Source organism: Pogona vitticeps, chromosome 5 (assembly GCF_051106095.1).
Source record: "Pogona vitticeps strain Pit_001003342236 chromosome 5, PviZW2.1, whole genome shotgun sequence".
Lineage (NCBI taxonomy): Eukaryota > Metazoa > Chordata > Lepidosauria > Squamata > Agamidae > Pogona > Pogona vitticeps.
Window position 1 is genome coordinate 155,430,858 of NC_135787.1, and position 72,089 is coordinate 155,502,946.

Here is a 72,089-nt window from a genome sequence, read left to right on the forward strand (position 1 = left end):
AGTGTGTAAAAGGTCAGTAGTAACAAACTACCTCAAGGTTTGAGGAGGACAAACAATTTAAGGCAGTGGTTTCCAACCTTGGGTAACTTAGGTGTACTTCACCTGCAACTCTCAAAAGCCAGCACTAGTCATGCTGGCTGGGGTTCCTGGGAGTTGAAGTACAAAAACACCTGGCTTGGTTGGAAACCAGTACTGGGGTATTCTAGGAATTCTCACTCAAAAAAGTAAAATCTCCAAGTTCTACATACAAGACACAACAGAACTACAGAAACAAAGAGATTGCTACAGCTTTCCTTTTTCCACTGATGTGGAAATGTATATTCATAAATGGGAATTGTAGGACATCTGTATAGAAGTTGCACATATGGGTCCAAATGAATGAAGTAGTCAATGAGCAAGCTAGGGCTGCTTTGTTCTTCAAACTCATGGAATTCAGTGGCTGTTAGAAGCTATTTTTAAATCCCCACAAATCTCACTAGGAGAAATTGCCAAAAAATCAGCTAATGCACACTCAATAAACACCCATTAAGATTTCCAAAACACAACAGAATAATAAGCCTTTTGTGTGGAACAACAAGACACCCACAAGGAGCTATAGTTTCAAGAATACTGTAATTGAGAAGCAGAAGATTAGCTCTTCTTTTTATTTTAATGCGCTTTTTGGCTATTTGGACACAAAGTCCCTTTGTTTTCCGCTATATATGACACCACACACCCCAACGCATTGAAACCGCTGGGACATGACATTCATTTCAAACTACAAATTAGCTGCATAATCCTGCACATACCTACTCAGAAGTAGCTGAATGGGATTTACTCCTGCTAAGTGTATAGAGGACCAAAGCCTCCTCATATCCCATTTCCATGACCTCCCAACTTCTGTGAGCTACAGCTATAAGGGCCCAAATGTGTATGTTGAGAAGTTGGGAGTCTAAATAGGCCTTAAAAGGGGAACTATATTGTCTGGAGGCTTCTGAGAATGCAATTGTCCATTTGGGGAGGGGGGGGGGCAATACTGTCATTGAAAAAAATTGTGTTTGAGTGGATGTAATAGCTCTTGAGATGGCCATTTTAGACTTAGCAGTTGCCACTTGATGTTGTCAAGCGTATTCTTGAGTTCTCCCATATTTTGCCCATGCTTGTATTTCCCGAAAAAAGGTGTCAAGGGCAAACTCAACCAAGATGAGCTACCTCAGCTGAAATGGCAGTTTTATCTCATCCAGACATGGAATGTGTGCCTCAAGGGAGCAAGTAGCTCCACATATCTCTGGTTGTCAAAGTCTTAAGACCAATTTACATCACTGTTTTTGACATGGTGGGGTGTGATAGAAGGTAATCCAGTTTTGTAGAACTGTCTCTCTGCCATGTCAGATAATGTACTTTGGACCCTCAAAACTTGCACTATAAAATGCTTACATCAGCCTAACAATGTTTCTGGATCAGTGCTCTTTTGCTGTAAGAGGTATAAGGAACTGTAATGGGCTTTGAGCGGACTGGATAGCTTAGTGAGAGGTTAGGAATTCAATTCCCCACTGTGTATCCCTAAAGGAGAGCCGGTCTTTGGCCTTGGACAAACTGCACAAAATGCAGAAGCAATAAGAAGAATACTTTACATCCAAGCGGGGGGGAGGAGGGACAGAATTTTTACTGAACCACCTTAATTCCTACATATTGGTCCAAGCAATAAAACGTTTCTGAAGTAGTATGGTGAAACTCACAGGAATTAGCAAAGGTGGCTGTCAGTTCTCAATATTCATGAGAGATGGAATAAGAAGGGCATGTAACCAACAGCTCTCCTTAGTTCAGAAACAAGCTTGAAGCTCAAGTATTGAGTAACTGTGAAACCGGATACAATACTGAAAACACCAAAGGGGGGGGGGGGAAAGCAAGCCAAGCAGTTCTTGTGAAAGTCCATCTCAGACCAGAGCAAACAAACAGACTGAAGTTAAACCCGACCAACAAAAGGTCAAGGAGATTGTATATAGAGCTTCTAGAATTTGTTTGGCACCTCTAAATGGAACATCGGCCTGAGATGCAAATGCTTCCGGCAATGTTAAAGACTTCTTTTGGCCTATGGCTTACTCCATAGCAGTCACTGCTGCTATATCAGAAGATCTGGTTATTTATTCATGTATTTGTTCATTCTTTTGACTTATATCCAGCGTTTCTTCGAGGAATTCAGAACGTCTCATAGCAAGATTAAAAACAATTGAGGGTCTAAATCAGGGGTGGGCAATTAATTTCTATAGGGGGCCACATGAAAAATCTGAACTGTGTTCGGGGGTGCGTAGTAATAGGCCCCCAATTTGTGGATTGTAATAGGCCCCCATTGGGTGAGGCCCTGTGCTGAATGAACTACAAGGCTGACATAGTTAACTCCCTAAACTTTTAGGGAGTTAACTATCTCTCCCTGCTTCAGACAGCAAGAGACCTTGAGCAGCCCCTGGAGAGTATTTTGGATACAGTGCAGTATTAATGCAGGGACCCGCCACATCCCAATTCAGTATAGCCATGATTATGCCAAATGTCCAACAGAGGAAGAACAAGGAAAAGAATTAAGATACTTAAGAGTTAAAAGGCCATTTAAAAGCACAGTTTTTTAAAAGTACATAGATCAACCATTAAAAGCTTCTTTCTAAGCAGTCAATGTCTCAATCCTGCCTGAAATAAATTAACTTAACCTGTTTACCAAAAGGAAACAAACTAACGTATTTTCAAAGGCTTTCATGGCCGCGATCTGATGGTTGTTGTGGGTTTTCCGGGCTGTTTGGCAGTGTTCTTAAGGTTTTTCTTCCTAATGTTTTGCCAGTCTCTGTGGCCGGCATCTTCAGAGGACAGGAGTCAGAACTTTGTGCTCTGCTGCAGTTTGTTGGAGAGTTGAGTATTTATAGCTGTGGGAACAGCTTTTGTCCTTTTCAGGAGATTGTATGATTATGGTGATCAGCGGGTTTTTGTTGTGGGTGTATTGTTGTGATAAGGGGGAGGGATGATCTGTCACTGTGATTGATGGGTGTCATTAGCTGGTCTTTTGTGTGCAGTGATCACCGGTCCTTGTGGCTGGGTAGAGTTCTTGACCTTTTGCAGGCTGTATTTTTCAGTGCTGGGAACCAGGTTTTGTTGAGTTTTAAACTTTCTTCTTTTTTGTTGAAGCTCTGCTGGTGTTTGTGGATTTCAATGGCTTCATTATGCAGTCTAACATAATGATTGCTGATTTTGTCCAATACTTCTGTTTTTTAAAATAGGATTTCATGTCCAGCTTGTTTTAGGGCATGTTCCGCTACTGCTGATTTTCCAGTTGTTTTAGTCTGCAGTGTCTTTCATGTTATTTTGATTCCGGTGTTAATGCTGCATTCTGTGGTTCCAATATATACCTGTCCACAACTGCAAGGTTTCCAGAATACTCCTGCAGTGGTGAGGGGGTCCCTTTTGTCTTTTGCTGACCGTAATATTTATTGTATTTTCGTGGTGGGCTTGAATACTGTTCATAGGTTGTGTTTTTTCAAAAGTTTCCCCATGCGGTCCGTGACTCCTTCGATGTATGGCAGAAATACTTTATTTGTGGGTGGCTGTTTTTCCTCTTCAGTTTGGTGCTGTTTTCTTGGTTTGATGGCTCTTTTGATTTCATTCTTAGAATAGCCATTCACCTGTAGGGCCCTCCAGAAGAGCTTGGATTGCAAATCCCAGCCTCTTTCATTACATCTGTGCTGGTTAAGGCTGATGGGAGTTGTGGTGTGAGAACATCTGAAGACCCAACTTTGTCCACCTCTGATTTGAAGCAGGTTTGCAATTTAAAAAAACAAATTCCCAAAAGCAAGAAGATTGGAGAGAGGAAGGCAAAAGCAACCTCAGGTAGCATTTCTCACAGTTACAGTCCTTGTCAACAACTGGTTGGGGCAGAAATAGACAGGGCATCCAGACAGAATGCCTATTGTTGGGGTAACAGTTTGGGTGAGCTCAAGACAGCTCCCAGCAACAGTAGTAGAATTGTTTCTAGAAACTTAGCAAACACACAATCCTATTCAGGGAACCACCCCAGTAATTATATTGGGGAAAATAAATCAATGTTGGTAATTCATGCACCGCTGCAGAAGTTCATTAAGACTAGCATAGGTGTTTCTACCATAACTATAGCTAAACTGGGGGAGGGGGCAGTATGTGCTGAATCACATTCAGCTCTGGCTATTTCATCATTGCCTCTGATGTAGTCGTGTTATTAGTGTGTGACATTCTAAGTTCTGTTCATTCTTGAAAGTATTAAATTGCACAGACATCTAAGCCATGGAAACACAAATGTTACATATTTATAACATGCAAGAGTGTTATTGAGAAATTATTATTAAACAGAGGAATTATATCAGAAAGATCTGTATGTCCCGGACAACCCAGACAATGTATTTGCTGACCTTGAGCCAGACATCCTGGAGAGTGAAGTCAAGTGAGGCTTAGAAAGCATGGCTAACAACAAGGCCAGTGGAGGTGATGACATTCCAGTGGAACTATTTAAAATCTGAAAAGATGATGCTATTAAGGTGCTACACATAATATGCCAGCAAGTATGGAAAACTCAGCAATGGCCAGAGAATTGGAAAACATCAGTCTACATCCCAATCTCAAAGAAGGGCAGCACCAAAGAATGCTCCAACTACTGCACAATTGCACTCATTTCACACGCTAGCAGGGTTATGCTAAAAATCCTAGGTAGGCTTCAGCAGTATGTGGACCGAGAACTCCCAGAAGTACAAGCTGGATTTTGAAGGGGCAGAGGAATTTTGGACCAAATTGCTAACATGCACTGGATTATGGAGAAAGCCAGAGAGTTCCAGAAAACCATCTACTTCTGCTTCATTGACTACGCAAAAGCCTTTGACCGTGTGGACCACAGCAAACTACAAGTTTTTAAAGAAATGGGAGTGCCTGACCACCTTATCTATCTCTTGAGAAATCTATATGTGGGACAGGAAGCCACAGTTAGAACGGGATATGGAACAACCAATTGGTTCAAAATTGGGGTAGGAGTACGACAAGGCTGTATATTGTCCCACTGGTAATTTAACTTATATGCAGAATACATCATGCGAAAGGCTGGACTGGAGGAATCCCAAACTGGAATTAAGATTGGCGGAAGAAATATCAACAACCTCAGATATGCAGATGATACCACTCCGGTGGCAGAAAGTGAGGAAGAATTAAAGAACCTCTTAATGAGGGTGAAAGAGGAGAGCGCAAAAAATGGACTGAAGCTCAACTTAAAAAAAAAAACAAGATCATGGCCACTGGTCCCATCACCACCTGGCAAATAGAAGGGGAAGTTATGGAGGCAGTGACAGATTTTACTTTCTTGGGGTCCATGATCACTGCAGATGGGGACAGCAGCCACGAAATTAAAAGATGCCTGCTTCTTGGGAGGAAAGCAATGACAAACCAAGACAGCATCTTAAAAAGCAGAGACACCACCTTACCGACAAAGGTCCGCATAGTCAAAGCTATGGTTTTTCTGTTAGTGATGTATGGAAGTGAGAGCTGGACCATAAAGAAGGCTGACCGCCGAAGAATTGATGCTTTTGAATTGTGGTGCTGGAGGAGAGTCTTGGGAGTCCCCGGGACTGCAAGGAGAACAAACCTATCCATTCTTAAGGAAATCAACCCTGAGGCTCCAATACTTTGGCCATCTCATGAGAAGAGAATGCTCCCTGGAAAAGACCCTGATGTTGGGAAAGAGTGAAGGCAAGAGAAGAAGGGAATGACAGAGGATGAGATGGTTGGACAGTGTCATCGAAACGACCAATATGAATTTGACCAAACTCCGGGTGGCAGTGGAAGACAGGAGAGCCTGGCATGCTCTGGTCCATGGGGTCACGAAGAGTCAGACATGACTTAACAAGTAAACAACAACAACAAGAAGAGTGTTCCAGTTACAGTGTAATTTGTTTACAACATACTGTGCTATTCTGTTGTTTGCAGCACTAATGTTTCTTCTTTTTTTCCCTCTCTCAGATAATTTTAATGAATAATTTTAAAAACTTGCTTGTGTTTTTAGTCAGCAAATAGTGCATTTGGCACCAAGAAGTAGACTTTCTTTGTACGAGGGCCAAGACATATTTACAGAGGTCTCAAGGAACTGGGAGATAACTGGCAAGGCCTTGAAGGGAAGCAGACAAGGCCTATAGTTTAAAGGAAACTTTAGTACCTGGGACATGGAGTTACAAACTGTAACTGTGCAGAAACAGTCTTTTGAAATCATCTATTCTGTTTGTGGGAAGAGAATGTGCAGATTCAATTTCACCTGATTTCTCCAGTGGAAGGAAAAAAACAACCTTCGACTAATTTTTCAGAGACGAGGCTCAACCATTAGTACAATTTTGTTCTTTCTTCACACCAAAGGATTTTTGTTTTTGTTTTTCACTCTACCTCTAAAGGAGAAGCAGTAACAACGACTATGCGAGCAGCCTGGCTCCCATTTTGCTGTCCCTAGGTGTCCTCTGTTTATCTTGTTTAGTATTTTTCTAGGAAATTCTACAAAATGGCCTTTTATGTCTCGGGAAGTAAGAAAAAGAAACATCCAAATATTCTTCAGACAAGTATTTTCTCAGAATTTCTGACTCTTCAGGGCTCAGCACCTCCCAAATGCTAAAAAGAATCCTTGTAGGTACATGTTCTCTACACTGTAGATGTTTATCACACAACTACTTCCCTGAAGTAGATAGAGGAGTGGGAAGTATGACACCCAGCTGTAGGAAAAAGGTGAAGTTAGTGTTGTGCCACAATTTGTTCTTCAATTTCCTCACAGTTTATTTCCCCGTGAAAGAAAGAGGACTCTTTTTTTTCTGCCTTGCTTTCAGGACATTTGAGAACTATATTTTTTGGAGTTTCCTGAGACATTGCAAGGTGGCTGAGGGTACTGCTTTTGGTTTTTGGTTTCATTATTGGTCCTCTCCCTGCCCTGCCTTTTTAGGTAGCCTCCCTGGACATCCACATTTCCATGCCTGGAAAAAATAAAACAAAACACTCTGGAAGATGTCACCTTCTGATACCTTATTCTGGGCTTGAATTAAAGTGTAGGAAGCTGGAGGCAAACGGGCTGACAGCTGGCCCAGATGTGACTGTATAATGAAACCCAAGACACATGTACATTCTTCAGCCCCCTCATAAGCAAACACAAGAACCCTGAATCTTTCCCATGAGGATTATCTGAAATTTCTCCTGCTTTGAAATTCTTTTCAAAGGCAATTCCTTATCTCTCCAATGGATTCTGAACGATTGAAATTCTCATAGCAGAAATTTTTGGCAGGATACTATTGCAAACATATGAGAAAGGAGAGGTATTGTTTAGTACTCTGACAATATTTTAGGGAAGCAAAATAAGAGTTCAGTGGAGAGAATGCTTACTAATATCCAGGGCCAGCTCCAGGTAAGTCTGCAATATAATGACAGTAGCCAGTAGAGATGGGCACAAAGCACTTTGTGCCATGTTGTCCAAATTGTCATTGCGGCACCACTGATGGCGTGTGTTCGTCCATCTGTCCCCTGGCTCCCCCATTGATTTGTCAGTGCACACTGCTCCTTCCCTCCCCAGACAAGGAAGTGGGGCAGGGAATCCCTGACTGCCTGCAAGTGGGCAGCTGCTAGAGGAGGTAGAGAAGGGAAGTCTGTGTGCCTGCTAGAATGGAAGAACATGCAATGGGTCAGGGGAAGAGCTGGCCGAGGTTGGAGTGGGGAAAGTGAATGCACAGCAAGTGTGGTACCACACCGATTACTTGGACAAATTCTCAGTGGTGAGAATTTCTGGAACACTGAGAATCCCAGCAGATGCCAGGGGCTGGTGGCCAATCCTAATTAGATTAATATGACTCCATATAACTGTTACATTCACAGACCTACGTTTGCCTGCATCTCTTCCTCTTGCGATACAACAGAGATCCCTGTGCAAAGGCTAGGCAAATATGTTCCCTTCTGAGTTATCAGAATGAATGAGAGATCAAGCATATTCAGTGGACTACTGCAAACAGTCATACTGCAGCACGCAGAATCGCTGTGCAGCCCCATTCAGGACTTTAGCTCAGAAGCTCACCATTGTACATATTACAAGTCCAAACTCAACTTTTAGAAGTGACTGAGGCTCAAACTGAATGTTGATGCCCTTGTTCTTCTGCTTCTTATCTCATGAAGGAAATGTTCCTTCCTCCAAGTTTTATTTCTCTCAGTTGCACATCCCAGGCATGGGGAATATGTTGCCTCCCACCTGCTGTTAGATTGTAAATCTCACCCTAAGAAGCAATGTCCATGGTGAAGAATTAGGGATTTTGCAGTCCAACAACATATAAAGGTCCACATGTGTCCCTCCCCCACCCAACCAATCAACCCACCACCATTATTTCTTCTCTTCCAAGAATAAAGATAAGTGCTCAGGACTCCAGTCAGGCAATTCTATATTTCCTGCTTGAGGATTTTCCAGGGCAGCCTGGTGTGTCTTGAATTCTGGTATGTCTTGGTGCAGATAGCATTGAAATTGCAGAGGTTTTTTATTTATTAATTTATTATAATAAATCAATTATTAATATAAACTATAAATTATAATTAGAAAATTTATATTAATTATATAATTATAAATTATAACATTTATTAATTTAAAAAAATTATGATGGGATGTTTTGCAGTAGGGTTTCAATGCTACATTTTACTTCTGGAACCATCTAAAGAAACATGGGTAGGTGAGAAAGACTAGAGAATAACGTGTGAATATGGAGCAACTGTAACTAACTCCAGTCGTTATGTCTCAGCTATACTATGCAGCTGTCTTTTTTATTCTACATTTTAATAAGCAGAAATATTTTCAATAAGTGCATGTTAGCTTTTGCTTTGAAATTTTGCTTTGGAAATTTCATCACAGCAAATAGTACTTATTTCCCTCAAATGTGCTTTTCATCCTTCTCATAATGAATAAAAAATACCCCCTGAAAGGAACAGGAGAAACAGCTGCATTACAAAGGAGTGACAGTTAATGATGTGAGAGAGTAGATTCTAGTTAGCCATCCACAAACATTTGTTTTCATTAACACCTATTAAATTCCAGGAAATAATTAACACCTGGAAGACTGTTGCCTTTACTAAACATAGGAATTCACACACAGAGAGAGAGAGAGAGAGAGATTAAGCTATAATGAAAATTTTGCGAACTTATTACCGAAAGCAACAAACTTTCTAAAACAACTTTGAAAAAACCTGCATAGGTAAGTGCCTAACAAAAACTGTACAGTATTTGTGGACATTCACCCACACTAAGAGACTGTTGCAGTTATATCCTGCCTTTTCTCAGATCAATTTAAGACAACATTCATGGCTCTGCTCCTCCCTACTTTATCATCAGAACCACCCTGTCTAGTAGATCATTGCAGTTAGTAGGCAAAGGTCACCCCATGATTGACATGGCTTAGTAGGAACTTGAACCTGGATCTCCCAAGATCCATTCGAATATTTTAACCACTACACTACAAGAGCTCACAAGATAGTCCAGCAAAAAGAAAAGATCCCAGGGCCACAGGTTCTTTTTAATTCAACCACCCCCTTCTTCCCATAATGTCCAGTTGAGGCAAAAAGCAGGATGGCATCTGTCTCAATGATCATACAATTTTTATTAATTAATAAATAATGTTAGCATTAGACGTTCCATGAGCTCAGCGATAGCTGGTGCCCACTGCAGTAGCCACTATGCCGATGGATGAATCCCAGTATGACAGGAAGAGTCAGGGGGAAAGTGAGTATTCATGCACATACACACAGAGAGACAACAGATTATTCACACATGCACAAAACAGAAGGGTAACATAGGGCTCTGAACCTCCACCTCTAGAAAGAACTCAAGCAGGAACAGGCTGGCTGTTCCTAATTAGAGATGGCCACGAACCAGCAAAGTGGTTGTTCATTGTGGTTCATGGTTCAGTGTAGAACCATAAACTACAAACTTCCCAAACTTTTGGGGGGGAAAATGAAGCAGGCATAGGTTCGTTTTGGCTTGGAAGTTCAGAAGCAATAGAACAGCCCACCACCACCACCACCACCTAGAGATACCAAAATTGCAGAGAAGCTTCCTCTGACTCTCCTGCTCCCAGTTTAATGGAGTTTGGAGTTTGAGGTCCTCAAAGCAGGTTGCCCAGGAAAGTGCTCTTTAGCAGCTGGCTAGGGGGAAATTCCAGCACTGGTCCATGCTGGGGAACCTGATACAGGGTGTTGCTCATCAGGAGGTGGACTGAGGAGGAACAACACTCTTTCCCCAAACCTCATGGACAAGGGAAGCAACGTGCCTGACTAGCTTGCTCTAGTGAGGCAGAGTGGTTGTATCTTTTCTTATGAGTCACAAGCAGTACAAGGTAAGAAAAAATAAAGTTAAAGAGTACTAGATGGAGGCACAATGGAAGTTTCTCAAAGGCCAGGAATGCCCTGGGTTTACAGTACTTCCTTGTCCTCTCTTTTTTGCTAGCACCATAAATCACTGCTGTACATCCATATCTGAACACCACCTTCAATTTCCCTTTATTTATATTATAGATATATAATGTTTGAATGGGTGTGAACACAAACTACTTCATAATTCAAGAACAGACAGCATATTGTAACAGCTAAACAGACATCAGCCTGCAAAGAAACTTAAAGACAAACAAGAGGAAAACATAATAAAATGAAATAAAACAGCAGTAATCAGTAAAACATGGAAAAATCCCTACCGCTGCTTCAGAAGACCAATACATATTAAAACCTGCTGATTGCAGAATTATCTTTTGAAAAAACCAATATTTACACCTGGCTCCCAAGGATAACTAAGGTGGGGACAGGTCATCATCTCTGGAGAGGACATTCCAAATGATAGGCACCACTACAAACAAGGTTCTGCTCCCATGGGACACCTACCAGTGAGAGCATGTATGCAAGAGCTCAGAGATGGAACAAAGAACATACAGTGGTGCCTCGCTTTACGATTGCCCCGCATTACGACTAATCCGTTTTACGACAATCTTTTTGCGATCGCAAAACGATGGTCTAAATGGGGGAATTTCGCTTTGCGATGATCGGTTCGCTGCTTCGTTAACCGATTCTTCGCAAAATGATGTTTTTCTAACAGCTGATCGGCGGTTTCAAAATGGCCACCGGGTAATTAAAATGGCTCCCCGCTGTGTTTAGGGACAGATTCCTTGCTATACAGGCAGCAAAAATGGCCGCTGTATGGAGGATCTTTGTTGGATGGTGAGTTTTTACCCCATTGGAATGCGTTGAACGGGTTTCAATTGGGTTTTTTATTTCGCTTTACGATGTTTTCGCTAAACGGCAATTTTCCTGGAACGGATTATCATCATTAAGCAAGGCACCATTGTATGCCTTTATCAGTCAGTTTCTGCTACCAATCTGGCAGTAGTATTCTTCCATTAATTTAGGGATGGCTTCATGGAGAATTGATTACAATAGAAGTCTCCATGCCCTACTATCAATAAGCCTGTACATGCTTCACTCAAACAATAACATATTATTTCTGCTTACCCTTGCATCCACTTCCTCCTTCGTTTGGTGTTTCCACTATTGAAATTTGGACTGTAAGTTCTGCTAGGCTGCAACTGGTCTTTTTGTAACTCTATCCTGTGCCATCTGCACTGAAGACACCACATAATGACAGAACAGGTAGACTATGGCAAGCTCCAACACAAGTTCTATCTTCCAATCTTGTGATCTTTTCTTCAATAGTACTGGGACAAGTTTATGTTCAAACATTCTACCATGTTCAGCCTATGCCTCAAGATATTCCATGTTATTTATTTATTTATTTACAATATTTTTTAGCCACGCCCTTACCAATGGTTATCTACCTTATGGGTAAACATTTGGCTCTATAATCATCAAAGCAGTTCTACGAGATTTCCTTCCCTTTGCTGGCAGAAGCTAACATGAGATTCTTGCCCATATCCCTAAGAAGCCTGAAGGCCCACAACCACAAGCATGGCAGCTGAAAGCAAACCAGGTAGGTATTCAGTGGTCACTTGTGCAACACCACCACTCTGGAAAAAGGAAATTAAGCCATTAAGCCAATTACAATTTATGGTGACCTTTCCAATGGTTTTCTAGGTGCAAAGTACTTAAGATGTGGTTTACCAGTCCTCCTTTCTGGTAGTCATTTGGAACCATGCAATTTTCCCAAGGCGACACAAGTCGGATCTCCCCTTGGGGAAGCACAGCAGGGAATCAAAATCCTGAGCCATGGTTCTGGAGACAGATGCTCCAATCTACAAAGCTACTCCCCCCAGGACAAGTTTGCACACAATTTGTATATAGTAGTGTATATCTATAGATCCAAACTTTGAAGTTATTGTCATAGCAGACACACTGAAGAAGACTATGAACAGATAATCTGTTCTCCCTTCTGAAGTCCTTTGATCACTATGTTGTTCCAGTGGAGGTAGAACATTACACTGTGTAAATGCAGTTCTCCAGCCAGCTGTTACATGTAAAACTGTGCTTTCCCGAAAATAAGATAGGGTCTTATATTAATTTTTGCTCCAACACACACACACACACACACACACACACAGAGAGAGAGAGAGAGAGAGAGAGAGAGAGAGAGAGAGAGAGAGAGAAAGGCTTATTTTCAGGGGATGTTTTATTTTTATTTTTTTCATGGACAACAATCTACATTTATTCAAATGCAGTCATGCCATCTTCTTCTGGTTGTTGCACAATGGTGGAGGGCGGGGTTTCACTTAACTGGGGCTTATTTTGGGGGTAGGGTGTATATTACGAGCATCCTGAAAAATCATACTAGGGCTTATTTTCAGGTTACGGCTTATTTTGGGGGAAACAGGGTAGCTGTTACACGTGTCATATGCTGCTCTGTGGTTATGAATGGGGCAAAGTACTAGATACCTCCTTGCACAAAATGGGGTGTGCAACCAACAGTTTACGTCTGGCTTTGGGCCAGACAGTTCTTCAAATAATATATTCTCCCCTTAACAGCCATCAAACAGAACAGGTGTGGCCAAACTTGAAGCATGTCATATTAATTTTCTTCCTAGACACCCAGGATTGATCAACTAGAATCTGGTACAAAAGATATACATACATTTAAAATTATAGATCAGAGTGCCTCTGATCTCATTTTGAGGTGTGTTTTCATGACTAAAGGTAAGCTATTGGTACTTTCGTATGAACATCCATTGCTCATCCACTTGTTTGAAGCCTGTACTCCTGCTGAATAGCACCACCCTATAAAATACATTGCTATCCATTTCTCAGCATACTCTAGATATCTGTTCAACAGCTACCAAACAATGGTTATTATTTCTACAAGACGTTGCACGCACACTACACAAAACCCAACTTCTCCTTCTTATGCATAGTTAGAATACTGAACATTAGGAGTCTATGTAACAGCAGCACTTTGAATCGCTATTCAAAAAAGGCCGGCACATTTACAAAAAATTAATGGGCAAGGCAGCTCTGATATCAATTGTTCCCCCAGACAGGCAGAGACAGACACACGCATACATGTGAGCATACATGCAGACAGACAGACAGACAGACACACACACACACACACACAAGTACAAATAAGCCACAGTAACTTGTATCTGACAACTGAACTCTTGTCATTCATAATTCAAACAGCTGAATTCAAGCTATATCAAAGACTGTACCTCCCTTTTTGAGCCTGCCCAGATATTAAGATCAGAAGGGGAGGTCTTTCTTTAGGTTCTTCCACTCTCACAGATGTGTTTGGTGAGGACCTGTCACTGCTCACAAACTGTGGAACTTCTTCCCATGGGAGGCCAGGCTGACCCCATCTTTGCTGTCCTTCTGCAAACAGACAAAGACCTTTCTCTTCAGGCAAGCTTCCTCTTAGTGACTGGCTGCTAAGAGGGTTTTTCCATTGGAATGTTGTGCCTTTGTTGTTTTCAATGTGTTCTTAGGACTGTTTTTATCTATTTGTTTTAATATTACTGTATATTTAATTTTTTTATAAATATTGTAATCATTTATAGTTTTTAGCTTGTAATATTTTTCTTTTTTTTTTTTTAATACTATAAGCCACCTTGGGTCCTTTTTAGGAGAAAGGCAGAGTACAAAAGTTGTAAATAAATAGATAGATTCACACACAAACTTGAATATTTCTGCCTTGTCTGAATGTGCATCCATAGGCATTGTCTGGACTTTGGGATGCAAACAGGAAAAGGTAAAGAGCCTTGTGGCGTAGTGGCTAAACTGCTGTACTGCAGTCAAAACTGTGTTCACGACCCAGGGTTCAGTCCCAGGTAGCGGCTCAAGGTTGACTCAGCCTTCTGTCCTTCTGAGGTCGGTAAAATGAGTACCCAGCTTGCGGGGGGGGGGGGGGCAATGTGTAGCCTCCATAATTAACTTGTAAACCGCCCAGAGAGTGCTTGAAGCACTATGGGGTGGTATATATGCAGCACGCTTTGCTTTTAAAGTTGCCAACAATATCTATTAACATATAAAAAGCATGATGTATGGGGCAGGAAGCTTCCCACCCCCATTTTAACAATTGTTCTTTTTGTTGTTGTTTTGACTGCTCCATAGTGTTAGCACACTCTCTGGGCAGTTTACAACATACAGTGGTGCCTCGACAGTTACCCCGCATGACAATTTTTTCACTAGACATTGACTTTTTGGTATCGCTATAGCGATTTGCAAAACAGTGATTCCTATGAGGGAATTTCGTTGGACAATGTTTGGTCCCTGCTTCGCAAACCGATTTTCGCTAGACGACGATTTTGACAGCTCCCTCCGCGCTCGCAAAACAGGTGTTTTTGGGACCTAAGCTTCGCAAGATAGCGATTTAAACAGCTGATTGGCGGTTCGCAAAGCGGCTTTCCTATGGCCGATCTTTGCTAGACAACGACGATTCTTCCCCATTGGAATGCATTAAACAGGTTTTAATGCATTCCAATGGGGAAATGCTTTTCACTAGATGATGATTTCACTAAACAGCAATTTCAGTGAAACGGATTATCATTGTCTAGCGAGGCACCACTGTAATTATGCAAAGAACAACTTGCCCCCCCCCCCCAGCAAGCTTGGTTCTCATTTTACTGATGTGGATGGAAGGCTGATTCAGCCTTGAGCCAGCTACCTGAGCCTGCTGGGATCGAATTCAGGTCATGAGCAGAAGCTTAACTGCAGTACCACAGTTTAACCACCGCACCATGGGGCTCGAGGTTAAATGGCTCTATGGTGTTTTCAACTGTATGTGTTGAACATATTTTGTTGCAATGGGGTCTCTTGACACAAAGGTCTAGAGAAACTGATGACATCAGTTCAACAGGAGCTTGCTCTCTGTTTGCTGGGGAAAGAAGGCAAACTCTTTTTAATACTGAGCAGCAGACGCATAAGGTGTTTGCTGCATATGTGTAAGGCAAAGGATGGAAGGAAGCATAGGCTCCTATGTAAGTCCCCTTCTCCAGTATCTTCACATGCCCAGCAGCATCCCAGCTCTTTGTGTGTTGAGCATTAAAAGCCTTATAAAGATGAGATTATGAGTAGGAAATCTAACTAGGCAAGATTTACTTGACAGGTACGTGGATTATAGCCACTTTGTTTAAAATTAAGGTGTAAATCCCATTTTGTTTACCTTACCATATTTAAAAAACTACTGAACCATCATTCTGTTTTGTTCTGATACTCTTTGTATCGCTTGTTAGCTATAACAAATGCCTGTGCCATAAGCACCAAACATTAACAAATACATAGACCTTTTGGTCCAGTTACTGTCATTTGTAAAATCTGTTGTTGCCAATAAGAAATGTAGGCACCCCTAAGACTGAAACACTCTCTCCTTCTTCCACATCCTCCTGTGTGAGAGACTGAAAACAGAAAGTATGAAGAGTTTGATAAGGGCAGTTTGGGAAACCAAGAATAGTGCAGTGATTTTACAAGTCTAGGGCAATCAATCATCTTAAACTTTGTTTCTAGCATTGCATTCATGGGATTAAATCACCATTATCTGCCAGATAACTTCATCATTTCTTCATAGAATTCATATTAATTTGTGAATATCAGCTTTTGCAGTCCAGCAGAATCATTCAAGTCTTTAGCTTGCAAACCATTTTTATAACAGTACCACTATGTCAAATGCCAAGTTTAATACGCCATGTATCCCAAAACTACGAACTGTGACATAGCACATAAACAAATGCCTCACAGATCAAACAAACCATTGTGGACTACCGTCTTAGTAAGGTACTCCATTTATACTTGTTCCAGCATATGAAAAAGTCAATTTACAGAACTGTTTTTGACATACAAGACACTAACTACATGGAGACAGATTGACACAGAGGCTTCATTAAAAATATTGTACGACACAAGCATTCTCTACAAGAGTAGACCTTTGGTCTAGATGGGTGGGGTAGAATTTCAATAAAATAAATAAATAAATAAATTTCGACCAGCCTAAGGGTCATTTATAAAACAGAAAATGCTTGCTTGGTATTAATTTATTCAGGAAAAAAAAAGCACCCTAAACCTGTTTTAACAAACACAAAGTACAGTATCTATTTCACATTTTTAGGCTGAGTTCTCAAACAGTTACTTGACCTCTAACAAATACTTTGATTGGCCCCCTTTTTTTTAATCACAAGGTTGTTATGAGCAGTGTAAGCTAAAAATCTGAGATGTTTGGACAATAGGCTTGGCCACAAAGGAAGAGGGAACAAAAACAATCCATACAAAAGGCAAAGTATTTTTAAACATTAATAATCAAAGAATATGAGCTTGGTTTAAAGGAAAATAAAGAAGTGGGCAGTGCATTTCAAAGGCCAATGAACTACAACAAAGGTAATAGGGAGGTAAACGAAAGCCAACACATTCTGCTTTCAGCCGGTGATTTCTAAGCCTCACTCTTCTTTGAAGAGATGACTCATGAGTTTGAGCATTTCGAGTTTAGAAACAGTAGGCCTCCTAGTTACTTCAATAGCCTAGAACTCTCAGCTGGCAGGAGATTTATTGCACATCTGAACATACAGAATGCTTCCTGAAACTGGCTTGTTTCTAGCAGGTCCCTGTGCTTATGCTTATGTTTTAGCACTGGGGGGGGGGACTTAACTGCTTTACTTGGCTCAGACAGGATAATAAAATGCTGGGTTTTTGCTTCACAGTAGAATTTATAGAAGTGTGTCCACCACACATTCTTTGTATACATGGTTAAGGCTATGGCATCAAACATTCTGCACTTTGTTAACATAATGGCTGAAATTCTTGTTGCACAGCTCCATGTGCACAAGGGGTGTGTGTGACATCATAATCACTGGCAAGTTGCTGCTGATTAGCAGTGATTTTGGGGTGCACGTGACTGTGAGCCATGTGACAAAGCCGTATGCACTCAAAATCATAAAAGGAAGTCTTTAATCAGCAGTGATTAACTGCTGCTGCTGCCATCATTACTGCAACTCATGTGGAACTGCACAACAAGATTTCAGCTAATAAATGTCCACTGCTTCCCTTGTTTACAAAGACCAAATTTTAAACAGATGATAGCTAGGGAAGGCATCTGACACTTCAAGAAACGGTCCCCTTTAAGAATCTAAACACAAATCAAAATTTAAAAAAACTGAGGCCTAAATCTAGAGGAGCCCCATTGCACTATCTTCTTGTCTCTAACTTATGAATCAGGTCCAAGAAGAGAGCAACATATACATGTGGCTCAACTGAAATCAGCTAAAGCAGTAATGACTGCGAAAACAACAGAACCATTTCAATTGAACTGAACTCTGTCAAGGAAACAGCAAAGGACAGGGAAGATAAAAGACTACTATAGAACATTGAATATTAATGTCCTATTAGAAATAGATGTTAAATTAGTCAGTCAGACCACACTAAAATATTCTGAGCAAATAAAACATTCCCTCATTAATCAGCCAGTAACTGAAACCACCCACAAATAGTTATAAACACAGTGGATTGTTCTAAGTGGATACCTGCTGTGGCACATATGTATATCCCCTAAACATGGATGTGTTTTCTCCTTTAGAATGTTTATGCACATCTGATCGGTTTGTTATGGCAAATTTGCTAACGTTTCTTTGACTGGGTAATAGCCCACATGCTGTACAAGAGACTTGTTTTGTCAGTCCTTGAAACAATTATCTGCTGCTAAATAATAGTGGTAGCTTCATTTCTATCAAGTGTTAGCTCCGAACAGCCATGATCCTTGGCAGATAGCTTGTTCCAACATCTGCTTCCCCTCTGTAAAAAGGAAGCAATGGCCATATCTCTTCCAGAGTTTGTGTGACACTATAGTACTACTACTGTAGATACTTTGTAAATTAGGAGTCTGAATTAATATTTCAATTGACCTTGAGCCAGTATTACTTCATCAAGGAACATCCCGTTTAATATCAGTGACACCATCGTGGAGTATGTGTGCCTTCTTTTTAGCTAATGCATCATAAAAAGTTGCTGAAGCTATTATAGTACAATGCAGTTTTTAATTTATACTATATTTTGAAATGCTGGAAATAAGATCAAGCCTCATCAAAATATGATGAAGCATAACACAAAAGGTTGTGTATGAGACTCAACTAGGAAGAGTTACAAATGTAGTCACCTCCAACCTTGAAAGGATTAAAAATGTCAGTCATCAATAGCGTAATGTTTACTCCAGATTCAGCATCACATCAAAGCTTCCTATAGTAGGGGTAGCAGCCACTCTCTGAAAGCAAGCAGGCAACCTGACAACATAAAGAGACTTATCTTGCTTCTCTGACTGCCAGAACTGACACCATGAAGGCAACACAGCCTTACAGGCTGAGATGCTTAAGATAACAAGAAAGGAACAAACAGGAGCATGCTAGATCAAGCAAAGCTACAGCTGCAGCCTTCATGGGTGAAAAGGGAAGCTGCAAACAAAACTGTCTCATTCAGAGTTACAGGAAACCGCTGTCAATGTACTTTCAATTACTGCTGCTCCCCCACCCCCCATGGGTTACGTGTTCTGCGGAAGGTATGACCACAACATTGCAACTTCTCATTTGTTTTGAATAAATGGAACTTTTGGTTTTACAGCTTGCAATGTCTTGCGGAAGAGGCAAGCTGTGTTTACTTAGAGCACCTGTCAAACAGTTTAGTGGACTGTCCTACTTAGTGACTAAAACCCACGCAAATAGAACAAGTGTTGCCAAACAAGGGAGTGTCTCATGTCCCCCAAACGGAGGATCTTCGTCTTAAGGTAGCTGTAACTAACGAAAGTGAATAATGCTGGACCTATGAAGGCTAAAAGGCCAGGTTTGGGAGACTTTGTATTGATTTCATTAAGCTGAAAGTTCAAAATAAAGTTCTAAGTCTGACCTTGCCATTGCCTTTTGTTAACAGCATGGTGATATTTTTAAATGCTTTGATGGCTTGGGTAAGAAGAATGGTGAGAACTCTTGCCTACTTCAGTGGTGGAGCCATATCAGAGCCATAGATTTATAGAACATCACACTCCTGAAAATGATGGATTTGTGCATTTTTATTTTACACTAATGGAAAAGAACTTGCAAGACTAAAGAAACAAAACCTTTGAATGCTTGCTTGTCAACGTCAGAAGGTGTTTATAACAAATGCCTAGGTGCTTGCTCTCCAATGTAGTTTGGCCATGTAGAATTGACTTTCATGTAGTGCTTAGGTGAACCGTACCTCTGTTCAGAGAAGCTTAAGTCCAACACTGTTAGATATCACAAAGAAGGGAACTCTTGAGTTGAACATTGAGAAACTTCTTCACATGCTGCATTCAGTTGTTTACGGGCTGGAACAGACTTGCAGCAAAAAATCAGCTATTTATGTTTACTATATCAAAGCTGTATTCGCTAATATAAGTGACTTTGGACCTCCCGTATTGGCAAGAGCATCAATGCTACTTCTCAAGATACAAAAATCTATAGTTTGGACCAGGCAGACCAAGATAAGCAGCAATCTGAGAAAAAGCCACTTTTCAGATCTATCGGGCAAAACATATTTTGTTGATCTCCTTCATAACATCCTCAAGTGGCACAGAGTAAGCCAAGCAACGTTGAGGACCAAATGCATTCAGGTGAGAAGTTCATGTGTTCAATTAGCTTGGCACTATTTGCTGCAGCAGCCAAGAACATATCTATATGCTTGTGGGGTGCAAGCTGTGTTTATAAGCTGTAAGGTGATAAACTCAAGCCTACAACTCAAGCCTATGTACATTTTTGCAGAAACCCTGCTCACTTCCTAGTCAGTGTGCCCAGGGTGACTGCCTTGTCTCATCAGAACGCCTGTTTACACTGGGAAGGAAATAGATACATACCTTTTGCTGAATCCCATCTTACTGAAAATCTTAAGAGAATCTTGCATTTGAAGAACAATGGAAAGGCATCAAACCTTTCTGCAGAGTAGTTAACCTGCTCCTAATGGTCATGTTACATTGATCCTAGTAAATGCGAATTGGACAGGATATCCATCAGGTGAGAAATGCAGTTTGTTTTTGTCTTGTGTTTTAATCAGTGGATTAGGAAAACCACTTTAAATTTGTTACATCCTTGTTCATCAGGAAACCATGTAAACATTAATCCTCTGGATTTATTCACAGCTCTTGTTTGTTTGATGTCACTTCTGCACATTTTCCTCATTTTTAGGAATTACTGGACCCTTGCGTTATTTCCACATCATGGCCAATTTTTAAAGGTATTAAAGTGATGTATCAAATGTGTGGGTCTGGGCTCCTCAGGCATATATATACCCGATTGATCTTCATCCATCCATAACTGCTATCAGGCTTGTCCCTGCATCAGTGCTCCCTCTGCTTATCCCTTTCAATGCTTATCCTTTACATTAAATCCACTGGGACTAAAAATAGTTGAACTGATCCTATGCAAGCACGACAAGAGATTAAATTAAAATGCCAAGATAGGAAACAATTTATTATAGAGAGAAGAAAAGTTTCTCATCCAAAATATAGAAATCTGTACAACTTTGCCACAATCAATATACATGAACTGTACAAATTTACACCAGTTCATAATTTACCAAAAAGGAAAAAAAACGGATGACTAACAAAGTTCACAAAATAGTTGGTAGTTTGTGGAAAAGACTTTTACCCAATTAAGTACAAGGAAATTACAAACCAGACCTCCACTTTCTAAAAATAAGAGGTTTACTCAGTCTTAGAAAACTACAAGCTAGCAAATGTATAGATAGCTGGCTGGTAAAACACACCACAATTCAGACAGTGTCTTTATACGGTCTCTCTCAAGCCTGTTGGCATAACAGATCCTGTTTGCTTGCTACCTTGAAGGCCAATACACAACTGAGACCTGAACATTTCTTCCCAGTTCACGCCCACTAAGTGTGACTTATGTACAGTTTACACACACTGTTAAGTGCTAGATAAAAGTTATCAGGTAAAATTTCCAGTACTACCATGTTTGGAACAAACCTTGTTACTGAGCTGCCAAAAACGGTAACATTTTTTTCCCAAAAAAATAATGTATAGTGCAAATTTACTCTGCAACCTTAACAGCAGAGAATGATTTTATAGCAATAGAGATTTCAGCTGAATGAACTGGTGATTTTTGGAAAACAAAAGGAAGAAGAAGAAAAAAAGTTAAGCAAGACACCTGGGAGAAAACTGCAGCCTTCCTGGGACAACTTCACACTTTAGGAAAGAAAGTAATCTTTACTCACAGGCTATTAAAATCACTGAAAGGTACTGTTGAAACTATGGCACTGCCACTATTAAAATAAAGTTTACCACTCTATGTTGTGCCAGGTCTTCACAGCTGTGACATGGTTTAAATTCCATAATCCATCCCCAGAGGAGCCCACCCAAAGTAAAAACCAAATTTATCCATCCATTTTAAGATGATCCATCCATAGGTTATATATCTTTAACCTGATACAGTCATCATATTGTAGCTCTTGGAGGGGCTGGTTCTGCCCAAGAGAAGTTCTTCCTTACAGCTTATTCTGCTGTCTACCATTTGCATGCTGGTGCTATTTTGGCTAGCTCCTGCTGGTGTGGCTTCATACAGCACACAGATTGAGCCATCCTCTCCAATACGATAGGATACCTCGTAAGGGTCGACCCAAAGAGTGAGTTCACTTGGAAGGAGACGGAAGAGTTCCTGTCCGCTGAGTCCAATGCGCTGCGCTGCCTGTCCAATTAGGGGATCCATTTTATGGTTGATTCGGATACAACGGTAACCCGATCCTTTGCATGGCTTTTCAGGGAACCAATGGTGTTTATAGTGTTCTATAGAACAAAGAAAAAGCAACTAAGGTCACACTTGGCTCCATACACAAACAATTCCAAAATGTGTGCATTTTATATGTATACACCTGAACAGTAAATCTTAGACCATGGGGTGGTGGTGGTGGAATACCACAGATAAGCATTTTAGATCTATTACCTAAACGACCTAAAATACTTATTTGAGACCATGAATTTCTCCAACCTGGCCTAGAAGCAACAGCAGGGCTGGAGAAACAGAGGCACTTCCATTCCAGTTCTTTTTCTAATGAAACAGATTGACCTATCAATGCATGTATGTGAAAGAGCCTCCCTCCAAAGTGGAAGGAGAAAATGACAACAGAACTGGGCAAGCTAAATATCAGATATCAAGACGTTGAACATTCAGAGCCAAGAAGGAAAAACATTCGGTGTATATTTCCAAATAACATTTTCATACACACATCTATGCTTGTGTATACAAGGGTATTTTGTAATGCAAGGTATTCTTCCAAGTCTATTTTATTTTCCATAGACATGCATGCACTTATAAATAAATCTACTTCCATATTTATGTCACAAACTGATGTTTTTGCCACCTTCACCCATAATACCTTCTTCATAAACCAGTATGAATATGCACTTAAGAAATGTGCATTCAAGATGCTCTGAAGAGACAAAGAAAGGTGCCTGAAGTACTACACCAGCTATGCCTGGTAACACATTTTTTAAAAAATTCTATATTGCTAACCTTTAGGGGAAAGAGAATTTTTCATGCTTTCAAACGGAATTACTTTCACTACATGTTCTGGTATTTATCAAATCAGATGCACCAGGAATCACAAGTTTGAAAATGGATCTCCAAAAATATATTCCCAAATGATCTGATCCCAATGCACAACAATAATTACAATGCCCTCAAGTCAATTCGGACTTGTGGCAACCCTTTTCAGGGTTTTCTAGGCTGAGAGTACTCAGTTCTGGTTTACCCTTTCCTTCTTCTGTGGGCTCCCCCTGGGACTATGCAGCTCACCCAAGGCCACCCAGGCTGGCTCTTCTCCCAGGAGACACAATAGGGAATCGAACTCCTAACGCTTGGCTCCACAGCCAGATAGATACCTAAACCACTGAGCTACGCATTGACTTGTATGAATTTCCAGCTTATGACTCTTTCTTACGCTAGCATAGCAATCTTGGTACAGTAGGCAAATGTTTGAGTGAAACCTTCTCATACTGATAAAAGAATACAGTACATAGGAATCACTTTATGTTTCTGGAGGAAAAACAGTACAAATTTACTTCTGGTAACTGGCATTTACAGCCCAACAGGACAAAAGCTGATTTGTTTTTAAGAGGTTGATCCTTCCCATAAATTTAATTTTAATACTTTAAAAGACATTATGGGACATATCTATATTTTTATTGTTAAGCATTAAAATGGAGGAAGCAGGAACGGTTGTCAATAGCTCAATGATTATTAATGGTGCCTCAAGTTCAAAAGTCATATTGGGCAGCGTTGCTGTGTGTACATGCCACCATGCACTGATTACTACAACTCCCTACTTAGAACAGTGGCATTTTGTTGTTGGTTCTGTCGCACTACAATGAAGCACAGCCAGCCTTAGACAAAAGGGGGGGAGGCAAAAAGCAGCTAGATGGATTTGTGCGGTGGGAAAAGTAACAGCAGGCATTAACTGCTACCATATACAGTATATACAAAAAGCTGCTACCAAACAGATACGACTACACTAGCTTGAAGCTGTCTACCTAAGGTAGAGAGAAAATGAAGAAGCAATACACATGTACTCAGAAACAGCTTCCCCTCTGTTCAAGGAGGTCTACTCTCCAGGTAAGTGCACACAGGAATTCAAGCTTCCACACTCTCCCCATGAGATAAACAAAGGATGCCAAATTGTCTAGTAGCAGAACTAAAGGAAAAACTAGCATTTACCACAACCTCCCTGCTTCAGCTGCCTCTTCCCTCGAAAACAGCCAGGGAAAGAAAAACAGGATCAGGCTTGTTCTCTTGGCACAAGATTAAAGATCCTGCACCCTTTGGGGCAAAAATTGGAGAATGTTTCCAAACAAAAGGCTGAAAGGACCAGCACATTCAGGCCCAGGGCAGCGTAAGCAGGAACTATATTTCTTTGAAGAAAGGGGGAGGGGGTACTGGGGACAGAGAACAGATGGCTTATGGCCGCTTGTGGTCCCAGAGCAGGGCATGGTGTTGACTGGCACATAAACCCCCAATCATGGCACCTTTTCACGCTGCATGTGTGCAATTAACCAAACAGAGACAGACCATCTCCACAATGTGGATTATCAGCCAAGTCACATTAAACAAAATAAGGTCTGTGTGGGGGAGGGGGAATGCAGGAGGTTGGTGGGGGGGCGAGAGAGAAGTCTGGGCTGCCTTTACTTTTGTAACTACTGTACATAAAAGTGCGGTTGGTGAGGGGGCGCTTGATCTCCATGACGTGATCGTGAATGCAAACACTGGGAAAAACAAGAGGAACTGGAAATAGCAGAGGGACTTTCCAAGCACGATGCTGAACCTAAGCTTGGGAATCGATCCCTCCCTCCCTCACAACCGCAATCGCCCGCTGTATTTTGGGCAGGGAAGACCGAGAAAGTGGCACCAAGGGAGGGCAAGTGAGATTACGATACTGCACCACAATATTGTTAACTCTCGAAATAGGAGCCAAATAAAAGCTACACGGCTACTTTCGAATACGGCACACAATACGGATCGCTTGTTCCTGAGCTTTTTTTTTTTTTTTTTTTTTGGAAAGAACTCGCTTGTTATAAAGGCCCGCCTCGCCGAAACGATGGGGTGTCAACACATCGTGCCCCCTCGCGATTCCCCCCCCCCAATACAAGAGAAACGCAACAAGATCTGAAGCCAAAGGGGGTCGGGTGTGGGAGAAAGAGAATCAGGGGGAAAAAAACCAGAATGTGAGATCAGGGCAGAGGAAGGGGTCCGCCTAAAACTATCCCTCCCCATTTCTCCACCACCCATGACCTGCCCCCTCCCGCCCACCCCTCACCTGCCAGCAGCTCCTGGAGGCTCTGGCTGAAGGTTTGCAGCTGCCGCTCGTTCATCAGCCCCTTGGTGCGCAGAAACTTGGAGATAAAGCCCACGGCGGCGGCGATCTCGCGTATCATGTTGGCCCGGGTGTAAAGGGCAGGATGCATGGAGGCGGCGGGGGCGAGGGGCAGCCAGCTCCGGTGCTTGAGTGGGAGGGCACGGTGTGAGCACACACGGGCCACCCAAAGCGGTGGAGGGGGGGGGAAGCGACCGAATGACCGGGAGGAAGAAAGAGATCGGACAGACTGACAGCCGTCTGGAGGAGGGGGGGAAGGGACCGATCGATCAAGTTTAGAGGACTGAACTTCGGAGGGGCCCCCCCACTGCTCCTGCTCAGCCGCCCCCCCTATGACGTAGGCTGCTGCCGGCGGCTGCTCGCCAAGGAACTCCCACCATCTCCTTCTACGAGGCACGAAGGAAGAGGGAGCTGCGTGCACCGCTTTTTATAACCACGGCCCGACGGCAATGGCGGCGGAGAAGGGGCCGAGGAGGCGCCGCAGCCAATCCGGAGATCGCACCATTGTGACGTCACGTTTGGAACGGAGGGGCACGCGGAGGAGTGATGTCATCTGATTGTAAACAAATAGAACTAAGCGGGAGGCGGGGGGAAAGAGAGAGCCGTTTGGAGCGCGGTGTGTTCGCTGCGCGGGACTAGAGCATAGTCGCAGTAGCGGCTTTGAAAATGGAACGTCTGGCACCGAGACGTTCCATGACAGCAAAATAATAGCGGGGGAGCAAAGTTGCCTGCCAGATGGCCTCCAGTGCTGCGGAGGTCCAGTGATCGATGCCCTACTTTTAATACAGTGTAAAACAGGGACGTATGGATTCTTGGAAATGCAGTGGCAAAATTGGAATTGAGAAGGCGAGGAATCCGGGCTTGTTCCGAGTTATGGGGGAAGGGAAACCAATGTCTGGGCCCTTCTAAATTCTGCTTCATACTGATTTCCTCCTTCCAATCTGCCTCTCAAATCCCGGCCAGTTTTAGCTTCAGCACAGTAACGACGAAGGTAATAATAGCCGCCTTGGGGACAAAAGGGCAACTAATGATGCTATAATCTGGCGCCTGCGACTCCTTTGGAATCAGTTGAAAATCATCTGTATCCCAAGAAACAAACGCATTTAATCCTGGTGAATGGACTGGACGGGCGACATCATAGTTCGTGAGTTTCTCCCAGTCTAATAATCAAAAGGGACAACGTTTCTGTCTCCTTGATAGTGCAATGATGGATTCAGTGTACTTTCCCAGGGGAGAAGAAAAAGCAATCTGGAGCCTATCAGCTGCTCTTATTCTGTCACAGCTGCTAAACATTACTTAAAATAGAAGAAAAATAACAAAACGGAAGATGTGCTGTTCTCAGGGTTCTTAAAGATCTTAACACATACCTTTTATGAAATGTTAATAGTTTTTCTCATATATTTTCAACCCCTCTACAATGTCGTCTTTATAATTGCACCACACTAATCCATTCAGGATAGTATCTCAGAAATCACCCTGGAGCAGATACTGCAACAACACTGTTGCATTCTATTCCAATTTTTCACTCATACTTAAAAATCTAGGAAGTTTCTGGATGACTTTGGAATCTCATTTTATTGCCATGCTATTAGTGCCATTTTGCAAATAGCACTGGTGCAGTTTGAAACACTGTGTACTGCAGGAACTACACTAGAACTGCAATACTCTGAACACACATCCATCGTATTTGCAAGAGAAGTGTAGCTAAATTTTAAAAGTGTGACACTGCAAAAAGATAGGCCCATCAATGCTGAAACAATAGTTATCTATATTTCCCTGAAACAAGAGCCTTGAAAATTGAAATATGTTGGAATATCCAGTAAGTTTAAGTAAACAACTCCTATTACATTATTTGATTTACATTCCCTTGACATGCAGTTACGAGATGCTACCTCTAGTATGCTTTATTTGTCCAAACACTAGTAATTTATGGTGTTTTGTTTAGGTATTCTGGCAGACTTGACAATTTGAAGTTCATACCTAAAAGATCCAGGACTCTTACAAACTTTTTCCCCATTATCGTCTATTATTACTATTATTGTTATTGTTGCATAGATCCATTTTTCAGGAACAATCAAGATTACTTACAAAAACAGTAAAACATGTTAAGCAAACAATACCATACATACAGCATTTGAACAATGCAACTTATGCAAATTAACATTTATCCACATCATACAAAAGGCAGTTGTTTTATGTACTCTCAAGATGCTTCCAAAAATTTCTATCTTTTGCAGTCTTCCTCAGGTCTTGCAGACTTAAAGATCTGGTTCCATTATTAAGTCAATCCATTTCATAGCTGGATTTCCTCTTTTTCTGCTGCCAATGTCCCAGCATTGACATATTTTCCCAGTTAATGTTATTATCTCATGATATACCCAAAGTATAATTCAGTAGATGTTTGCTTCTAGAAAACTCACTCTAGAAGCACTAAATACAATGGCATCCATAATGCTTTTCATAGCATGTATATTTCTAAGGACATACACATACCCTTTTAAAAAAGAGTTCAGTGGAGCAGAAAAGCAGAATTCATCAAAGAGATTTGCCTACTGTTTCTTACCCAATGCAGCAAAACAACTGCATTTAATTGCCAAGGGCAGTTTTTTAAGGAGGTAGAGCCATCCCAAAATAACCAAACTGTGCCTCTGGAGGAGTGCAATTCCTCTGTTTTAATAGAAAATCCCTTTGCTTCTTCCAAAGTGAAAATGTTATGTTGTAGGGTTTTGTGTTTTTTTTACGAATTGGAAGTGACTTCCTTATGAAGACCCCCTGGAGGCCTTCAGGTTGCAAAGACATACATCGGCATCCTTCAGTCTTGAGAGACTATGGTAACATGCTCTGAATCGAGGAGTGTCCTCTCCAGGGCACGAAGCCTGGGTAAAATAATATGGAGGATAGGCTGTCACCCAACCAGCAAATCCCCCCCTCTCCATATCACTGAAATAGTCCAGTGGAAAAGCAAGAGCCAATACAACTGGTTCCAGCAACGTCGCAGGAGTTGACAGAACGACACATGCTGCCTCCGGGACTCCAGCTCTGGATTTTGCCTCGAGTTTAACTCCTGAAGCCCTTTCCACGAGTGGATATAGCCACAAGGCAGTGGAGGTTTGAAATTGGAGTTTTCCTTCTCCTAGATGGGCTGCCTTCCATGGCTGACGAGTCCCACCTACCCGGGCAAAGACACAACACAAAACAAAACAAAAAAGCCTCTGGGCCGCTGACGTTGCCCACCTTTACTTTATATAAAGAGAATCACACTCTGTGTGTTGCTCTTTGCCAAGTTTCAGTGGGCTACCAGGAGGCAGCTAGACCCTCTCCTCACTTCTAAGGAATCACTTGATGGCAAGAAGACCCAGCTGGGCCCATTCATTGGCCAGAGAAGGTGCACCTAAAGGCACCTGGTTTTCCACTCTGCTAGAAGGAGCACTTGGGTCCAGTCGTCTGTTGACTAGAACAGAATGGAAGCGCACAATTAGGGAGGGCTTTTGAAATGCCCCCAACACTCAGCTAGCACAAGGGGCTAGCACATGCTGTGGCTTTCACTGTCAGCAAGAGAGACTTAGGGCCACTGAGTAGCTACATTCTCTACCTCCCCACCAAGAAAAACCTCATGGCAAGGGGCTCATCATCATGCTTGTCCCAGCCAGTCAGAGGAAGAGCAGGGAGTGTGCTTTCCTGATCCCTACCAGAAAGAATACTCCACTCTTCCAGCTTTCAAGAAGATCAAGCTACCGGTACATTTTCTCCCAAGTATTTTCGACTAGCCGAACGCAACAGCTTCATGCAGAGCTTATGACTACTGAACAAGAATAACTACTTAGGAAACCAATAAGCAAACTCACATAAGGCAGCCCTTATGCAGAGCCCAAGTACCATTGCTAGTCTCCAGTAAAGGAAGAAAGGGGGAAAGGAAGTGAGTCCAAGAGTAGTGATCTACATATACATCTAGAAAAGGCAACAAGGGGGAAACAGACAAATCCAGCAGGTCCTGATCACTCACTACTGGCATTGGTGGTCCATTTCCAATACTGTGGGTTCCAATCCAGATTGGGATGGGGAGGCAAAGGGCTAAATTCCTCCCACCATCATGCAAGATCCCAGTGCAGATCTGGTCCTCATGCTTCCTTTTAAGTAAGAAAAAAAATATAAGTGCTAGGAATTTTGCTAAAAGAATTTTAATTTGACCTTGGAACTATAAAAGCAAGAGGAAAGAAGCTTTTGTCCCTTTCAATTGGCCTAAGAAATAAGAGCCAGCAACGCAGCCACCAAATAAATGCAAGAGTCCCAGCAAGAGGAGAGCAGCTTTGCCCAAACTAGTTATAAATGCTTGCTTTTAGTTCAGTCACTTTGTTATGGCATTGATGATCTGATCTCCCTCCCCTATCTCTCCCTTCCCCCTTACGTCCTGTCTTTTTAGCTTGTAAGCCTGAGGGCAATGCCTGTTTCTCTTTTTTATTAACACAAGTTGCTTTCTGAGGCAATATTTGTCCAAAAAGCTGGATTTTAAAAAATACAGTAAATCTATCAATCACCCAACAGGCACCTCAACCCCTTTCAATTATATGAATTTGCACTAAGGGCCAGACAAAGTGTGGTGCTACTTCATTAAATATATCTATCAGCAGCATAGCTTTTTTGTTATTGCTGTTGCATTGGCCTTAGAGAATATGAGAGGCATTTATTAGTTCTTCCACTGGGCCAGTTTCTACTGGTGAGAGGCTACGTATTTTCCTCAGGCAGAAAAGCTCCTTGTTATCTGCTGACAGGAAGGTGTCTCAGGCCTTATTAAACTTTTTTTTTTCATCATCATCTGAACTCTTCTGTGGCTGCCAGCTGAAAGATCTCCTTTGTAGCCTTTCAGAGAATAACTGAGAAAGGTTTGCTGGGAACTATCCAGGTTGAGCCAAAATTCTCAAAACACTTTCCCCCTCCCCGGGGAAATTTTTAAGACTTTTAAAGGTTTCTATTTCCCACCCTTCCCTCACCCCAGGAGAAAAAAGACTAAAGAATTCTCCCTGCGTATTCCAACAAGAATATTCTGTTTGGTGTGCCTCCTTGACAGGGGCTGGCCTTGATGGTCCATAGGGTCTCTTCTGCAGTTCTACGATGATGATAATTGTTTTATTTTTGTGGGAGATATAAAGAGTGGGGCATTGGGCTACTTCCTGATGCTATGTTTCTAGCAGTTTTGGGAATGGGGAATGCAACTCGGATGGTGCCTTTCACCTTGACTTTGTGCTGATCAATGATAAGACATTGTCATTAAGCAGACAATGTTCAGAATCCTAGTGGTTAGTTTCAGTGGTGTAAGTTCAATGGTATTAGTTGTAGTGGTGAACTGCCACTTGTGTGCCTTGTTTCCTGGACTATGGATAAAAGTGGCAATTGATTAACTACAGGCAAATTACCACTGAAATTTACATCATTACATAATGCTAGTATAATTAACCCATATGATTCTGGTCTGTGTTTTGTATCATTAGAAGGTCTTATTGTCTTGTGTGATGTGCAGTCTTTAGCTTGTGTCTAATTTGGCTACATTTAAGAATGATGCTCCTGAATGGGTGATCCTAAAAGTTCACTCCAGCCATTCGGAAGGTCAATTACAATGTTACCGGGAACTCTGGAACTGTTTTCTTTGAGGTATGGGCCCAGTGATCTGGAAGAGAGCAGTTTCATATTTCAGAAGAAAAATAAGTTATATTGAGTTTGGGACCAACTCGAAAAGGCTGCTCACAGTGTTTCTAATTAGCGAAAAGAGCTTTGAAGGATCTTGAAATACCAGGCCATTGCTGCTGTGAGGCCGGCTCTGCCTGCCTGTGTTTCCTTGCCTCCCACATGCTCCTCTGCAGGCAATGTTACAAACAGGGTATCCATGTGTCTTAATTTAGAGATGAGAGTCCTCTATTTCAAGGGCTGTGAGAAAATAGACCTATTAGAAGGTATCTTCCATTTCAAAGGATGCCCAGGCCAGATTTACTTTGAAGATAATGAAGCAGCAAAGAGGAAAATTAAAGGCAGTGCTAGATTTATGCATAAACTTGATAATCTACATTAGGATTTCAAGGTATTTTTTATTTTAAAAATATAGAATATATGCTAGAATAAGACACTGTGATGACAGATTAATACCATGGGGCTTCTTGAAATGGTTATAGTTTAGAGAGTCTCATTATTTCTTAATCCAGCTCTGAGAAAGGGGCTTTGGCTGACCATCCATACAGTGGGGTCTCTACTTAAGAACTTAATCCGTATTGGATGGTGGTTCTCAAGTGGAAAAGTTCTGATGTAGAATCTGCATTTCCCATAGGAATGCATTGAAAACCATTTAATCCGTATCTGCTCTTTTCCGTCCATAGAAACTAATGGGAAGCTGCTATTCCGCCTTCTGCCACTAGAGGGGGATATTTTTTCTTTTTTTCTTAGGTCAGGGAACAGTGTTAAAAGCACTTCTGACGAAGCTAATTTTGAAGCAATGGACTGAAAACCAATTAATCCGTTCTGGCTGTTTTTTTGTTATGTAGAGGTGCGTTCGTACATTGAAGCATTAGTTCCCATAGGAACTAATGCAAAGCTGGTTAATACGTACTCTACCACTAGGGGGAGAATTTTTTTTAACCTAAGATGACCTAAGGTTAAAAAAAAGAGCAAGAAAGGTTTTTTTTCCTGTTCTTATCTAGGATTTCTGTTCTCAAGTAGAAGCAAAATTTAGCAAACGGAGCTGTTCTTAAGTTGGATTGTTCTTAAGTAGGGACGTTCTTAAGTAGAGACCCCACTGTAGTTACAATAACATAATAAACAGGTTAAGATCAAAAGTCCAATGGCTACAATCTTTACAGTTATAGACAAAATCACTTCATAGCGACATATTTTTACTGGCTCCCCAGTGGCAAAGTGCATCTCCTAATGGATGCTGGGAGGAGCAAACATATTAAACATGTACTGAAGCAGCTGCTCTGGCTACTGAGGCACCTCTGGGCCATATAAAGTCAACCAAGGACCTGTGGAAGACGGATTGGGATGTACTGGTAAATCTCTAGATTATGTGCAGTAGATCATTAAGGGACGATGACTTTCAGCTGTTCAACAACGGCAACAAGAAAACATGTTCCTCATCCTTGCAAATTATACTGCTGACCTATAGAACAATTAACGTAACAAAGACAGGATAGGTGTTTTGCATGGAAGGGTCATGAGCTGGAGCCAGTTTTAGTACCCCAAATAAATTCCTATAAGTCTTTTGCACCTGGTGGTGGATTGTAGCTTTTTAGAAAATGAACCCCACAAGCACAGAAGCAGGGCTGGCCCACAGTATTTTGCTGCCTAGGCAAAGGACAAGATGGTACCCCTCACCCTTGTTTCATGTACAGAAGCTGATTGGGCTGGCAAACTCCTTAATGCTGATTATGGGATAGCACCCTATACTCACATGTGAAGGCAGCAGACTGGTTTAGGTTGGCAGCATGGCATTCTTTGTACTCCATCCAACACAAGGCAATGGCTCAGGAGGAACTGCCAGGGAGCTGCTACTGGTGTCTCTGACATCTGTGCCTTGAGGCCGTTGGCTCACTCTACCTAATAGAGTGTGGCAATTCCCAGAGGATAAGAGTGACAGACTAGGACTCTGGGGAACAGGGTTGAAATCCCCATTTGGCCATGGAAGCTCAATAGGGGAAAGGAACTGGTAAAAACCACTCCTTACATATCTCACATATCTTGAAAGCCCTATTAAGATTACTATAAATCGGTTCCAACTTGACAGCACAGAACACCCACGCCCCTAATGGTAGGGCTCAGCTTGTCTGAATCTGGCCACTTCGTAAAACTCCAGATGACCCGTGTCCTCCATGCATCAGAGAACACCGTTTCTCATATACAGTTCACAGGGATGCTTTGTTTCACTCATTTCTTGAAGACAAAGGTGGATTCCTTCCAGATGTCATTGGAGAGGAACTCCTGTGGTACCTCACCACTGGCCTTGGTGGCCAAGACACAGGAGACTAGCAACCCAGCAAAATCTGGAGGCCCACAATTGCCACCACTGCTTGAAGGTCAGTCTAAACTAAGCAGAGTTTTCCCCACCCCACTGTCAATAAGGTTGCTGTTATAGAGTGCTCTCTTTGGGAATATTTGCCTGTATTCGAGCCTGCAGGCTTTTAAGCTTTATGAGCCTTGCAGTTGCAACATGCCTTTCAGAGTATGCCTTAATATTCTGCTGTTGTTTGGCTGCTTTGTTAACCGCTTGGTGGCTGCTTGACTTAGGATGGGGCTGATAGCAGTTGGAGAGAGAGAACGAGGGAAAAGCTATGTAGTCCCCAAGATTACACAAATGTAGAAGTGGGTAATACCTTTTATTGGACCACTAAGAGAGAGAAGGAGAGAGTTAACCATTTATTCACGAAGGCTTTCACAATGGTTGTTGTAGATTTTTCAGACTGTCAGGCCATGTTCTCAAGAACACAGCCAGACAGCCCGAAAAACCTACAACAACTGGAGTTAACAATTGTTTGCCTTGAGGAGATTTCTTGTTTTTATGTTTCCAAGCTGCTTGGAACTGGTCCAGGAGAATCCAGGCCCTCCCATGTTGCCATATCATTGTGGCAGCAAAGCCTCACCTGGAGCAGGGCACGCCATGCAGAGAGAAGGGACACATTAGGTGCCAAGAGGCTGTGGTGATAAGACTGGGAGCATGTATTTCTGGCTTTTAATTATTGCAGTGTGCTCCTTGCTTAACCTCTCCAACACAATGAGGGTGGGTGTGAGAACCAAACAGAAGATAATTGGCAGTTAGTGAGGAATGAAGAAGAGGGAGAAGGAATCAGGTACAGTATAAGCAAATTGAGTGCTCCTTAAGGCACCCATTGCATACCCGCAGTAAGGGCTGGGTTGCCAGGTGAGTATCATCTCAGTCCAGAAACAGCCCTGACAGCCTGATTGAGAGTTTTCTTTAAAAATGAAGGTGTCACAGCTGAAGTTTCTCTTTACTAGTATGAAAGCTAGCTTGCTTTGTTTAGTGATTGGTCTTCCGAGTTTAAATATACGATTCCATTGACATTGAACTTGATAAACCTGGAAATTACAGGCTATCTTTAACATCTGGTTTTGGCCTCATTCCCCGAGATTTCAGCCCCAAACCGTGTGACTAAGAATAGGTCCTTCTGTGTCAGTTGGAAAAATTCGGTATGTTTGAAAGAGAGAGAGCAGGGACGGCAATGTAGTTTTTCTGCACCACCTTCTGAAGAAATGTTATTAAATACTGCCTGAAATTGCATCGAATGCAAGCCTAATGATCCAGTAGCAGATATGTTGTAAATAATTAAATTAAGAATATTTTCCCACCCCCAGCTTCTGGTTCCAAGGCCCCCTAAAATCTTTTTTGCTCTTGGGGAGCATTGGGTTGGGACTGGAAGCCTTTAGTATTGACAGAGTGCCACTGGATTGCTTTTGGAAGCCCCAAACTGATGACAGGACTGCCAGCAATATTAAAAACTCCCTCCCCCTTGTCCCAAGGCTCCCAAATGCTCCCCAGGGGCAAAAGGGATCCCCAGAAACCCTCAGAACCTGAAGGGAGGAGGATAGGAAGTTAAAAAGTTCATTAAATTAAAGATTTCTGTTACCATATGATGACATCATCTGACTTGCTCAGTGTAAATTTACACCAACATGATTTCAGACATTATTATGAACATCCCACCCATCTTGTTTTACCATCTGTGGGAGAAATTGGAGTATTCCTATAAGCAGCAGTGACTGGCAGCTACAGTCATGGAGGTCCTGTGAATCCATTCTGAATTCTAGTCTTAGCTTTACAGAACATGCCTGAGACACTGAATTCTATTCCACAAATGAATCAATTCATATCACTTCCAATCTGGAGTCACTAGCTGCTTGTGAATGACTTGTTGCTAATGGTATAAAGAGACTAATATTCATGTCAAACATGCTTTTCTGTTGACAAAAGAAAAAGATGATATTGCCCCATGCTGCCAACATTGTTATCATTATTATTCACTAGATATAAACAACCAAGTAAATAGGATTGACTGCATAACTCGGCTTACAAGTTCCTTCTAGCCAGTCCCAGTGTGCCGGATACAGAAATGAAAGGGACTGAACTGTGTAGATAGCCAGATCTTTTCTGTGAGTAGATGCATAGATATACATAACTAGAACACAAGCTGTCCAACTAAAGGTACTGTAATCAACTCTGCAATTGAAATAGGTTTTTTATTCATTCAAGGTGCTTGTTGGCTCCATGTCATGGCAAAGTATTCTTAAGAGAGTTTCTATAAAAACATAAAAATAAGATGTACAGAATCTAAAAGCACTATCAAAACAGTATTAATCCAAGCAATAAAATCACAGCAGCAACAACAACAAAAATGCCAGTGTCTATATCAACAAGACTTGAAGGCGATCAGTTTTAGCTGGATCATGCTCTTACACTGAAAGTCTGTTTTTAAATCTCTGGACAGATTTTTTTTGTGAGCAAATAAAATCTGTTTGTAAAGCCACACTGTTGACCTTTAGGACTCAATGCCATGGAATGTTTAACTCTCATGCATCAGGACAGGACATTTTCGTTCCCTGGAATAACATTTTGTTGCAGAAGCCACACAGAACTAGATCCACAAAGTACACATTTTAGGACATTGTGACATGAAAAGTTGTAAGCAATGCCCCATGTTTCGCACACTTGCCAGGTATAAGTTGCTGCTACTGCTGTTTTTCAGACAAAAACCATCAGGAACAAAAGTATTCCAACAGATCAACTGCATTTTGCCATCAGGGTACTTTTTTGTTCCAATGAATTAACATGTACCATATGCAAAAAAAAAATGTCCATGACATTTTTTGGCAAACCATGATGCAAAGAAACAGAAGTGATGTACTCTGGTTATTATCAGTAGGCTGGCCCTATTTGAGGAGGTCATTGGAATCATTAAACTGTAAGCAAAACCCAAAATCTAGTGCTAACTCTCTACACATTAGAATTTTCATGGTGGCAGGAAATACCTCACAAGTTACTCACATGCAGGATTTTTGTGGTTTTGTTTTTTTGTTAGGTTTGGTTGATATTTTTAATGCTGGCGGATGAACACTAGTATGAAACATTGTTAAATAGAATAATCAAACTTATTTTTATTTTTTATTTGTATGCAAATACTATAATTATCAGGTATTAGAAAACATAGCATATATTGATTATTAAAGACAGGACATTGGAAGCTCTGTATAGTAGACGAACACCTTATTGGTCATTCTTGCTCTTTCAACTCAATTATTGTAAATCAATACTTTTGCACATTGCACAGGGTTTTTTTTTCTTAAAGGATAGCTGTGAATTGTTAGCAGCAAGATTATTTGAAAGACAAATTACTTATTAATCATCAGAACTCAATTACAGTAGTGGATCTGCAGTTGCATTGGCTTGATTTTATTAACTGCAACAAGACCAATTAAGTGGATTTATAAGTCCCACCTTTTTTACCCTTCACCTTAAAACATTTTAGTTAATATATACTCAGAAACAGCTTGTAATCCAGATATATGAGTGACTTCTAGCCTTTGGGCATATGATCCAAAACTCAGAACTGTGGTGTCCTGTACAGAAAATGTTAGAAATGAAAGAGACAGCCTTATAAGTTACTATGTGTGTAATCTTAGAACTGTAGAGGTAGAAGTCCAGCCCCTGTCCAGAAGGCTCAAAGGAGGAACTGAACTGCATCACTGAGCTATCCAGCAGATCTTGATGATGTGTGGAAAACTTTTCCAATGAGAATTCTGGCCATTCTCTATCTATTTAACTGAAAGGGAATTCCCTTAAAAAGAATTTCTGAGGAGGAGAAATTTTGGAAAATTCTTGCATGTGAGGCTCAGGATACTTCTCCTTATGTATATGAGTTGCTAAGAGGTCATTTCTGTGGTATCTAACAATCCCCTTCCAAAGCTTCCCACACTGATATTAAAGGCTAAAGGAAGATGTCATAAGGTAAACTCATTCCACAGGACCTTTTCACATCAGAAAGTGTAACAGAAAGAGGTGTAGCAGAAAGAAAACCAAGGCCCCAGTCCTTTGCCTCTTGGCAATACTACAATACAATACGTACATAAAAGAAATTCTAAAGAGACCTGAGAATGAAACAGGAAAGTGGAAGATTCTCTTACGGAGAAATAAAACTTTTGAGGAACTGGAAGACAAACGGCGGCATAGCAGTAGTTTTACCTTTTACTGAAAAATGAAACCAATACTACCCCCACTCCCAAGCTTACACGGAAGTGGCAGTAGAATAGTAGTACTGTGTAAGAATTTACAGTAAAAACAGGATGCATCCACCATGACCCCTCAAAACTGTAGCATTTTGGGTTTTTTTAACATTTTAACAAGCCATGTATGTATTTTAATCCAAAAGTTTTTAACTTTATCAGAAGTCTACCATACATGATAATAAGTACCTGCTTTTTGATCACATTTCCAACATTTATTAGACATATTAGAAAACATTTTAACTAATCTAGCAGGTGGTAGAAGCGATCTATAAAACATTTTATATAGGTTCTCTTTATAAAACATAGAGACGTTAAATCAGAACTGTTTCTGTTAGGCATAATACCAGAAAATTTTGATAAAGTGTATATTTAACATTGCATATTTTGACAGCAGCTAGGATTGTACTGGTACAACATTGGAAAAATGAAGGAATACCTACAGATTAAGAAATAATTTAGAAGATTTCGGACTGTGCAGAAATGGACAGACTTACATTGAAAATTAAAGAGAAGGAAGATTCAGAATATTTTCAAATGTGCAATCTGTTCCACCAATGGTTAGAAACGTGGTGTAGAGATTGGACTCTAATCTGTATCAACAAATGAATATAAGCGGAAACCATGTATCACAATGTTTAATAAGCATGGATTGATTTTAATAATAATAATAATAATAATAATAATAATAATAATAATAATAATAATAATAATAATAATAATAATAATAATAATAATAATAATAATAATAATAATAAAAAGAAAACTACATCATTTGGAAGACATAATTAAGGTACTGAGCCATGAAGATCACAAACAATGGCTGAGACAAAATTTCTTCTCACAGGCATTCTAAGATTTTCCCTAGAAAATCAGCCCATGTTGCAGAACTATTTCCAAAATTTCTTTTCATTTTTCTGGTGGCAAGTCCACCATCCCTGTACTCAAGAAATACTAGATACAGAACATTTTTGAGGAAGCAAAATGATGGTCTGGCTTCCACTGTAGTTGTCAGTGAATGTTGCAATTTAAAAAACAAAAACAAAAAAACTTGAGTGAGAAAAAGAACAAAGAAATTGCTACAGAATTTGCCCTCCCCATAACTAAATTTGGAGAAATTGTCTTCCCATTTGTCCTTCCAAAAGGGGATGCAGAATTTTGAAAGATCTTTTGTCACAGTTACAGTGCCTGTAGGGAACAATAACAGCTAATCATGGCTTCCAGTGCATTCCCCCTTTGTACTGTCTTCTCTGTTGCTTCTGTATCAATAGACTGATACTCTTAAAACTGGTTCACCTCTACTCCTCCCACTTCCTCTGTACACCTTATTTTCGCTTGGCAATATACCTGCAGTCAGAAGACCCCATCCTTCTCTGTCAGACAAACTTTGCCTAAATGGATTTTTCAGTTAGGGCATTCTCTGGTACTTGATTCCAAGCTCCAGCTGGGGATGTGACAGAATTGCACTTCAGTTTTCCAAAAATCAATAAATGTCTTCATAGCTGGAATGGAAAGAAAGCAAAAACCAAACAAACAACAAATGTGAGAGAATCTGAATGTGGCAGCTTTTTCCACCAAGACCTAAGGGCTTGCTCAACTCTCAGCTTTCGCACACACAGGGCAGGCAGAACATCGTCTTTCCATGATGGAAACAGAGCTTTTGAATTAAGTCAATGCGGATGAAGTTTTGTTTCAATTGATTTTTGAAGAAATTCAGAAAAATTCTTGGATCACATATTTGGGGTAGGAAAACCTGGAGGTTTAGAAAATTTGATTGCAAGAGACAGGGAATATGACCAATTTCTCCATCTCTAGTCCAGCTACAAACTAACATGAGAACAGCAGGTCTAAGTTAAGAGATGGCCAACCTATCCATGGTGTGGGGTTTTCTTTGTTCATCTTACATGGCTGCAGAGATCCCTTTTTCACTGTTCAGTTGGTCCTTGCTTCACTGTGTTATATCTGTTCCCTTTTCTCAGTTAATTCATGGATCACAGCTAAGGCTTTGCCCCAAAGCAGTATTAGGAACTCCATCCACCCCCATTTGCAACAGAAACATAAATGCTGTTTTCCTCTCCAGTAGTGTCCCATGCTTACCATTTAGTGGGGGATAATCCCTTCCAATCTGTTGCATTGATACAGGAGTCTATGAGAGACTGCCCTTTTGTGTGTTTTCTGCTTTTTAAAGATTCTGCCATGTGATAGCTCTCTTGCCTCCTTCAAACAAAGAGCAGTTTCTCCAGGTTTTCTCTAATCAACTTATGGATACAGGAAAGGTAGAACAAAATAGCTAAGAACTAAATGAAAAAGAAGGGAAAGGAATAGGGAAAATAATAACTTCATCATTGAGAAAATGCTGGAAAAGACACTGACATGATATAAACTGAATAAGGCTGATTGTAGTTCCTGTCACAAAGGTGCCTCCAGATGAAGCTTTTATCTTAGAGTAGAATGTGGCCAGCTGGCTGAGTTATTCTAGAAGGTATAATCTAAAAAACCAACTTTTCCCATCTCTGTTAAGTATTGGTTCAGTCTTCATAAGTGACTCATTGGAAACGTCTTAGTGATTTTTAAGAAGACTATTAGAAGAAGACAAACTGCTTAGAAGACAATATTATCCAAAATCCTGTTGCTTAGCATATTAAATTGCACTACAATAACCCCTGTAAATCAATGGGGATTTAGTGAGTCAACTCCTCTATAAGTACCATTGATTCAAATGGATATACTCTGTGATTTATTTTAGCATAGTAAGCTCAATTTCAAATTTATGAATGATTTGACTCACCAAATTCCCATTGATTCATTGGAACTATTCTAATGCATTTTACTATGCTAAGCAGCAGGATTTTGGCCAATGGTGGTAATCTAGTAGTAAGTCACAACTAGGCCCATTGAACTAATAAAATTTACAGAGGAGTTGATTTATTAAATCACCAATTCAATGGGCCTTCTCTAACTGTGACTTACTACTGGATTTTGGCCATTGCACCTGCTTCTAACCAAACATCTTTTGCAATGTGCAGTAGCTTCCTGCTCTACCTAAGTATGTGTCTGTCTAGAACTTGCCACCAGAATCCTTTGCAACATGTAAGAGTTTCCCAGGTAAATGAAAGCAGTTTGGACTCCACTAATCTGAAACATACACAATACACACAAATGCCACCTTTCGGGAGTTATATGGGAAGGAAAGGCAACATTGTGATGATTTGAAGTGGCTTTCCTAACTCACCTCACGAATGTGCAAGGATAAAATATTTATGTGTTAAATTCCATACTGCACAGAACCAGCTAATTCATCCCACTGCCAACACCAAAGTATGTCACTCTGTGCAGAGTTTGCTTCCTCTGATTTTGAAGTGCTTTCCTCTTAATAAGCAAGAAACAGCAGTTCAAGTAATCAGGTAGGAACGGCTCTGGAAAAGCATGAAGAGACTTCTCAGGGCAAATCGAAGATCTGTTTTTTGCTTTCGCATTGCTTTCAGACTAGACCAGAATAGTTCCGCATTTGATCCTCTCCAATTTGCTGCCTCTAAACAAGCCCTTTGAAGAATCGCCATGTCAGTTAACAAAGGTTCTTTTATAGGCTCAGAGTTTAGCCAGGTTGTTTTAAGTGTGGCTTTGGAGCACCTCACACGTTTTATTTTTCATAACGCAAGGTCAATGTGCAGAAACGTCTCTGCCTGTCAAATGACATGGCCACTGCTTTCACAGGATCAGAAAGTGGCACAAGGAGGAAGTTGAAAATGAAATGAGCCCTCTTTTTCTTAAAAAAAAAAAATCACCATCATTCAACCATCTAACCACAGCAATCTACCCAAAAATCTGAATCGACTTCAAAGAGAATAAAGGGAGGCAACAGGAAGGCTAAGGTGCACACTGGGACCTAGAATCCATATTTTCCTCACCACAATATGCTAATAAGAATCAGGGCATGTGTACAAGACTGTTTGGAATCCAAGCAACAAGGAATGGATGCAAAAACTTCACAGGCAAACCTGCCAGAGGGAAGGCAGCGAGAACCATTTGCTCTGGGCTCCTGCAAAATAAGAAGCTCCTCTCTTCAGATTATGTGTGAGGTACTGTGAGCCTATCTCCTGGCCCTGGCACAATGTCATGTTTGTCCTGAGCTCCCAGAAGCTCACTGGGTGTTGCTGGTTACTGGGATTCATAATCACCATGGTACAAAATTCTGATTTGGCTCCAGTGAATGATTTGCTATCAGACAAATTAAGTATCAGGGCCTGGCGTGCTCTGGTCCATGGGGTCACAAAGAGCTGGACACGACCAAACGACTAAACAACAACAACAAATTAAGTATCATTCGCTCTGTGATGGTCTCCAGTTCTGTATGTAAAATAAGATCTTGCTCCTGCATGGTCAGCACATTCTGCTTGACAATCTAGCTCTGTAGCTGTGTTTGCAGCAGTAATTTATGTTGGAATTTTAGTTGCAACCTCGCATGCTGCCTGTGGTTTGAGTGACTGGAAAGGACTTTTCTGAGCTAGGGTGACTGTCAATCTATCCAGCATTAACCAGACAATCTCTGTAGTTCTGATGTGTAACAAAGGGAATTTTAACCAGAATTTCAAAACTCTGGAATCATTTCATGTTAGGCCCTTTATTTTCAAGTACACTATCACTAGTCACTACAGAATCATGCAGACTCCAAAGCTACCTATTTTGTAGGTATTGGCACAAACATTGTCTGTTAACCCTTTTCACACTCAGGAAAACGCTCATATAGTGGCTGCTTTGGATTACATAACCAGCCCATCCACGCAGTGCCTTTTGCTATTTGATGTGACTTATAGCTCAAAACCAGCTCAAAAACTGTTACCTTCTTCCAAATGTGCTTATCTTGTATGCGTGCATTTGGGGAAATAGGAAGATTGTGTGCCTGGACATGCAGCCAACAATTCATTAGTGAGCAGCAGTGTGCCTCTGCAACTTACACATGAGTAAATCATCAGTAGGATTTAGGCCAGTTGGATTAATGTTGCAGTATTACAAGTGGAACTTTTCCCTTAGTGCTCATTGAAGATATTTTAGATAATACCACTGAACCAATCCCAAACTGGGATCAGGTCATACTTCACTGGTGGGAAGGCATGGTTTCCTTGCCACAAGCAACATGCAAAACAGAAAGAAATAACACAGGACCTTTGCCACAGTGTCAGACCATATATACTTGTGGAGGGGAGATTCAAAATGGCATTTTCAGGAGAAATAATTTTACCCAAAATAATTGAGATCCCGGGGGTTAAGTTTTATAGGTTTCAGGAAAAAAACTGCTTGGTTGAATTCCAGACCACTCTGCTATCTTTGTAATTTTGCAGATCTTTGAGAAAGGTGCCACTGAAAAGGAAAATCATTAGTAGTAGCAGAAACATGCCTGGAAAACTTAGCTACAGTACAGTTTATCAGAATCCAAGAAAAATATGAAAATGTATTTACAGCAAACCAAAGCCAAATGTCCAGAAATATTCAGCAATTTGCCAATGTCAATCCAAACTTGAGAGAGTTAATGGCTCATGTGTGGCTCACATCAGCCAAGTGGGTGGTCAAACTTTGAAACAGTTTGGGACTTTAAAGTTAGTAGAACATGCCTAGTTTAAATCCTGCTTCTTTTGCTGGCTTATGTTATAGGTAATTAGGGAAGAAAATATCCAGGGGTGTAGTGCATAGAGTGATAGACTAGGATTCAGGACTCAGGTGTCCTGGGTTCAAATCCTTGCTCAGCCATGGAAACTCACGGGGGAGTTGGAACTGATAAAACCACTCCTTAAATATCTCACCTTGAAATTCTGTCAGGGTTGCTATAAATCAATTCCACCTTGACAGTACTGTACATGACCACAACAGGAAAGAGGAGGGAAACTCATTTACACCTAGACCTGGACAACAAAATCCAATGCAATTTATCGTCTCTACACAGTTGAAACGATTATGAAGATTGCAGGTATCCTGGGTTTAAATGAAATTCAATTGCATAAGAAAGCACAGCTCTCTGACTTAAAGATGTTGCCCGTCAAGATTTAAGACAGCATAAAAAGATATTTCCAGCAATTATATCAGCAGAGCCTCTTCAGACTGGAGAAACATAATTGCTCCTGTGGTTAAACTTCATATATTATTATAGAGAAAGGCAAGAAAAGAGGACAATTACAAAAACCCACCACTTAGAGCAAAAAAAAAAATGCATTTCAAAGCCCCAATGCACATGTGAACTCATCCATTTGTCAGTTTCAGAATGTCACAGGACAAGCTATTGTTCTGACCTGTTCTTGGAGACTCTTAGCACAGCAGACATTTCCCCAAAGGCAGTATTTCATCTCTGGCTCAAACAGTGATGGCTGGACTTCCCTGGTTGTCCACAGGTCTGCTCTGTATATACTACCTGACCTCATTAAACCTAGCATTTTGCCGACATGAGCCATATATCCATTCCAGCAGCAGATCTTAAAAGCTGCCTGGGGCCATCTTAGGCACATTTTATTCTTCCTGCCTAATCCATTTAGGCATTTATAGTGCATCTAGCACTGTGTTGTCTGAATGCTGCTCCAAATATCTTCTTTACATATGGAGATAGATGTAACATGCCAAGTAGCACACTGTTGTAAAATACAGATCTAGGATGCTTACCCATAAAGTACGTTCATAAAAACCATGAAGTGCACATGTACACACAAGGGCAGGCAGGTATATACATGTGCACAGACATGCACACTGCAAGAACAGTCACCATGTTTTCTTTTTGTTCTTGTCCAGTGTGATCCGATGTGGATGAGAAGCTGAAGGGAAAAATTGCTTTCGGGGCACCATGTGGCATCTGATGTTTCTCATGGTCCTTCAACTCTTTAGGTATATTGATATGTATTCCCTATGGAATATTCCATATATACTCTTGGAATCCATATGCTATATATCCCATATTAGTTAGAATGAGAATCCAGATGTCATTGAGTACCAATTGCTGGATAGCAACAGTGTGCAACGGTTGCAACCTTTGTGTACTGAATGTGGGTGTTTAGAGGCATCTGGTTAGTCTTTGTGAAAAACAGGAATGCAAACTTAACAATATGGCATCATTTGGGGTGTGAGCATGTTTCTGAGGGAGACGAGGAGGGAGAGAGAGGAGAGCTTATTTTATCTTTGATAGGACCATTTTCAAATTATAGCTCATTCCAATGCTCAAATGTTGTAATCATGCAGGCAGCATGACAAATAGCAAGATACGTGATCTGTAAATCTTAATCATTGTATCATCAGCCATTTATTTGCAGCCACTGAGTAATATAAAGCAAAAAAAGTTATATACACATGGCCCTAATATACAGCGGAAATATATTATTTTCCCATTTTTCAAAAGTAACAGTGAACAGACATGTAGACAACATGTAATAAATAAATAACATAATAAATATATCTCCTCAGCTGTCATCACAAGGAAGTTCTTAATTTTTAGTGATACATCAGTACCAGCATCAGAAGTGATTTTTATTTTATCTGAGATGTAAGCAACATCCAAATCAGTCCTTCCGGTACTGAAAAATCTTCAGCAAAGTAATTAACTTGGGATGCCTCTTAAGTCAACAGGTTGCTCCCTTCCATCATGTTGCCTTGGAATTCTGTATCAAATTATTTTCTGGTCACGGATTTGAGAGAGTCAATTAATATTAGTTTCACATTCATAGAAATAATTTTTCTTCCAAATAAGCTGTTCCAGTCACACTATCCCCAGATCTCTAGTAGCACATAAAAATGGAAACAAAATTTAAAAAAGGCTGCGGGAAAACTAGTTTGCAATTCCTTTGATGGAACGTCTGGATGCCTGTGGCCTCATTCTTCCCTTTCTGATGCTGATCTAATTCACAATTATTATGCCCAGGAAGCCCCTTAATAGGTGAAGTGTATAAATCAACATTACCTAGAAACTGAATAGGTCAATGTCAGCGCCCTCTACTATTTGGTCTTTATCTGGGCTTGCCTACATAAGAGTTGGAAATCTGTTGTGCCATGAGAGCTATATTTCCTCATGGGTGAGAGCTGTATGGCACTTGTATGACTAACACAAATACACTACAATCACCTACCTCCACACTCTTCCCAATATACCCTATATTTACATTCACCAAACCATCTCTTACTTTCTATTTTCTCATACACCCCACCCGCCCATTCACTTATTCTTTGGTCACATATCCTGCCATTCACATCCATCCATCCATCCATCCATCCATCCATCCATCCATCCATCCATCCATCCATCCATCCATCCGTACGTTGTGCCATACACATGCACAAAGAGTCACATTTGTGAATTGTGCGCACACTAAGGGAGATCCGGGGTTCCATTTTAAACTATATTTATGGAACTTAGATACTCTGGAGGCCTGGGTTCAAATTCTCGCTCAGCCATGGAAACTCACGGGGGAGTGGAACTGGTAGAACCACTCCTTAAATATTTCACTTGGCTTGAAAGCCCTATTAGGGTTGCTATAAGTAGATTCCCGCTGCTATAAGTAGATTTCAACTTGACAGCATATTAGCAACAATGGAGATTACCTCCCCATCATGAGAATCTGTGTTATGTGGTACAGTATATACTCCTAATTGTAATTTGTTTGCTCTTGTTTAAAGCTTTGTTTCCAGAACTTCTGCAGACTCATCTCTGGCATTAGATTTCTCATAATGCTCGGTGGAAAAGAAGAAAGATGGAAAAAGGAGAAAGGGAAATACTGTATAGAGAACACCATAGTAATAAGCAAGCATGAGCTTCAATAAAAGCAGGGATTCACTAGTTCAGCACCCCCATATCTGTACAGGCCAAAAACAATTTTCTACAAATGTCCAATGGGCATTTGTTACAAGAGGCAAAATGTGTATGTGGAGTGCTTTGAATCTTCAAAAGTTGATATGTGCATGCCAAGCAGAATTACTGAACAAGATACCTATAGCGTGATTCCCAAAAAGATAAGCAAAAGTCATCAACAACTGCTTTTAATATTGGGATTCATAGCCTTTCAGGCAGCCTACATGATACAATTCTTATTTAGAGAAAGCCACATTCCACATTTCTTTTTTACTCTCCTTTCCTCTTCTCCCTCTTTTATTTCCCTACCCTTTTATTCCTCTATCTTATGGATGGAGAAAGACTTTGAAGTGTAAGGGTTAAAATGCGTTAGTGTGCTCAAGTGTGATTAACCCTGCATTGTACTGCAGCCATCATCAACAATGGAAATGGGCTTACATACCAGTATGCTCATTAAAGGAATAAACACCTTTGTCTGAAATTGTGCGCATGCACAAGGGGGGGGGCTTTTTCTGTATTATTAACTAGTTTGCTGTAATTATGAAATATCACAACCTTTAACAGCAAATGCAGGAGGTCTGTGCCAACAAAAGATAGGAGCCCAAGTTCTGTCACTGCAACTTAACACAGAGGCGTATCAACATGTTTATTATTTATTCATTGATCTATTTATTTGATTTATATCTCCTTTATTCTTCCAGAATTAGGAGGAAGGTGGCCCCCAATAAAATTAAATACAGCTAAAATAGCTAAAATCATATATAGCAAAAAGAAATGTACAAAAGGTTATCAGGTTATCATGTTCAACCACAAAATGATGGTCAGAAAGGAACAAATGAAGACTGGACAGGGGAAATGTAATGCTCTGCTTCAGTCTCTTACACCTTATAATATCCAGGTGGAAAATTATTTATTTATTTATTTATTTATTTGATTTATATCCCGCTCATCTGGTAAATCTATACCACTCTGAGCGGTATAAATTAATTTTATTTCATTTCATTTATAATAAGCCTTTCTCCCAGGTCTGGAACTCTGGAGCCCATGATCCAAGCCAAAAGCAAACACACTACGAACTATCATGCAAAAACACAGTTAAGCAGATTACCATATTATACAACTAGATTACAATCAATTTTAAAAGCACACAAATTTAAAGAAATTTCAAAAATAGTGCGGTGGCTGCATCTCTGCCCAGTGAAAAGCTCCTTCTTTGTCAGCCAGCTGGTCCACAGACTGAATAAAAAGGCATTTTCTTGCCAGCAGAAGAATGCTAGGGAAGAGATGGCCCTCCCTTGGAAGGAGATTCTACGTACAACCTGGAAGATCTGGGGAGGTTCTCCCTTGTAATGCAACAAATACAACACACCGGGTATTTCTGATTGCCTAGAACTCTGAGCAGGAGCACTTCATTACATTCAGTGAACCACCACAATATTTTGTTGCAGATCTCTGTTCTAAAAATTACACGCATGCACACACACATGCCGTCTTGAATATATCATACAGCAAGCTTGCCTCCTTCTCTCAAAATGTCCTCACCCGGTCACCCATCTCCAAAACCTGGAATGGTAGCTTAGAAAAAGCCTTATAACGCTGGTCAGAAAGGCAACAAGCCCATGAAAATCGGAAAGGAAGGGTAACAAAGAGGCCTGGAAAAGTGTGTGGTTTGTTTGTTGCCAGTCATTTGTTGAGGGAAAAATGTAAAACAAGAATGTTGGCATTCTGTTTAAAAACACCCACTGTTAATTTTCAGTTGCTGGTGCTAACGCCGCTTATTTTTCTCAGTTCCTACTGGAGCATAGCACAGCTGTGTTCTCTGTGATGTTTGTAGCTATTAGGAAATTAATGTACTCGGACAAAAGATTGAGAGACTTAATGAGAACAGCACCACTGGCGACCATTTTCTCCAGCAATATAAACCCATAAACTTGGGGGCAGGGGAGGAATCAACTATTTCCGGCACTTATGTGTGATACGAAAACATTACAAGTAGCTAATAGGAGCAGTCGACCACGATGAAATATTTTAAATTCCGTTGTAACTGTTTGGATCCTAGCAAAACGCGGGAGCTCTTTTTGGTAGGGCTCCTCCATTGGAAAGTATGCAAGGGATATACAGTGGTGCCTCGCTAGACAGTTGCCCTGCATGACAGTTTTTTCGCTAGACATTGACTTTTTGCGATCGCTATAGTGATTCGCAAAACAGTGATTCCTATGAGGGAATTTCACTGGACAATGTTTGGTCTCTGCTTCGCAAACTGATTTTCACTAGATGACGATTTTGACAGCTCCCTCCGCGCTCGCAAAATAGGTGTTTTCGGGACCTAAGCTTCGCAAGACAGCTATTTAAACAGCTGTTTGGCAGTTCGCAAGGTGGCTTTCCTATGCCTGATCTTCACTAGACAACGACAATTCTTCCCCATTGGAACGCATTACACAGGTTTTGCATGCATTCCAATAGGGAAATGCTTTTCACTAGACAATGATTTCACTAAACAGCGATTTCAGTGGAACAGATTATCATTGTTTAGCAAGGGACCACTGTATGACCTCAATCCTTATGGTACGGGCACCAGCATAATTAGCCATCCCTATGTGGGTGACAGACAGAATGCAACTTGTAATTTGGTGCTCTTACCACACAGTAGCTAATAGGAGGCCATCAGTCATTTTCCAGACCTAATCCTAAACCCATTTACTGTGCTTGGAAGTCAATCCCACTGTGAACTACTCCACTTACTTTCCAGAACTGGGGTGTATCTCTTCATCATGTCTAGCCAGAACAAATCCCTGATTATCGAGTGCAGTGTTTTGCTGTCAGAAAGCAGGAGGAACAAATGAGGAATCTTGGCTAATGTTAGAAGCGTGAAAGTGGGCAAATGTCACCTATTACAGCCGCTACCACCACAAATCTCATCCTGTGTTCCTAATACGTTGACTCCAATTCTGACGACAACACACTTGGAAAAAGACTGAGCATTGTCATCAAAGCCAATACCTGGTTACAACAGACAGCTATTGTTTGTTAATCCCATTTTCCATTACTCGATTACATATTAAAAGAATGTGCTCCTCCACCTCCCATTGGATACACAGATGCTAAAACCACAGGCGATCTTTTTAATCCTCTGGTGCTTTCAGAACAATGGATTCAGTTAGTCGTATTCCAGATAAACCACCAACAGCCACAATACCTCAGTGTGCAAAACCAGAAACGTATGGTAACCAATGGGTTTCTTTATATAAACATTGAACTGTGTTTCAGCTTATCTGTTCCTCAAAATAAAATCAATTGTTTCATGCAGCTTGAGTTGTGATTACCTTTCATACCTTCAGTAAATAGAAGAACTTGGAAAGCTAGAGGTGTTCCCTTGACAGATATAGCTTGCAACCATCTAATATTAAATAGAGGTACATATTTCATATGCCTGGGTTTTGTTGTTGTTTTGGTTTGGTTTGGTTTTTGTTTTTTCTTAACAAAGCAGTTAGGAAGATCAGGATTGGGAAGCACGGGTCACCTTTCTCCCCATGTGTGGCACATATGAAAATCTTCCATCATAAGAAGAGTCCTGCTGGATCAGGCCAAGAGCCCTTCAAGTCCAGCTTCCTATATCTCACAGTAGCCCCACCAGATGCCTCTGGGAGCACACAAGACAACCTGATACCTGTCTATTGATACCCCTCCCCTGCATCTGGCATTTTGAAATACCTTCCTTTTAAGCCTGAAGATTATACATCCCCATCATGTAAACTGCAATGAACTTTTCCTCCAGAAATCTATCCTATTCCCTCAGCTTCAGTATGCAAGTTTTCTCTGCATTGGTGATAAAGTTCCCTCCCAAATTTAGTAGCAGAGGAGGGGGTGTCATTTGAACTATGTTTTGTAAAGGAAGGGTTAAAACTTCAACTGCGCACAGATCCCCAATGCAATGCAGGGCTGATTCACACTTTCAGTCAAGACTCTGTGTAATCCAGGACAAACAAGGACCCCTCTGAACCAATCTGGCCCAGGAGCTAGCCTGATATTCAGATACTGTACCTGAATATCTAGAACTCCCTTTGACTTGAATGGGGCCACAAAATATGGATGAGGGCATCGGTTACAAGATGGTTCTGCACATGTTAGGAATGGCCATACCAACTGAATTTGGGGACAGAATTTTGTTTTGCAAGAATCTACCAAATTGTCTTTATATTTTTTTTAAGGGATGGGGAGCACCGGAGATGTCAAAACTCTGAAAAGCAACGCTGACACACTTCCCACACTTAATTTAAGATAAAGACAACTGCACCGGGTGTCTCATGCAAGCAAGCTTACAGCCCATTTGTCTGCATAGTTAGTCAAAGCTAACAAAGATTTCTGTAGTACCATAAAGATTTATTTGGCATATGCTATTCAATCCTTGGAGTAAAATCCCAGAGAGAAAACATAAAAGAGTAATTTTGCTGTACATGCTTCAAATCTTACATTATCCTGCTCAGAAGACATAGAATTTTTCCTGAATTGCTTGGATTTTGAAATTGGAATGCCAACAAGAAAATCCTAGCACTTCTTCCGGAGCAGCCTTTGTTTAGTATTTCCTAAAAATTTGTTTGGCAAGGACTGTATTCCAAATGAACAAACCCTTCTCAAAGATTCATTGTACAGTACAGAGAAAACCTTGCACACTACACCGTATTACTGTAGCAATAACACTACTGTAGTACCCCATTTTAGTAGGCATCTTTCCACAATTGTACAGCATGTTCCCGATCCTTTCAAATATCATGCACTGCAACCCCTCCAGCTGAAATAGTCTAACGTATCTAGAGTGTGCCAGGACAAGGAAGGCTGCTGTATAATTATGGAAACAGGCAAATTAAGGTTTTCATGCAGTAGGGATAATTAGCAGCTGAAATTTTCTGCCATACAAAAGTAGTCAGAATTTGTTGTTTGTGATCATTCTATATAGATTTCTTCTGCCCTCTGTTTGAGGTAGTGGGAATGTAAATATATTGGGGAGAGAACAGAGACAGAGATACTTTTCTATTAGATTTTTTAATAAAAGAAAATGTTGTTATATGGAACATCAGCCAAACAACGGCCAAGTTTCGGTATTGCTTATCCCACTGACATTAGGCCAGAAGGTTATATAGTCCAGACAGCCCGTCTGAGATGTAGATTTAAAGTACTTAACATCCACTGTTGGATCAATTCCCTTTGATTAAGCTGCCCTTCCTCGTCAAACAAGTATGCAAGTCTTTGAAGCTCTGGTAAGTATCTAAGTAACCGGATTTATATACATAGCATAATTAAATGGAAAACAGTAGTAACACAGGGATATGTCTACTTTTATAAAATTTGCAATTCCAGCCCCTGCCCAGGGATGGAAATGTCTCAGAGGTGTGACAGTATCCTTTGAAGTATGTTGGGGAAATTCAGTGAACAAATAGTGCAGTCATAAGAAACAAAGAGATTAACAAGTTAAACCTTGAATAAAGGTCAGAACCATGTACCTACCAATCTGTTTTTCGTGGCCCTAACATTAGCCCGTGTGGGTTGGCAATCTCAGGTAGCAGAGTCTGGGGTGTGGGGCAGCAACAGTGGTATTTGCTCCACCTCCAGCGCCACATGCCACTTAAGCCAGTTGCTTCTGCTAAAAGATAGCGTGGCATGTACCATACTGCCTGACCTGCACTTAGGGATGGAAATGGGTTCTGTTGGATTCAATGGTTTTGAATCAGCTCTTTTGCACTTCAGTCGTTACCAGAAGGAACACCCTTTTTAAAAAATTTGTGAGGATGGCAGGGCAACTTTTAAAATAAAATGTTCACATGTAAAAATAAGTAGAAACGAGTTTCATTTTGGGGGGGCGGAAGCATACACAGACACTAGCTGGGGTGGTGGTGGATGGAATAAATGTTAGTCAACAGGGACAGTGTGTAAAGAAAATGTGTACGAATCTGACAACTTGATACAACCTGAGAGATTACACATCCTTACCTGTACTTATTAAGCTATCTTTCTAACCTGAGAAAAGAGTAGAGAATGCTACCCTGACCCCATAGTTGTAGTAAGAATCAAATGAGAGCGTATGAGGCTTCTGTTTGTGGAAGATGCTTTGGTAGCACTGTCTTGTCCTTTGCCTCAGTCCTCACTACCTTGTTATGCATAAAGAGACACTCCCTAGGACAGCATGTTCAGAGCAAATGGTTTGAGCAAATTAGGTCAAGCCAAGTCTGGATGAATAATTCTCTCTAGAATCATTTAACATCTGCATTTGAGGTTCTAATAATACTGTACAAGCATGTGCTTTTTATTTTGAGTGAAATCCAATAATAAGTTGGAGCTAGTTGGTCTATTAAATCAATGGAGCTTACAGAGGAGTTGACTCACCAAATCCTCACTGATTCAGTGGGCCTACTTTAGCGACTTACTACTGCGTTTCAGCCAGTAACTCAGATAAAACTCACTAAATGTTTGCTTGACCCCAAAGGAGGTCCGGATGGAAAGAACTAGGAACCGGGCCTTCTCGGTGGTTGCCCCCCCCCCCCCCCCGCCTATGGAACAACCTGCCGACTGAGATTCGTCTGGCACCCTCACTGGACCAATTCAAAAGAGCACTGAAGACCTGGCTCTTCCACCAGGTTTTCCCAGAGTACTAGGATCTTGCCCTCCCTTTTTACCATTCTTTTTGCTATCCTCTCCATCACCCTTTCCACCACCTTACTGCCATCTGTTTTAATTTCTGATTTGTTATGTATTAACTTATTTTTATCATGTTTTTAATTTTTTTCTCCTTATATTGTTGTTAGCCGCCCAAAGTGGCCTGGTTGCCAGATGGTGCAGGATATAAATTCAAATAATAAAAATAAAATGAATACTGATCAGTCTTATATGTTCAATTGCACTCTGTCTGTGTGCTTGCTGCTCTCAACTAAACTGCAGGTTGTGGAGCAGAACAGTATGTGCAGATCTCCAAACCTGTAAATTTGCCAGATTTTGGCAATACAATAGCAACTACAACTACAATAGCAAAAAACATACAAGCTTTGCTTACACCATACATTTCTATGAGTTTAATTACCTAAGACTTACAGGTGCAATTACATTTGCATTAAAACACATACACATGCCCTGAGAAATGGAAGGAGCTGTCTATATGTGCACTGCCTTGAACATTTCATAGTTTATGTGTTTTCCAATTGTCCACATGATGGAACATGCTTTCTGAAATCTGTCTCTTTAGAACACACAGACATGCACAAAATTCCCATGCAACAATCTTCTGGAAGTCACTTTGTTTTGGAGGAGGAGGGTCAGGGTGTGGATTAGTTGTTTTCAATTCAAGTCAAAAGCCATGATAGCTGAGCAGACCAATTAATTACTGTTATTACTTTAGACTTAGCCAGTCTCTACATGACCCCATTTAGATGTACTTAAGTTCCTACTCAGGTCAGAACTTGTTCCGTGGAGCCAAGTATAAACTTCCTCTTAGAGATTATGCGGGAAGGAGACAGCCTGTCTACTTATACAGGAGGACACCTCCTCGTCGTTGACCTGCATAACTCCAGTAGGCTCCGAATTTCAGAAATGACTTTAGATTCTTGCACAATATACAGAGAGTTGAAAGAAAGAAACAGCCCTTCCTGGGTTCTGTTCTCATCAGGAAATAAAAAGGCAGGATAGTAAGAGATTACCTTCAATGACCACATACTGATTAGACAGAGGAAAAGTATATATTAAGATGCAGTATGTTTTGCCATTAAAAAAATTGCTGTCTGAATTGTTTTTAAAAATCAGTGATTTTGCAGACAATGTCATCTCGGCCGTAATTTATGAGGATCTGAGTCCTATTGTTTAGGCTTAGCCTTTGGTTCACCCACATGCACCAGAATGCTGAGAAATAGGAAGCGCAATAGAAGAATGGTAAGAGTAGCAATAGTAACAGTAAGACCAGCAGCAATAGCTCTACTGATGGAACAAGTGTATCAGTGCTGTGAGCTGTGAAACGGTTTACTTTTAGGCTTCCTCTCTCCCTGCTGCAGCCCACAGTATCTGGAATGGAAATATAAATATTACAGTGAAAAGTCTAAGAAGTCATTTATTGCTGTGGGTTTTGTTGTGATAATCTGACCTTTCTCCTCCATACTCCATAATGAAAAGTGTATGTATCAAAACTCATTACTGGATTGTTCCTTTTTCTTCCTATGAATACAATGGGGGTGGGTGGAATGAAAGCTGCATAGGACAAACTCACTCACACAAACGAACTCTATTGATTCCCCAAAGGCCTATAATTTTTATTCACAGAAGGCATATCCTAAGAACACGGGGAAAAATAAAACCTTTTCAAAATGGTTTTCAAGGGTTCTGTGAAAGATGCATAGGCTTAAGGACCCTGTCTTGCTTTCATAGTCAAGAAGCAGCCTCCAAAAATGTCTCTTGACATATCCTTTTGGTCAAGACACTTGATACAGCAGTCAAGAGGTTGTGCTTCACTGATGCAAGAAAATGAAAAAAGAGAGGAGCAAATTCAGTGAAGGCAATGGCTTCGTCCTGTGGGCTGGCTCACTATGGGTTTTGCCTTCAGAACAAAGCAGAAACTGGAAATAGCTAGATGTCTACAGCTAATTTCGTAAATGCCATAATTCTGGAGCAAAATTAAATATGCCAAGTACATCCCTTTTTAAAAAATAAATTGGGAAGTTGTGTTTCCTGAACGCTTTCAGGAATGTATTTCCATTTGCAGTGGGGCTGAAGATGACAAGGCTTCTGGGGAGCCAGGAAACAACAAAGTCACGTTGTGCCTCGGATTGCCATGGGCTTTAGATTGACCACTCCTGGGAGCAAACAAAGGCTGGATAGATTCAAGTCAGCCTTTATGTCATTTCGTCAGAAAAAGTACTTTGAATTAACCTTTTGTATAAGTGGAGCAAATCCTTCAGCATTTGATCATGGAGTCACACTCTTAGTAAAGGTGGCTACACTTTCATTTACTGGAGGATAGTGCTCAGTTTGGATGGCTGTTAAGAAGATAGTCTGCTGTCTGAAAACAGTCCCATTATTCCCATTCACTTAAAAGATAAAAGAATGGCTGGAGAACTGCTGGTTTAGCTATCTGGTTGTGGAGCCAGAAGCTGGGAGTTTGATTCCCCACTGTGCCTCCTTGACAGGACTCAGTGATCCATAGGGTTCTTTCCAGCTCTGCAGTTCTAAGATGATGATGACGATGACGATGACGATGATGATGATAAGGAAACATAAGAAAGGAAAACCTGGTGACTAGAAGTTGCCCATTTACAGTTACCACCCGAGCAGCAGACTGAGCAAGGAAATTGATCACAGGGTCTGTATCTAACTCGCATTCTGGATACTGGAACCATCTGAGAAAGGAACAAATACATCACCCATGCCATTGGTGCCTTTTAATAAACTCATTTATTTCCTCTCATGTAAATGAACAGCTGCCACCCACCCCATTGTGGGAGAATTAAGAGTGGGACTGGAGGGAGAAGATCTGAGGTCTTCCACATTTGGCCACCTCTGCTTGATACTTTCATTCCCTTGAACAATGAACTACAACCTCTTGATCGTTGTCCTCTTGCAAAATGTCATGACTGAAAAGATATGCTAGAGAGACATTCTTGGTGGCTGCCCCAGAACTATGAAAGAAAGATCCTTCACCTTGTTCCTCAAAGCTCTGCAGAGCTTTATGACATGGATTGACTTTTTGTTGGTTATGGTAAGGTTTTGTGTTTCCACCACCATTCTTACTAATTGCGATTAAAGACTATAAACTGTTGATGGATTAAGTCAATGGGTTTTTTTGTGTTTTTCCAACACTCTTTCATATCACTTTAGTTTTTCCCCCATTATATTCTTATATTCATCAGAAGAAAAATGAACAAGGCAGCAATGTATGTAATTTATGTATATAATTTTCAGTATGGTCTATGAAGGAAAAAGGTCAGATTATCACAATAAACCCACAGCTGCAACTGACTTCTCATTGTCATATTTAGATTTCCGCCCCCGAGATTGTGGGCTGCTGCAGGGAGAGAGAGAATGGAAGTCTAGAACGAAGACAAACCACAGATCATATGTTTTTTTTTCCATACAGCTGTTCCAGTGTCACATTTATTATTGCCACTACTGATACTATTACTGTGTGTGCCGTGCTGTCAAGTCGATTCTGACTTATGGCAACCCTATTAGGGTTTCCAGGTATATGAGATATTTAAGTTGTGGTTTTACAAGTGCCACTCCGCATACATACATCAGTTTCCATGGCTGAGCAAGGATTTGAATCCAGGCCATCTGTGTCCATTTCTGACACACTATCCACTGCATTACACTGCTTCTCTACAACTGCTAACATAGTGTATTTGGCATTCTGTTATTAAGATCATAAAAATGTTTTTTTGTGCTTTGTTCTCTCTTTTGATGGCAAACATCTTGAGTCCCATTGCTTGCCATGGTGGCCAGCTGGTATACTGGCTGTGGCATTCTGGGAGCTGTAGTCCAAAAATATATGTATATTTCCAAGCTCAGGTTATTTCACTGACAGGTTATATCACATGACCTATGAAATTTCACAGACAAAGTGGGGATGTCTGTGGGAGTCACAACCCCAGTTCATGTTTCTCTACTCCTGTCCACTGGCACAGTGGCACCATTCCTTCCTTTGCCCAGTGTACCACTAGTCCTTGAGAATATTGGAGCTCATGGACCAATAGACACTGGGCTATTGTTTCAAAAACCTCTCAGCATGCATGGAATCAGAATTATGATGAACGTCAGTACATCTTTTAAGTGGCATCCAAGACAGCTCTCCACCCATGAACATTATGTTCTTCTCTGTCAAAGAGCAGAAATAATTACAGCGCTGCAAATGGGTCTATCATGGATCGAACCACCTACACTTTTCTCTCAAGAACAAGTAATTATGAAAGAAAATGCCAAGAGAATTGTGCCTAATGTATTTGTCAGGTAGTTGCCCCTTTAAGCTGTTGTGCATAAATGCAGGTGACATCCTCAATATATTGCTTGATGTTTGAGGGAGATAGATTGCTAAGCATCTCCTTATCTACAAATACCAGGAGATGAAAAAGCCTTTGGTTTGACCTTTATTGTACAGGAGAAAGGACTGGAGAAGGAAAAATGAAAAGGAATTGTTCATAAGGTTTCATTTGCTCACATGCAGAGTACACAGGAAAAGAGCAGTCTATTTATGGCACATCGCAGTTCTGCACATGGTTATTCACTATTCATTCAGTCCATTTTCATCACCATATTCTGATGTTTTTTTTTAAAAAAATGAAAGCTGATATTTTAAAATGGATTTTAGAACACTTGGCCTCACAAATATGCATATATTTTCTTTCAAACTACATATTTCTAAATGCATTTCATCCTAAAATCCAATGTGAAACCATCTTAAAATTCATTTTGTGACTATCAGCAACATCTTATTCCCTGTGGCTTTAAGGCCAAAACCTATGACCTAGGGATGAGTCCTTGTCATATTATAAGCAGTAGGCCTTTCAGAAGCATGGTGTGTGTGTGTGTGTGTTTGTGTTTGTGTTTGTGCGTGTGTGTGTGTGTGTGTGTGTGTGTGAGAGAGAGAGAGAGAGAGAGAGAGAGGCAGACACACAGTGATGAATTTAAAGGCCAGGGCAGAAGTTCTACCAAAGGTCTGCTCCCCCAAGTCTGATGGAGACAGATGCTGCCCCTAGTCCACAGTGTTCAAATTGCTAAACATAGGTTACATCAGAATGCCTGCAGCAGAAACAAGGCAAGCAACAGCAACGTTGCTTGACTTGTTTCTTGCCCAAGCCAACTATACCAGAGCACAGGTTGCTGTCCTCTGAAGATGCCAGCCACAGAGACTGGCAAAACGTTAGGAAGAACAACCTTCAGAACACGGCCAAAAAGCCCGAAAAACCCACAACAACCATTAGATCCCAGCCGTGAAAGCCTTTGCGAATATATTCAACAGCAAGGTTGTTAATGTGTCAACGTGAGTAGCATCAGCCCAAGTAGCACTAGAGCACATAAAGTAATGAAAAGACAGCAGAGCTTCTGAGCACGTCTCAATGATAGATGTGAAGCCAAACAAACAAACCTCTGAATCTGAGGTTGCCAGCATCTCATTCTGTGAGATTTCAGAGACAAAGCTGATGACATGGAGAAAGTGTTTTCTGTACACTCCCTGGACCCTGGCTCACCATCTAGTGTTGGTGCTGTGTAAACAAGGCAACGACACACTGCCTTACATCTCTCTCCAGTTGTTGTGGGGGGCATTATTTCTTCTGAACCTACACTAACATGCTGCTCCCTAAATGATAAGGTTAAGAGGAAGCTACGGAAAAATCTAAGCTACTTGTTGGTGGGCTGAACCCCACAGTTGAAGTTTCATTCTTCCTTAGGGATACTTGAGGATTAAGTTTTTCAGCATTCCAAAATAAATCGCTTGATTCACACCTTCCACAATAATGTGCAGATTCAATGTAGCTACACTTCTCCAAATTTTGAAATGCCATTACCTTAAAGGTTGGCAGGTCTCAGGTTTTAGTCCTCAGACCCAAGTTTTTGGGTTCATTGCTGGGGTATGTTTCCTGGCCAGCAAACAAGCAATGCTCAGTGAAGTCAGCCTAGAACAAGGTGGAACAGGTTAGTCTTACCAAGGTTAAATGAGAAATGGGTTTATTGGTTTTGCTTATGAGCATTAATTGTGGATGTTGCATTTTCCCATGCTGCATTTCCTTATTCTGTGAGAGAATATGAAGTTATGACATTTATGAATGGATGCCAACTCTTGGGATTTTGCAAGCATATACTCTTCAGGTTTCATCAACCAGAGGATGTTGTTTAGTCAACAACACACAGCCTGGATTTGTTTCTTTGCTTGCTTGTTTGTTTAGCTTAAATACTGCCTCATAGTGCAAGCACTCTCTGAGTGGCTCACAATATAGTCATACAAAACCACATACAAATGTGTAAAAGTAATGTTGAACTATACAGTTTGAAAAATTGCTAAATGTATGTTACATCAGAATACAGTTTAGTGTCACCTTGTTAGATGAATAATGTCTTTGGAAATCTTGTTATGAAGCCACTTTAAAACAATTGTTTGTTAGCAATACATTATTTCTTATTTTTGTCATGTATAGTCAGGTTGTTCTGTCTTCCACTGCCTCCCAGAGTTTGGTGAAATTCATGTTGGTAGCTTTGATGACACTGTCCCCTTCTCCTCTTGCCTTCACTCTTTCCCAACATCAGGGTCTTTTCCAGGGAGTCTTCTCATGAGATGGCTTCAGCTTCAGGATCTGTCCTTCCAGTGAGCACTCAGGGTTGAATTGCTGGTCTAGTACAAGGAATTTCACTGTCTGATTTTGAGCTCAGATGGTACTCCCATGTTTATTTATTGGTTGATTCATTTATTGAAATAAATCTATATCTCACTCTTCCTCTCTAAGATGCAGCATACAGTAAAAGAGTAATATATAGCAAAGAACAAAACTCACAGCAGAGTTCTGGGTAGCTCATTGGCTGCTGAGTTGGAGGATGGGCGTTCAGTTCCCCATGGTGCTTCCCTGATACAGCTGGACTTAATGGTCCATACTGTCCCTTCCAGCTCTGCAGTTCTAAGATTATTATTATTAGAAGCCTAGTTTAAAAGAAAATTTTAACTGTCCTCCTCAGTGCAAGCACTGAAGGATCTCTATTGGTCTTTGGGAGAATGGGTTTCAAATGTAGGGGGCCATCACAAAAAAGACACTCTTGTACACTGTCATCTTATGCATACCTAGCAAAAACTAGATAGGGGCCTCATAAAAAAATTCCATTCCCAGTATTGTGTGAAGGATGATTACTTTAGGTAACAGAACAAGTCATTTAGGATTTTACAGGTTAAAATCAAAAGCCAGTGTAGTTAATAGAAAAGTAGGAGAGCATGAATCCCATATCTGGTAAATTGTTGGCTGCAGAATTCTGAATGTAGTGGTTGGAAAGTTATTTTATAATATAATTAATATAATATAAAAAATTATTTCAAAGCCTCAAAGTAGTTCTCTTGAGGCAGTAATACTAAGCGGAGCATAAGGTTGTCCTTCAACCATGTTGTATTTCTGTTCTACTTTTTACAGAGCTTATCGCTTCATAACTTGGGCCCTGGATACCTGAAGGACCGCCTCCTTCCATATGAACCTACCCGGCAGTTAAGATCTAGCCAGGGGGCCCTTTTGAAAGAGCCGTCCCTTAAGGAGGTAAGAGGGACGGCTTGTAGACAAAGGGCCTTTTCGGCAGCTGCCCCCAGACTATGGAATGCCCTCCCGACTGAGATTCGTCTGGCGCCGACGCTGATGACATTTCGGCGCCAGGTCAAAACCTTCCTGTTCCAGAAGGCTTTTAACTGAAATAATATTAGCTGTGGGTCTGATGGCAATTTTAATTGTATTTTAATTGTATTTTAATTATTTTATCTTTTGCTGTATTGAATTTTAATTATTGTAAGCCGCCCAGAGACCTCTGGGTAGTTTGGGCGGCATATAAATTGAATAAATAAATAAATAAATAAATAACTTAAAAGTGACTGTAAAGACAGCTACACTGAAAGAGTACTTAAGCTGCAATCATGATGGAATCTAGTTATGCCTTCATTCCTGGAGAAAAGAAGTACAGTAATTATAAGCAATTAGTTGTTTGCACCTACAGATTTACTTCCAAATTCCAGCTGCAGACTCAGAATGGTCTTTAAAGGCAAAATAGAGCTTTCACAGCTACGTGAGTGGCGCTGCGGGTTAAACCACAAAGCTGCAAGGTCGAAAGATCAGCAGTTCGAATCCATGCGGTGGAGTGAGTTCCTGTCGTTTGTCCCAGCTCCTGCCAACCTAGCAGTTCGAAAGCATGTAAAAATGTGAGTAGATAAATAGGTACCAACCGGTTGGGAAGGTAATGGCCTTTTGTGTCTAGTCACACTGGCCATGAGACCATGGAAACAGTCTACGGACAAACGCTGGTTCTACGGCTTGGAAATGGGGGTGAGCACTGCCTCCTAGAGTCGGACACGACTGGACATTTGTCAAGGGGAACCTTTACTGTTACCTAGAGCTTTCACTGCAGAACATGCAACAATAAAGGCAACAGGTGTCTAAATCATGGATTACCCTAGCCAGGTTGGAAGTTTCCAGAAAAGGTGCACCTAGCACAACCATCTTGCTTGTACAAAATTGCTCTTGGGTCTGCCCAAGGTAGACATCCTTCCTTGGGGCCACTTGGAGCAAGTCGTGCACAGCAGGGTCAACCTTGATTGAGCAAAACAAAACAGCAACATAAATTAAGGATAAACTATATACAGTAATTGCTTCATTCTGATTACTTTCATTCTGAATCTTGTAAAAATGATAAAATTGCCCTATTAAAGGAGCTGTTAAAAAGGATTCTTGGTTCAGTTGAGTCTTTTACTCCAAGCCCCCAAACAGAATCAACCTTGTTCTACTTTAACTTAAATAACTCCCACTGTTTTTTTTTTAGAACTGTGTGAAGGTTTGCTGAAAGAGATCAGTGGGCGCCTCCTCAGACAGGTCAAGCTCACAGTTTGAGTAGCTGAGCTTTTAGGAGGTTCAAGCTGAGGGAATAAACTAGAAAGGTCTTTCTGAAGCGAAGAGAATTTTCACTGTGTGACTGAAATTGCAAAAATGAACTGAAACTGAGTTTTTTTTAAAAAAAATACCTGTATAAGTTCCATTGATTCAATTGGACTATCCTAGTTGCAATTTACTGCTAGATTTTAGCCTATGTCTAGGTCTTTTCCATGGGAACGTGGGAAGAGATATACAGGAATGCACTGAATGTAGGGACAAAATCATCATGAAAACTTAATACTATATGACCACCCACATCTATAAATCTGTGGAATTTAATACTTCCATATTTCAATACCTCCCATTTGTTTTGTTTGACTAAATTTTCCTATGGCTGTCTATGTAGACTGTTACAAATTAAATAAAACCATATTTTTATAAACACAATGTAATTTCTACTAGGTGTTATGGAAGGGGAAGAATTTGCATGAAGTAGTTATTTCTTTCCTGGACTGTATCTCCTGTATAGTAAAGTTTGGCTCCAGTAAAGAGAAAAAAAGAATTGCCACTGAAAACATGCAGAAGCCCCTTCTGTAGAAGCCCTTTAAAAGCAAAGTGTGCTGCTTAATACCACCCCATAGCACTCTCTGGGCGCTTTACAATTTAATTATGGAAGCTGCACATTGTCCACCCCAAGCAAGTTAGGTATTCAATTTACTGACCTCAGAAGGATGAAAGGCTGAGTCAACCTTGCACCAGCTACCCGGAGCCTGTCAGGCTCAAACTCAGGTCTTTCGGCTGCAGTACTGCAGTATAACCACTGTGGTGTGAGGCTCCCTTTAAATGGAGCACGACTAGAAACTTCCCATTGGCAATAACTCCAGTGTTGACAAACATTGGCAGTATGTTACTGGTGTGGAGCAGGTTAGTTTTACAGGACCAGCCACATGACACATGCAGCTCTAGACATGGGACTCAGGGAAGCCATTTGGGGCCTGTCACTCCAGCCTTCTAGATTTGATGTCTGAAGCCATGTCTTCATTCCGTTTCATGATAGGTCCATCCTTCTTAGTCTTGCTATAAACTTGAGGAAGCCGTTCAACATTGTTTATTCAACCAGTCGCAGAACTGGGAAACAAAGTGAACATTCTTCCTCTTCCTTCCATCCTGCCCATTCAAGATGAAGTATTTTACAAAACCATAAATATACTTGGCTTGCAGCAGATTCTAGAGTTACTTTTGTCAATGAATCCAGGAAAATGTGGGCACATGTAGGACCCTCATCTCTCCCAGCAATCATGGGTGCCAAATTGGATTGTGGGAACTTCCACCCCCTATTTTTAGCCACCTAAAATATTATTCAGATTGCTGGGGTCAATATTACAAAGCAGTAAATCATACCTATGGACTGAAAGCATTCTTAGTGTTGCCAAGAATCTGGTTTAATGCCTACTAACTGAACATAATTGAAAAGAACCCAACAATTAGGAATGTTCTTTTGCTACACTAAAATAAGTTTTAAGAAGCAAAAAGCACTGTTGCCAAACCACTGCTTTCTAGGATATATGTTGCATTAATATATTGGACTGACATCTTAGTGAACTGGAGATCGTAAGGCCTGTTTTATGGTGCATTAAAACCTCGTAATGACCATTTCAGAGAGACAGCATAATGTATTATTCAAAGTTAAATGCTGTCTTGAGCGATAAGACTAACATGCTATCAACCTATAATAAACTGGAGGTTTGAAATATCTGTTCTGTTTATCTGCGGGGTCAGAGGAGAGGAAGAGTCAGAAGAGAGTTATAGGTGGTTGTGTTTTTTTCCTATTTAGAAAAGAAGTGTTGTTTCTTTACAAAATCATTAAAAGACAAAGGAGAGGAAGAAAACTATTTAAGGAAAAGCTATTATTAAGTGATCTAACCATTCAAGCAAAGTACTGTATATTACCATGGGCTTAGAGAAACAGTAAATTTATTTGCTGCACACCAATATATTTAAAATTCCACAAAAAGTAGGTAAAAACTATAACTTTGATGCTTCACTCAGGTTCTGTGGCACTTGTCCATTTTATGCCACAAATGATAAGAAAGCCATGAAAATCCTTGAAAGACAAAAAATAGTTCTGATGTTTGGAAAAGAAGCTGTTTTGGTTTGCTACCATTGCCTTTCATAACCAAATGTTAAGTGGTATTAATTAAATAAAGAATATATATGGAATTAGAACAGTTATAAAGAAAGGAAGCCCAACTCAAGCAAATGTTGGCTCAAGCTCTCTGCCATACATTTACATGAGGAAAAGCTGTTTCTTTGCTGGACATTACATATGGTATATATAAAACCGGGTTTGGAAAATTATTGGAAGAAACAAAGGCATTGAGATTCCCATTGCTCCACCCTGCCTTTATTGTTCATTACATTGTCTGTAGTGTGCTTGTTCTCCATTATTAACATCTGACAGGATGCATTTCTCCCCCGATCTGCCACCACGCCCTTCAAAGATTTTCTCCTGAGCCCAATGGGGCCTGCAGTGCCCTTCCCGAATCTGACGTTTTCTAGAACATATTTCTTCCTCTTCCTTAAAAAAAAAAATCCAGACAAGGACACACACATTTAGGCATTCTGCAGAGCCTTGCAGAAGCACGAATGATGAAATTTCTCCAGGGCTGCAGCCCCCAAACTGACCTTTCTTCCCTTTCTGAAACATCCTTTGGTCTCTCTTTTAAAAAAGAAAGGGGTGGGGGAAGCCAAATGCAAGGCACACGGACAGCCACAGGGCTTATCCGATCATTCACAGTGCTCCCTGTCTCCTAGAAGTGATGGCAGCACATAATCTCCCCAAGACACCTGACAAATACTCTCAGAGCACTCTTCTGCGAGAGTGGTGTAGGGACTTTGACTGTGAGGGCACTCTTCCGTGAGAGCTCCCTGTAGGCTTACACTAGAGTGCTTTTGCACAAGCATTGGATGGAGGATTTGCAGATCTACGTGCTCTGGTCCATGGAGTCATGAAGAGTCGGACATGACTAAACGACTAAATGATGACGACCATCCCCTACTCCAGCCCTCAAAATTACATGGGCTCTGCAGTACACTGGTTCTTCATGACCTTTATCCACTTTTGCCCACACTTGTGACTTCACATTTTTGGCTTCTTTCCACCTCACACTATAGCTGTCATATACAACTCTCACTGCTTAATACCCGCAGGGACCTCTGTGTGTATTGTCTGACTTCTACATATCTTTCAGGACTAGGATGCCTGAGGCCTCACTTAACATATTCATCTTTCAAGACTGAGGCTCAGGAAATTTGCAGTGTCTGTTTTGAATAATCTGTTCCATATGATAATGAAACTCACACAAAGATGACATTTTATTGCTTGTCTTCCTTCTGATTAGCCTGGCTCTGCTTTTGATAAATATTTTTAGAAAACAAATGAGCAAGTACAATAGCAGCAGCTCCAGGGTATCATTTTTTACTGATAATGTTAAACACTCAGAGTATTTCCTGGGGATTAATGATTGGCTAGAATCAGTTTAATCACCTCAGGCCATTAACCCCAGCTGGTAATTAATCCTCAAGATACATGCCCAGTTCTCAATCCTCATCACAATGCTCAACAGCTCAAAATTTACCACAAAAAGCAGTGTTTTAGTTTTGAATTAGTTGAGATTCACCTTTTCTTTACCCAAATATATTACATGGGAAAGAAAAGAGTGTTTTATAGACTTCCTATCATCAGAAAGACAGAGGCAGCAATGTCAAAATGTCTTTGACCAGTAGAGAGTAAGCTGCACTTAATGCAATGATCCTTTTCTCTGAGTACACCTGGTTCAGGTGGTACTGTTAAAGATATTTTTAGTCCTTTGGTTTTCATGATCCCTCTGCCCAACATTTCAATAATTTTATCACCATCATTTGCATGTTATAAACACTACAGCAGAAGATGTGTATGTGTGCATGTGTTTAAGGATACGTACAAGGATATTAGTACTTTGCATATTCTGATAGGCCTAGTTTATTTTATATTTTTATTGTATTGAGGGACAACATCATTCTACATTTTAATCATCTGCTTCTATGACCTTCACCTTCATTGATTTTTTTCCTGCAGGGTTAATGTTGAATCTGAGATTAAAGCCATTTTTTATTCAGTAAGACTGGTTTAACAGTAGCTTTGCTATTTTGTAGAAACCATTTTGGATGGAAGGGGGGATTGATTTCTGCTGTACCCACTGGCAATATGCCTTTAAAGTAAATAACTCTGTTTTAGAGGTAGTGCTTCGCAAATTGCTTTTATTGCTGAATTTAAAAGCATAATATACCATATTGAAAGATAGAAAGGCTGGGAATTCAAATAAAAGATAATATTACTAACAGTACCTATATGAGGGCTATCAATATTAGGAGTTCACGAAGTGAGGTGCACAGCAGCTTATGTTTTTTTCCCTTCCCAGATGTTTCTTTAATCAAGTTTATACTTGAAGTAGATGGAGTCATATTATTATATGAAGTAATTTCCCCTACAGATACAGTAACATAACTCACCATTTTGAATGTGAAGCAGGTGAGATTATAAATCAAAGACTGAATTTGCTGTAAGAATCTAATAAGTCTGAGCTCATTTTCTTTAACAATTTATAGTTCTGATTTGATTATATATTTTATTTGCCTGACTTTATTACAGCATTAAACTTTTACCCCTTTCTGATAGTGTTCATCTACGATCAAGGCACATTTAAAATATCTTCTCCATTCATTGTCACTCACTTTGAAATAGAACGAACTGTTCCAGCCACTCAGTACCATTATATGCTTAAAATGTACTAAAATCAGATGACGTTACTGGTGACTTCAAAGAGCATTTCAGATTCAATGGGCACAGGGCTCTCTCATAAGTCAGCTGGTGATTTGTTGAATTCTGGCTTCTTGTTGTGGTCAAATCCATCCCTGCAATTAAACCACTCTTTGTTAGTCAGCTACAAGCCACAAATAGAATCCATTCACTTAAATCCTGTTCCACATATATACTGTAATGGGAATGGTATCATCATCAGTGTCAAACCATTTAACCTTTTATTTGGCAATTCTGGAGTGCATGTAATTTTATCACATGGTATATGAATTGTGCACCCTAAAATTGCTTTTGATTAGCAAAAATTTGTCACTGATGATGACATCATCCCTGTTGCGCCTGTGGAGTTGTGCAACCGGATTTCTGTCACTGGATTGCATCTGTAGAGTTGCACAATAGGTTTCAGCCTTTGTTTGTTGTTGGCTTACAATAGGAGTGAAGAAACAACAATCACCGGGCCACTCGCAGGCTTCCAATATATCACTACAAACGTTCTCTATCACCGACTATCCCTCTGCAAAATTACCTCCAAACTGGCAATGCACATCCGCCAGAAGTTTAGGGGGCGGGGATTGCCATTCAAATATAATCTCTTTCCCTCTCCATGGTTTGTGTTCGCCGAGAAAAGTCCTAGTTCAAAATTAGAAGTGACTAACCATGAAATAAGATAAGTCTTCAGTTGGTACTAAAAAGATCAGAATCGCATGTGTCTCTCTGGAGAGGAAGAAGATAACAGATGTCACAACTGAGTCTACTACACCAGTATCTATAACACTGGATGCCACTAGGAGTTCATGAAGAAGAACCTAATAGATGTTTTAAGAGTTGAGATGAGCAACTGTGGCCCTAGGTATGTTTTTGGCCTCCAGTTCCCATAAACTCTAAGCAGATGAGGGATTATGGGAATTATAGACACAAAACAGTCACACACCCCTGCCTCAAGAGTCTGGAGCGATATCTGTAGACATCAACAATCCTTTACATCAGTGGTCCCCAACCTTTTCCCAACCACAGATCATAGGGTGGAGCACGCTCACACACATGCACGTGGCAGCGCTCTGGAGGGGTGCTCTCATGCATGCATGCGTTGCACTTGCAGGGATCAGAACGCCCATGCTCAGGTGGCAGCACTTGCAGGGGTTGAGGCGCTCTCACGTGCATGCATCCAGCGGGGCTCACAGGGGGCGCTCTCAGGGGAGCAGGAGATCTGTGTCCACAGCCTGGTCCTGCCTAGGCTGTGGACTGCTGCCAGGTAGTGGACCGGGGGTTGAGGACCCCTGCTTTACATAATCTTCCAATCACCATGGCAAGGGAGGCACTTGTGGTTTAAGGGAGTTCAGTTCTCCACTATGCCCCATTCACAAGATCCATAACATTCCTTCCAGCTCTGCAGTTCTAAGATGATTGTTTTATATCTATGTTACATCTTGATTTTGTTTTGTGACCATCGTCATCATTGGTGGCTGTTTTTCAGGTTATTTTAGATTGTCTTTCGATGGCTGGGAGGTTGGGTTTTTCTGTTTTATGTTCCATGTTTGTAACCCACCCAGAACAGTGGCATGCTACTAGATGTGTGTGTGTGTGTGTGTGTGTGTGTGTGTGTGTGTGTGTGTGTGTGTGTGTGTGTGTGTGTACATAAATAAAACAAGATGACAAAGTACTCTTATGTTTTGTTTTGCCTATGTGAGTTGTCACAACATTTGCAAATTCCTGTTACGCTTTTTCCTGTCTCTTTTTTAAAAATTAGTTTATACTCTGCCTCCTACACTTCCTTTGAGCATCTTCAGTACAGTTTACATTGCAATTCTCTGTCTTTCACATTTTGTCATACTCTGTTGTATCCATCATCTTATTAATTTGCATGATTGTGCAAGGCCAATGGTGTAAGGACTTCTCCCCCTCTGGCTGGCTTCCCTTTACAGGCCCTATCATACCTTGGCTGAAAAATCAGACATGCAACTGATCATGCATGGGAAATGGAAGGGGTGACAGAGAGGGCACAATAATGGTTCAATTGCCCACAGAAAATATTTTTGCCAGAGAGGTTAATTAATGATGCCTTTCTAAATTGCCAGAGTGATTAGTTAATGTCCCTGTCTAAATTGCCTATGAAGCAGAAGCACTTCCCCATCTTTGTTTGAAATTTGACAGGTTTGTGTGACAAACCCAGACCTACTGGGATATGTCACACAGTTACACTAAGCTGCCACCAACCATTCCCTATAAGAAGTCAAACAGACCAGGGATGGATTTTCAAACAATAAAAAGAATAAGGTTTATTTAAATACAAACAGGGAAAAACAAACAATCAGGTGAATAACATAAAGTAACGTGGCTTAGTTTCACTCATACACACACACAGTTTGGTTCACCCAGAACCCTTAACTTGAAGCACAGACCCTGAACCTATCAGTTCTGGCTCACCAACAGACACCTGAACCTATCAGGTTGGTACTCTGACACACAGAAGTACCCTGTCTGACACACAGACTCCCACAACAGCTTCTTCTTCCCAGCTGCTGCTTCGTCACAACCCAGTGTCTCTCAGCATCTCCCCTAACCTCTCCACACACGCTTCACATATTTATACAGTACAGCCCCTCCTCCTGATGTCCCGCCTTCCACTCCCCATAGGATGGAACTTTCCCTCCAAACCCATGACAGACAGGTAACATCAGTGCTGTATGTAACACCTCCCCTCTTTATAAGTTGTTTTGTAGGGGGAAAGCTAAGGTGCTTTTCACCAAAAAACAACCTGTATAAAATACACAACAACAGTTATACATACCATACTTACTTATACTTACATTCTAAGTTAAACATTTACCATTTAGGCATTTAAACATTTACCATATACATTACATCAATTTACCTTTATTCATACAAACCAAATTCAGAACCAGGTACATTTTACTTTTTGTCATCATTATATACACATAGTCCATGTTTCTTTCGCCGTCTTCATTCTTCAGGTCTTCTTGATAAGGCGTCAGCAACACAGTTCACTGACCCTCTGACCACCTTCACTTCAAAGTCATAGTCCTGTAGGTTTAAAGCCCACCTCATAAGTTTGCTATTGTGGGTTTTCATTGTCTTTAACCATTGCAATGGTGAATGGTCAGTACACAGAATAAAATGTCTTCCCCAGATGTAAGGCTTGGCCTTCTGGATCGCGTAGACTATGGCCAAACACTCCTTCTCCACGGTTGCCAAATGTCTCTCACCTTTTTGAAGTTTCCTACTCAGGTAGGACACTGGATGTTGGTCACCATTCTCATCCTCCTGGCACAGAACTGCTCCTACCCCGCTGTTAGACGCATCGGTGTAGATGATAAACTCCCGGTCGAAATCTGGAGCACGCAGGACAGGATAGTTGATTAACGCCTCCTTCAACCTCTGGAACGCCGCCTCACAGTCGCTGGTCCACGGGATGCGGTCATCAGCCGTCTTCCTCGTCAGATTGGTCAGCGGAGCCGCAATCTCGCTAAACCTCGGGATGAACTTTCTGTAGTAGCCCACCAACCCAAGAAATGATTTGACTTTTTTCTTGGTGTTGGGTCTAGGCCAATCACGAACAGCTTCTATTTTGGCCTCCAGGGGTTTTATCACTCCTCCCCCTACCATGTGACCCAAGTATTTTATTTCTGGGCTACCCAGCTGACACTTGCTGGCCTTTACTGTTAGCCCTGCTGCACTTAACCTCTGCAGCACTAACTCCAGGTGTATCAGGTGATCTTCCCAGGTATTACTGAAGATCCCTATGTCGTCAATGTAGGCCACTGTAAAGTCACTGAGCCCTGCCAAGGTCTGGTCCATCAGCCTTTGGAATGTGGCTGGTGCATTTCTGAGACCAAAGCTCAGGACTCGAAACTCATAGAGACCAAAAGGGCTGCAAAAGGCAGTCTTTTCTTGATCCCTGGGATCAATTCTTAATTGCCAATATCCCTTTACCAGGTCCAATGATGAGATGAACCGACAACCCCCTATGGTTTCAATCAGGTTGTCTAGCCTGGGCATTGGGTAGGCATCAGGAGTGGTTACACGGTTTAATTTCCTGTAATCAACACAAAACCTAATGCTCCCATCAGGCTTGTCCACAAGGACTATCGGAGAGGACCAAGGACTAGAAGAGGGGACGATTATGTTCTCCCTCAGCATCTCGTCCAGCTCCTTCCGCACCTTGTCCCTATAGGGTCCCGTTACTCGGTATGGGGATACTGCCTGCGGGGGTGCATCCCCTGTGTGGATCCGATGCATCACTCCCTTCACTATCCCCGGCTTGTTGGAAAACACCTGTTGATATTTACTAAGCAGCATCTTTAGTTCTTGCTGCTGGTCTTGGGTGAGTGCAGGACTGATCTTTACCTCCTCTGGGTTGTATTTTACTTCCCCTCTACCCTCCCAGAAGGGTAATTCCGCTTCCTCACTCTCAGCTGCTTTTATCGCGAATAAAACCCTCTGTTCCCCTCTGTAGTAGGGTTTTAGGGCATTCACATGAACCACCCTCCTTGCTTGGTTCTCCTCCTGCTCTATTAGGTAATTCAGGTCTGACATCTTGGAAATGACCCTATATGGTCCTGCCCATTTGAGCTGCAGTTTATTCTCTCTGCAGGGCCTAAGCCAAAGCACTTCCTCCCCTGGGTCAATGTGCCTCTCTCTAGCTTTGTGGTCATACCATGTTTTCTGTCTGACCTTCTGAGCTTGCAGGTTTTCTGCTGCCAGCTCTAGATTTCTCCTTAGGTCATTCATCAAGGTGTCTATGTATGTCACAACGTCTTGTGGGTCATCCTGGGTGATCTGCTCCCAATTTTGTTTGATCAAATCAAGGGGCCCTTTCACCCTTCTCCCAAATAAAAGTTCAAATGGACTGAACCCAGTACTGGCTTGTGGCACTGATCGATAAGCAAACAAAAGGGATTGCAGCTTCTGGTCCCAATTGTTTGGATTCTCTGCCAAGTAAGCCCTAATCATGCGCATTAGAGTCCCATTGAACTTCTCAGTTAACCCATTACTTTCCGGATGATAGGCAGTGGTTTCCTTGTGCTTAATTCCACAGATTTGCCATAAGCGTTTCATGAGCTTTGATGTGAACGATGCTCCCAAATCTGTGATTATCTCTGAGGCAAATCCCATCCTGGACATATACCCCACCAAAGCATCGGCCACTGTGTTAGTTTCAATGTTAGTCAAGGGTATGGCTTCAGGATACCTTGTGGCATGGTCCACAATTGTTAGAATGAACCTGTTCCCCCTCTTT

At 41.0% G+C, this 72,089-nt stretch overlaps 1 protein-coding gene across 1 annotated transcript; it reads right to left on the minus strand.

Moving 5' to 3' along the window:
* Nucleotides 1-20,882: 20,882 nt before the first annotated feature.
* Nucleotides 20,883-25,732, minus strand: BTG1 (BTG anti-proliferation factor 1). Its single transcript, XM_073000287.2, has 2 exons — nt 25,264-25,732; nt 20,883-22,240 (listed from the first exon to the last, which is right to left on the minus strand). Exons 1-2 carry the CDS (start codon nt 25,409-25,411, stop codon nt 21,876-21,878), a joined length of 513 nt encoding a protein of 170 aa, XP_072856388.1. The 5' UTR covers nt 25,412-25,732; the 3' UTR covers nt 20,883-21,875.
* Nucleotides 25,733-72,089: the final 46,357 nt, after the last annotated feature.

Excerpts from the sequence above, each read along its gene's own strand:
- BTG1 (XM_073000287.2), bottom strand. The coding sequence starts at position 25,411 with ATGCATCCTGCCCTTTACACCCGGGCCAACATGATACGCGAGATCGCC. Across the intron at positions 22,241-25,263 it reads CCTCCAGGAGCTGCTGGCAG|AACACTATAAACACCATTGG; the intron begins GTGAGGGGTGGG and ends TTTGTTCTATAG.